Genomic DNA, 72089 nt, shown 5'->3' on the forward strand with positions numbered 1-72089 from the left:
AGTTTAAAGATATTCCAAGACTTTGTTTTTATAGACAGAAAAGCTGAGCTCTCAAAAGGTGATTCATCCAAGATCATGATATATAATAGTTTGTGACCAACTATAACAAGACCTTGGGTCTCCTCTTCTTTCCTCTACATCAAATCTTTTTTAAGTGAAATTTTTAGATCTCAGTCCCATTTCTGGAGTCTCTGTTTGCGCAGGATACTAAGAAAAAAAAAAAAGCAACAACAGAAAAAGAACAAATGTCCTTAAGCCTCTCCAGTTATAATGGCAGAATGGAAAATTTATCAGATAGTTCTTTTTGTAAAACCCTCCTTAAAATATTACTCATTCTTACTTTATTCTTATATCTAGAAGCTCTTTTATACTTTGTCTTTATCATTGACAGATTATTTTGTGACACATACTCTTCATCATAAATATGTACTCCAAAGACTTCCCAGGATCTACAATGTAGCATTGATTGAAACCATCAAAAACAGGATATATCCATCAATAGGGGACTGATTTTAAAAAATCACATTAGAGATATGCATATACTATGTTGCTAATGTGACTTCCCTGGTGGCTCAGACGGTAAAGCGTCTGTCTACAATGCAGGAGACCTGGGTTAGATTCCTGGGTTGGGAAGGTCCCCTGGAGAAGGAAATGGCAATCCACTCCAGTACTCTTGCCTGGAAAATCCCATGGACGGAGGAGCCTGATAGCCTACACCACATGGGGTCACAAAGAGTCGGACATGACTGAGCGACTTCACTTCACTTCTCTTCATGTTGCTATTAAAAAGAAAAGTAAAGAAAAAAAGAGGTTCAGTACATATTATAAAGTGAACTAAAAACAATATGCAGTTATGTAGGTCTGGCTCCATGTGGGTTTGTTTTTAAGTGTTCATATAAATACATATATCTGTTTTTGCATAAAATATTCTCAGAGGATGCCTAACAGCAGTAGTATTTTCTATTAATAATACCATTAGCATTATTACTTGATAATAATGTCATAAGTAGTAGGAAAGAGCAGGTGGGGGAAGGCCATTGTGTTTTTCAAAATCTGGTGATGCTGGCTTAAATCAATAGATTTGTTGACCTATTTGTAAACAGTCCTCCCAGTTAGTCCTCCCTGGCTGAAACTGTAACCAGGGGACTTGATAGAGACAGATGGTGAAACATTTGACTTTTACCAACTGCTTTGGCTTTCCCCTTTGGCCAAACACATTAAGAGCCATTAAAAAAGGAAACACTATAATTACAGCCTACATGACAAATAAAAACAGTGGCAGAATGATAGGATTAGATTCTTAATCGTTACCACCACCTTCTTAGAAGATGGGTGTGACAGCCACTCATTCAGGAATACACCTGAGGCCACGCCTTATTTGTCATATTACATCTTGTTTGTCAGATACCTTATGCTTGATGTTACAACAGACAGAAAAATATCCAAAAAAATTCCACCCAACAAAATATCCAGGTTAGCTGAGCATTTTCATAGCCCCAGACACTTTGTCCACTGGAGAGTGTGGCAAAACACTTCAGTATTCTTGCCTTGAGAACCCTATGAACAGTATGAAAAGGCAAAAAGATAGGACACTGAAAGATGAACTCCCCAGGTTGGTAGGTACCCAATATGCTATTGGAGATCAGTAGAGAAATAACTCCAGAAAGAATGAAGAGACGGAGCCAAAGCAAAAACAACACCCAGTTGTGGATGTGACTCATGATGGAAGTAAAGTCATATACTCTAAAGAGCAATATTGCATAGGAACCTGCAATGTTAGGTGCATGAATCTAGGCAAATTGGAAGTGGTCAAACAGGAGATGGCAAGGGTGAACATCGACATCTAGGAATCAGCAAACTAAAATGGACTGGAATGGGGGAATTTAACTCAGGTGACCATTATATCTACTACTAGGGCAAGAATCCCTTAAGGAAATGGAGTAGCCATCACAGTCAACAGAAGAGTCCGAAATGCAGTACTTGGATGCAATCTCAAAAACAACAGAATGATCTCTGTTCGTTTCCAAGGCAAACCATTCAATATCACAGTAATCCAAGCCTATGCCCCAACCAGTAATGCTGAAGAAGCTGAAGTTGAATGCTTTTATGAAGACCTACAAGACCTTTTAGAACTAACACCCAAAAAAGATATCCTTTTCATCAAAGGGGATTGGAATGCAAAAGTAGTCAGTCAAGAAATACCTGGAGTAACAGGCAAATTTGGCCTTGACCTACAGAATGAAGCAGATCAAAGACTAACAGAGTTTTGCTAAGAGAACACACTGGTCATAGCAAACACCCTCTTCCAACAACACACGACACGACTCTACACATGGACATCACCAGATGGTCAATACAAAATCAGATTGATTATAGTCTTTGCAGCCAAAGATGGAGAAGTTCTTTTTTTTTTAGGCTTTTAATTTTATTTTTTATCGTGCACATTTGGAGTTGCTGATCAGGAAATGATCAGAGAAAGAAGTTATTCTAAAATTAACCTTGTAATCTAAGTTGACAATGCCCATTGTCATGCTTATTGATGACAATGAGAAAGATTTTTGACCTTGATCACTGAGATGATTTTAGGGGAGCATAAACGGAGTTTTGCTTAGACATCCAGAACTTGTTTTAGAAATAGAACTTTTGCTTCACTGTGCTCTCTTCTCTGGCTTTATTTTATTTTATTTTATTTATTTTATTTTTTTAATTTAAAAATCTTTAATTCTTACATGCTTTCCCAAACATGAACCCCCCCTCCCACCTCCCTCCCCATAACATCCCTCTGGGTCATCCCCATGCACCAGCCCCAAGCATGCTGTATCCTGCATCAGACATAGACTGGCGATTCGATTCTTACATGATAGTATACATGTTAGAATGCCATTCTCCCAAATCATCCCACCCTCTCCCTCTCCCTCTGAGTCCAAAAGTCCGTTATACACATCTGTGTCTTTTTTGCTGTCTTGCATACAAGGTCGTCATGAGAAGTTCTATACAGTTAGCAAAAACTAGACTTGGAGCTGACTGTGGCTCAGATGATGAACTCCTTATTGCTAAATTCAGACTGAAATTGAAGAAAGTAGGGGAAACCACTAGACCATTCAGGTATGACCTAAATTAAATCCCTTATGATTATATAGTGGAAGTGACAAATAGGTTCAAGGGATTAGATCTGATAGAGTGCCTGAAGAACTATGGATGGAGGTTCATGACATTGTACAGGAGACAGGGATCAAGACCATCTCCAAGAAAAAGAAATGCAAAAAGACAAAATGGCTATCTGGGGAGGCCTTACAAACAGGTATGAAAAGGAGAGAAGTGAAAGGCAAGGAGAAAAGGAAAGATACACCCATCTGAATGCAGAGTTCCAAAGAATAGCAAGAAGAGATAAGAAAGCCTTCCTCGCAAAGAAATAGAGAAAAACAATAGAATGGGAAAGACTAGAGATCTCTTCAAGAAAATTAGAGATACCAAGGGAATATTTATGCAAAGATGGACACAATAAAGAACAGAAATGGTATGGACCTAACAGAAGCAGAAGATATTAAGAAGAGGTGGCAAGAATACACAGAAGAACTACAGAAAAAAGATTTTCATGATGCAGATAATCATGATGCTGTGATCACTCACCTAAAGCCAGATATCCTGCAATGTGAAGTCAAGTGGACTTAGGAAGCATCACTACAAACAAAGCTAGTGGAGGTGATGGGATTCCAGTTGAGCTCTTTCAGATCCTAAAAGATGATGCTGTGAAAGTGTTGCACTCAATATGTTAGCAAATTTGGAAAACTCAGCAGTGGCCACAGGACTGGAAAATGTCAGTTTTCATTCCAATCCCAAACAAAGGCAATGCCAAAAAATCATCAAATTACCACACAATTGCACTCATCTCACATGCTAGCAAAGTAATGCTCAAACTTCTCCATGTCAGGCCATGTTCCAGTGGATTTAGAAAAGGCAGAGGAACCATAGATCTAATTGCCAACATCTGCCCAATCATTGGGAAAAAAGAGAGTTCCAGAAAAACATCTACTTCTGCTTTACTAGCTATGCCAAGGTCTTTGACTGTGTGTAAAATTCTTAAAGACATGGCCATAATAGACCACCTGACACGCCTCCTGAGAAATCTATATGCAGGTCAGGAAGCAACAGTTAGAACTGGGCATGGAACAACAGACTGGTTCCAAATTGGGAAAGGAGTACATGAAGGCTGTATGTTGTCACCCTGCTTATTTAATTTATATGCAGAATACATCATGACAAATGCCAGACTGGATAAAGCACAGCAGGAATCAAGATTGCCAGGAGAAATATCAATAATCTCAGATATGCAGATGACACCACCCTTATGGCAGAAAGTGAAGAAGAACTAAAGAGGCTCTTGATGAAAGTGAAAGAGGAGAGTGGAAAAAGTTGGCTTAAAGCTCAACATTCAGAAAATGAAGATCATGGCATCCGGTCCCATCACTTCATGGCAAATAGATGGGGAAACAGTGAGAGACTTTATCTTTTTGAGCTCCAAATCAAAATCACTGCAGATGGTGACTGCAGCCATGAAATTAAAAGATGCTTGCTCCTTGGAAGAAAAGCTGTGGCCAACCTAGACAGGATATTAAAAAGCAGAGACATTAGTTTATGAGAAAAGGTTGGTCTAGTCAAAGCTACGGTTTTTCCAGTAGTCATGTATGGATGTCAGAGTTGGACTATAAAGAAAGCTGAACACTGAAGAACTGATGCTTTTGAAATGCAGTGTTGGGAAGACCCTTAAGAGTCCCACGGGCAGCAAGGAGATCCAACCAGTCCATCCTAAATGATATCAGTCCCAAATATTCATTGGAAGAATTGATGCTGAAGCTGAAACTCCAATACTTTGGCCACCTGATGCAAAGAGCTGACTCATTTGTAAAGACCCGGATGCTGGGAAAGATTGAAGGCAGGAGGATAAGGAGATGACAGAGGATGAGATGGTTGGATGGCATCACCGACTCAATGGACATGAGTTTGAGCGAACTCCGGGAGTTGGTCATGGACCAGGAAGCCTGACGTGCTGCAGTCCCTAGGGTCACAAAGAGCTGGACACACCTGAGTGACTGAACTGAACTGAACTGAGCTGAGGAACTTTGTCAAGTTTGCTTTTTCCTTCCTATTTGGCAGTTTGCACTTTGGTGACTGTTTATGTCACCAAACTAACACTTCCTGTTCTCTCCAGAGCTTTAACTTTTGACACATAAAGCTTAAGGGACAAACTTCACATGTGTCCATTTCACTCTGTTTATATTATATTATTATATATCTTAAATTAAGGAGAACTTTCACCCTTCTTTTATTAGGAAGATGAAAATACAGTCTTTTAAAACCTTTTTCAAGAGCAATTTCAGGTCTGTAGAACAAGAACATTAACAGTGTCTTTACTCTTTTATCTAACAATTTTATATCTGTAATTCCATCTCATTCAAATCATCTGAGAGATAGACAAGATTTAGATACAAGGATGTTCTTTAACTTATTATTGTCACAATGAAATCATTTTTATGTTGAACAGTAAGATTTACATCAGCTATACTAATTTTCAAACTACCGCACAATTGCACTCATCTCACACACTAGTAGAGTAATGCTCAAAATTCTCCAAGCCAGGCTTCAGCAATACGTGAACCATGAACTTCCTGATGTTCAAGCTGGTTTTAGAAAAGGCAGAGGAACCAGAGATCAAATTGCCAACATCTGCTGGATCATGGAAAAAGCAAAAGAGTTCCAGAAAAACATCTATTTCTGCTTTATTGACTATGCCAAAGTCTTTGACTGTGTGGATCACAATAAACTGTGGAAAATCCTGAAAGAGATGGGAATACAGACCACCTGACCTGCCTCTTGAGAAATCTGTATGCAGGTCAGGAAGTAATAGTTAGAACTGGACATGGATCAACAGATGGGTTCCAAATAGGAAAAGGAGTACATCAAGGCTGTATATTGTCACCTTGCTTATTTAACTTCTATGCAGAGTACATCATGAGAAACGCTGGGCTGGATGAAGCACAAGCTGTAATCAAGATAGCTGGGAGAAATGTCAATAACCTTAGATATGCAGATGACACCACCCTAATGGCAGAAAGTGAAGAACTAAAGAGCCTCTTGATGAAAATGAAAGAGGAGTGTGAAAACATTGGCTTAAAACTCAACATTCAGAAAACTAAGATCATGGCATCCGGTCCCATCACTTCATGGGAAATAGATGGGGAAACAATGGAAACAGTGTCAGACTTTATTTTTTTGGGCTCCAAAATCATTGTAGATGGTGATTGCAGCCATGAAATTAAAAGACGCTTACTCCTTGGAAGGAAAGTTATGGCCAACCTAGATAGCATGTTGGAAGAAGGCAATGGCACCCCACTCCAGCACTCTTGCCTGGAAAATCCCATGGATGGAGGAGCCTGGTGTGCTGCAGTCCATGGGGTTGCTAAGAGTTGGACACGACTGAGCGACTTCACTTTCACTTTTCACTTTCATGCATTGGAGAAGGAAATGGCAACCCACTCCAGAATTCTTGCCTGGAGAATCCCAGGGACGGGGGAGCCTGGCGGGCTGCCATCTGTGGGGTCGCACAGAGTCGGACACGACTGAAGCAACTTAGCAGCAGCAGCAGCAGATAGCATGTTGAAAAGTAGAGACATTACTTTGCCAACAAAGGTCCATCTAGTCAAGCCTATGGTTTTTCCAGTGGTCATGTATGGGATGTGAGAGTTGGACTGTGAAGAAAGCTGAGCGCTGAAAAATTGATGCTTTTGAACTGTGGTGTTGAAGAAGACTCTTGAGAGTCCCTTGGACTGCAAGGAGATCCAACCAGTCCATCCTTAAGGAGATCAGTCCTGGGTGTTCATTGGAAGGACTGATGCTGAAGCTGAAACTCCAATACTTCGGCCACCTAATGCGAAGAGCTAACTCATTTGAAAAGACCCTGATGCTGGGAAAGATTGAAAGCAGGAGGAGAAGGGGACAACAGAGGATGAGATGGTTGGATGGCATCACTGACTCAATGGACGTGAGTTTGGGTAATCTCCGGGAGCTGGGGATGGACAAGGAGGCCTGGCGTGCTGCGGTCCATGGGGTTGCAGAGTCCAACACGAATAAGCAACTGAACTGAACTAAACTGATACTAATTCATACGATAGAATGATATAGTATCATTAAGAATATTAACAAGATTCATAAAAACTATGCACGTACAATATCAATCTAATTTTATTATTTATAATGTTAACTGTTGCTTTTTCTGAGATTTGGGATGATTTCATGCTTTCCTATAATTGTAAGTTTCCTACAATGACTATTGCTTTCATATCAGAAAAAAATAAATGCAAATTTGTCACTGCTATTCATGAGAGTTTGCTTAGTGATTACTACCTGCCCTTTGATAATTGGTGACTGACTCCAGTCAGACCTCACCTAGGAGTTGGCCCACACTCACCATAACCTTAGCATCACCTCATTCTAAACTAAGATATGAATAAGCCTCCAATTATGACTCCTGGTGGTAGGCAAAACATCCAGCTTCAAACAGTCTTAGTTTCTGATAGGCGAGAGATACAATAACCTCTAACCCATCAATAGAGAGGAAGCTTATATCTCCCCCTGATGTTATAAGCCAAATATTGAAACTTCCAGAGTGGTTAGAAGAATGGCATGTTTGATGTTACAATGTCTCCAATAAATTGAGCTGTGGAAAACCAAGATATGGATATTCAGGGATTCACACACAGACAGTTTGAATTAAAAAATGATTTCTAACTTGTTACCTACAGTTAGATAATTTTTTTCATCTTCTAGTTTATTAAAAAGGTCAAAGCTACTTCTCCTTGTTTAGAGTAGATTCTCATTTAAGCATTTTGTAAAAGGACATCAGAAGGACTCAGAAACCCTTAAGGAAGTTTATGTTAAACAATTTCTTTAAATGGTAAATATGCCTATAATAACTTGGTTTCTAACAAAAGCCACTTTGAGATTCTCAAGGTTAAATGTTTGAAGATCAATATTTAATAGCAATCAGTATTTAATGGATCTAACCAGTCCATTCAAAAGGAGATCAGTATTGGGTGTTCGTTGGAAGGACTGATGCTAAAGCTGAAACTCCAGTACTTTGGCCACCTCATGCGAAGAGTTGACTCATTGGAAAAGACTCTGATGCTGGGAGGGATTGAGGGCAGGAGGAGAAGGGGATGACCGAGGATGAGATGGCTAGATGGCATCACCGACTCGATGGACATGAGTTTGGGTGAACTCTGGGAGTTGGTGATGGACAGGGAGGCCTGGTGTGCTGCGATTCATGGGGTCGCAAAGAGTCGGACATGACTGAGCGACTGAACTGAACTGAACTGAACTGAACTGAACAATGTGTGAAACAGTATTTCTCCAGTGGGTCGAGGCTAAGATTGGAGCATACTCTGGAGGCGTGCACGACAGGCAACAATGCAGACAAGTACTCCCGCTTCTCGCTCTGTGCATCCACTGGGGAGCATCCTGAGAGAGCTCAGTGTCCATAACCAGAGCTGACACACAGAGGCGTTTCTGGTTGGAGACAGAACCAGTTACACAGAGAGACAGAGAATGCAGAAATGTGCTGCAGCCACTTCCTGTCAGTTAAAGAGGGCCCAATGTGGGCCTCTCTTCCCAACTCCTCATTCAGGGACTGCACATTGTGAAAAGTGAAAATGAAAGTGTTAGTCGCTCAGTCATATCTAACTCTTTGCAACCCCATGAACAGTAGCCTGCCAGGCTCCTCTGATGGAATTCTCCAGGCAGGAATACTGGAGTGGGTTGCCATTCTCTTCTCCAGGGGGTCTTCCCAACTCAGATATCGAATCCAGGTCTCCCACATTGCAGACAGATTCTTAGTCATGAAATTGGCCATGGTGTGAGCATTTACACCATGGAAAATGGCAATTGCTATAAATGAGGGCCTTCCTCACCCCTATACTCTAATGTTGGGCTGGAAGGGAAGGGCACGACACCCAGCAGGTATCATTGAGTCTATGTCTTCCTCCCACAGATCTTTTTAAAATCTCGTATTTCCAGTCTCACAGTAGCACTCTCAGTGTTCTCATTAAAGAGGTGGGGCAGAAGAGGCCACATAAGGTGAATATCCTTGTATCCAGGTCCTGACATGTCTCCTGCTAGATCCTGTCTCCAGAAGGACCAAGGGAACTAATCACAGAGGATCAGTCACAGAGCAATCCAGGTGAGGGACGGTATACAAACTGGTTCCTGCCTTAACCTGTGGTTGAAGCTACAGAGTTCTTGTACCACCCTTGCTCTTCCATCATACTGACCTCTGTGATATTCAAATACAGTAAATGCAGAAATTTTTCATAAGTTTAAGTCTTCCATGATTGATTTTTCAGCAACTCTGAAGACTGTTCTGCAACAAGGAGGCTCTGATCTATAGCCCTGGCACCTATCACAGTAACAGAACTGAGGAGCTGCCTTCTGGCATCTACAGAATGTTCATTAACAATTGTGATACAAGGGCCATTTCCTCCTCATTTCATAAACTGAACACAAGTAAATGCAGGGTGATTAACAGGAGTCAGCATTCCTAGTGGGATAACACTGTCAAGTGAAATAACTCAAATACACACATTACCAAGGCAGGATATAAAAGAAAAATTACAAAGTGTTATGGGAGCACAGGGGGAAATAGTATTTCCTGCTGGGAGAAATCAGAAGGCTTCCCAGGGAAACGAATATTTGAACTGGGGCTTAAAGGCTAAACAGATATTCAGTAAAAGATATGGAGAAAAGGGAAGGTTTGGCAAAAGGTATTGTAGATCGTGAAAACAACATAGGCAGAAGTATTTTATTGTTTCTATTATTCATTTTCTATATATTATGGTTTGACATCTTGTAAACATCTTTCTGGCTGTGTGGAGACTGCCCCTCTTGGGGCTAACCTGTGAAGACAGCAAAAGACCCAACTGGGAGCAGGCCTTTGACATGCAGATTTCCCAGTCCAGAGCACTGCCTCCCTTTATTGGCCCTTACACCCCAGAAGACAGCATTCTTCTGCCTTAATCATCCCAGGGCCAGATGCCAGGCAGCTAGGGACCATGAAGACCTAGAGCCTGCCAAAATTATTCAAATTAGCCAGTCCTAAACTACTCCTCCTGCCCTGCCTGGCCTTTCTCACGGAAACCCCTCAAAGCCTCTAGTTCTGACTTTCTTCTGGCTCCTGTCTTCTGCCAGTTGACCAAAACCTGGTGTTCCTTAGATGGCTCTACCTGGCATGGCATGCCTTCTGTCTCTAGGCTCAGTCATTATAACACACTTTCTTTTCCTGAGCTTCTCCTGTGCCCCTCTGCGGCCATACCTGACCGACCATCTCATAAAAGAGCCCTGAACAATCGCAAGGGAGGAAAGTTCAAGGTATGTTCAGGAGGCTGGGACTTGGGCTCTGCATGTTTAGGAGGGGAGGCTGAAGGGCAACTGACTAGCTCATGGAAGACCTGGACTTCTGTAATGAGTAACAGACCACTGAGGCATCTGAACAAGGAAGCAGCAAGTGCAGAGCTGTGTGGTTGGTTTGACACTAGATGAGGCTGGAGATGGGAAAGCAAAAATAGCCAGAGTCACCCAGATGAGCGTGCAGCAAGACACTGAGAGAGAAGGAGAGGCCAGGAACCAGACGCCAGTGACATCGTTAGTAGAGAGAGTGAACTACGGAATCAGGGTTGGAGACAAATATGAAGAGTTTGCTTCTTGAATTACAAGAATAAAACCCCTATATAGGCTTTAGCATCAAAGGAAGGATTCATATATTTTGACCGTTTGTTGACAGCTTACTATTATAGAGTCAAAATGAAAATCTGGCTGTTTTGACCTACATTAGAAAGGAATAATAACCAAATAAATAAGATAAATATAGTATATTCAGTAATGATAAGTGCCAGAAGAAAAGTAAGGTGGGGACGAGGAATAGGAAATGCTGGCAGTCAGGGATGTGATTTTGAATAGGGGTTGCCTCATAAGAAAGTGATATTTGAGCCAAAGCTTCATAGGTGAGGGTGTGAGTGTAAAGGATACCTGGGGAAAGAACAATTTAGGTAGGTGGAACAATAAAGACCTTTGGCTGGACCGTATTTAGCTCATCCCTTCTCAAATATAAAGAATTTGTAGTTAGTACTCTGAACTGTCTGTTCATATGCATAATTTCTTTTGGGTTGCCATCTTTTTCTTACTGAATTATAAGAGGCTTTTTGCATGTTAAAGAAATTAGCCCTTGCCTAGCATATATATTAGCTTCTCAGGTGGGGCTAGTGGTCAAGAATCCACCTGCCAATGCAGGAGACACATAAGTCTCCGAGTCTTTGATCCCTGGGTCAAGAAGATCCCCTAGAGTAGGAAATGGCACCCCACTCCAGTATTCTTGCCTGGAAAATTCCATTGGCAAAGAAACCTGGTCGGCTACAGTGCATGGGGCCTCGAAGAGTGGAACGTGACTGAGCACATACAACATATATATTACAAATATTTTCTTCATTTATGTTATGAGTATATAGCCATATATATACATATATGAGTGTGTCATATTTAGACACAATTGCTGCACAGAAGTGTTCAATTTTATGTAATAAATTTATCAACCCTTTATTGTTTATAGGTTTTGTGTCTTATTTAGAAAGACTGTCTCCACCCCCAAAATTTCTTAAATTATTCTTTTTGTTCTTCATTTAATTGTATGAATTAAAAAACATTTAGAACTTTGATAAGGCCAAAATCTTTAATAAGTCAGGCGAGGCTTACTGTTTAAAAAACAAAGGACTTGAAATTGGAAAACTTCCAAGACCCAAAGATGAATTTCGAAATGTACTACAGCAAGCAGTTTGGGTTTAAATTAATTGGAAAAGATTCTACTAAGGTCAGCCTTCACAGATGTCTCCAGTCATTCTCTAGCATCTGACTTCCCAAAGTGTATTTGTGGCACTCTAGTTCCACAAGGTGACCGTAGGTATCCAGCAAAAGATCTTTCCATGTTAAAATAAGTGTGATAAACTAGGAATAATTTTTTTTTTAACTGTGAACAGGATCACTTTGGGTATAGAACCCTTGTTTCATAAAGAATCTTGGTAACCAATATCTGTATCTGCAGCAGTGGTTCCCAGACTTGGTTACGTTAGAAATACCTAGAGAAATATTTATATCACATGCAGTTGAATCTCATTCCTGATCGACTGAATCAGAATATGTAGGAACTTTTTAAGCTGCCGTTGTCTGGTGTTTCAGAATCAGTAGTCCAGGGCTCCCCTGGTGGCTCAGTGGAAAAGAATCTGCCCGCCAATGCAGGAGACACAGGTTCAGTCTCTGTGTTTGGGAAGATCCCATGTGCCACAACTACTGAAGCCCCTGTGCCTTTGAGCTCGTGCTCTGCAACGAGAGAGTAGACCCCACTCACCGGAACTAGAAAAAGTCCATGCAGCGACGAAGGCCCAGCACGGCCAAAAATAAAATTATTTAATTAAAATTTCTTTTTTTAATTTCTAGAATCAGATGTCCAGAGCAGCCCTGATCAAAAAAGTTTCCACTATAGAATTAGCCCTAAAGAACATCATTTGAATGACAATTTTCTCAGTGTTTCCAAGGATGGGACATAGCTAGCTGTGTTCTTGATCCTCTTGATGCATAGGAGGGAAGTTAATTCATTGTGCACAGTGGATTCCTGAGGGCATTACAGTTCAATTTTCTGCCAAAATCCGGGTTGGGGAGAGCTGGTCTACAATATAATATAATAGCTGCAACAGAGCTAAATATAGTGCTTCCAGAACAAACAAACAAACAAACCCTATTGCCTTACTCTTTACCGCCTTTGCATCTCACATCCCTTACAAGGAGAAGATTCGATGTTGAATTTGATAATAAGGATGGGATTAAAATTAAACTAAATTTGATTGGATAGGCACACTCATTCCTGGGCTTCTCAGATTAATAGAGTTCTCAGAAACTGGTCTAACAAATTGTTCTTTTTTGTTCTTATTCAATTGCTCGGTCATGTCCAACTCTTTGCAGCCCTATGGACTGCAGCACGCCAGACTTCCCTGTCCTTGCCCAAACTCATGTCCATTGCGTCAGTGATGCCATCAAACCATCTTATCCTCTGTTGCCCCCTTCTCCTCACGCCCTCAATTTTTCCCAGCATCAGGGTCTTTTCCAGTGAGTCAGCTCTTTGCATCAGGTGGCCAAAGTACTGGAGCTTCAGTTTTGGCATCAGTCCTTCCAATGAATATTCAGGGTTGATTTCCTTTAGGATTGACCAGTTTGATATCCTTGCTGCCAAAGGACTCTCAAGATGTCCTTGCTGTCCAAAGGACTTCTCCAGCACCACAGTTTGAAAGCATCAGTTGTTTACACTGAAGCGACTTAGCAGCAGCAGCAGCAGCAGCATTCTTCTTTATGGTCCAACTCTCACATCCATACATGACTAGTAGAAAAACCATAGCTTTGACTCTACGGACTTTTTTCAGCAAAATGTTGTCTCTGCTTTTTAATCTATACGTAATAATGTTGATATGGCCTGTTATAAAATCTCATTAATAAAGAAAAGTCATTTGTAACTAGATCTAATTTTTTTTTCTTTATCATAACATGTCCTTATCTTGTTTACAATTCTTTCCTCCCACCAGTGTCTCAAGAGAAAGTATAATAAACTGCTGACTCCGTGACCTTCAATGCAAAATTAGGTACATTTAGTTTTGACATTAAGAATTATTTCAATAATCTGAATAACCTGATGTGTAATCATAATGCCAAATATCATGCTTATTATCATATTTTTCTCTTTCTAAATCAATTGGTATAAAAAAGCTCAAAGAGTGCATTTCATTATATTCTAATTGAATTCATAGAGCTGTGATCTCCTTATAACCCTAGTCCCTATTACAAAATGGAAAAATCATCACTAAATTTTATTTACATGCTCCTTTTGGGTAAAGTCACCTATATTACCCTCATGGCAAGGATTTTCAATTAAAATTTCTTTCTGAACTATGAATTCTAGTCCTTTGGAATAACCAGGATAAGCATATCTTACATTCTAGTGAGCTAGTATTAAAATGTAACACTTTCATTCCTGGCTATCAAAACTAATATTCTGTCAAAGTCTAAATTATTAAAACTCAAGGTAGATTTTGGAAAGCACTATTCCTGTGAAATACTTTGCAAAGAAGGGGTTTTAGGGTCAAGTAAGGGATGGAGGAGCCTGGTGAGCTGCAGTCCATGGGGTCTCAAAGAGTCGGACATGACTGAGTGACTTCACTTTCACTTTTCTCTTCATGCTTTGGAGAAGGAAATGGCAACCCACTCCAGTGTTCTTGCCTGGAGAATCCTAGTGACGAGGGAGCCTGGTGGGCTGCCGTCTGTAGGGTCACACAGGGTCAGACACGACTGAAGCGACTTAGCAGCAGCAGCAGCAGCAAGTTTAGGAAATGCTGAAATGCAAAGTATATCTAGGTATCTTATCTCCTTGAGCATGCCTGCATTTTTTTTTTAAGTTTCTATTCAAAAATCTTCAAACTTGGTAGACCAGAAATTCTTTTAGAGTATCTTATTTAGTGACATGCTACAGAACATAGTTTGGAAATTGCTGAGCTGGACTAACATTTATGTAACATCTACTATATATGTTGGTGGTGGTGTAGTTGCTAAGTTATGTCTGACTCTTGCGATCCCATGGACTGTAGCCCGCCAGGCTCCTCTGTCCATGGGATTCTCCAGGCGAGAATACTAGAGTGGGTTGCCATTTCCTTCTCCAGAGGATCTTTCCAACCCAGGAATTCAACCCAGATCTCGTGCACTGCAGGCAGATTCTTTACCGACTGAGCTATGAGGGAAGCCCTCCTGTATATGTGAGTTCTCAGAGTAAGGGCATTTAACATTATAATAAGTCTCTTTCTAGCTAATATATTGTATGAGACCACCCAAGAGCCAGGCCTAGATAACTAGTCACAAGGAACTCCTTCTTCAGACAGCTAGTCATGGGGAACTCTTTAAAAGATCAAAGGTGTAAGCTGAGCCAGAGTGGTAACAGCAGGAACAGGTGCCCTGGGCACTTGAGCCAGCTGCTCCCATAACTCAGTTTAGTCCTCAACATCTGCTGACCTTCAGTCTCAGAGATAGTGCTTTCTCTTTCTTGGGATCATGGAGTGTTCTATGAACATCCAGTTTTATGGTTTGGTGGATAAGTTATTAACAAAGTCATAAGGCACTACTCATAACAAAGTCATAAGGTTGCATGCTTACATGGTGGTTTGTTTCAGCCTTCAATCTCTCCTATGTGTGCTAAGTCACTCCAGTAATGTCTGACTCTTTGTGACTCTATGAATTATAGCCCACCAGGCTCTTCTGTCCATGGGATTCTCCAGGCAAGAATACTGGAGTGGGCTGCCATTCCCTTCTCTAGGGCATCTTCCTGACCCGGGGATCGAACCTGCGTCTCTTACATCTTATTTCATAAATGGAGAGTGACTATATACATTCAGAAGAGGGCATGGCTTGGCTCTCAAACCTTGAGGATCTGCACTCTGATTCTTCTAGAGCATATCTCAGAGCTCACTGCAGCCTCTCTAGCTTCTGGTCTGCTGGGTCATAAGACTCACAGCAGAACAGCTTGCACAGCAGTCTAGACCAGCGACAGAGCTTCTTTTATTCTGGGAGCATTCGAAGCTGGCGAACTCTCGGGTCATAACCTGGTATTGTGTCAGAACAGGGCACTCAGATGTGGTGTATGTTGCCTTTAAAATCCAAAGAAATCCACCGAACCTTCCTAGTGATAAGAGTATAAGGTATAGCAATTTGTCTTCTATTTTTTAGGAGCTATCTCATTTCTCAAGTCACTCAGCTAGAAGTTTCACCGAGATGACATGCCTTAAATTTTCATTATGTGTTTTTCCCACCTCCAGCATGCGAGTGTTTTACCACAGCATCTAAAGAACCTGTTACTTCCTACTTACTGGTTTAAGCAGCATGAGTCATCCATGTAAGGGACTAACACATATGAGGATCCTATAGGGTGGTGAGACGACTTTGGTTTCTGTGGACTAATTTCTTGCCAAAACCCGTTGACATGGGCTCTGAATGAAGATGATGAAAGTATACTGCTATCCCTGATAGATGAGAGCAAACTGCCTCTGATTTCTTTTGCTATTCAGAATAGAGTGGGAAGAACATTATCCAGATCAATAGCTAATGCCAGCTATTGTTTCAGCAAGGAGCCCACACCTGTAACATCTGCAGTAGTAACTGCAATAATCCACTGTCATTATTCCAGATTCATCTATATTCTGCATGGACCACACAGATGAGTTAATGTTGATGTGAAATAAATCAATGGCCCTACAGCTTTCAAGATTTGGCAGTGGCACTGATCTCTGCAGTTACCTCAGGGAGGTAGTATTAATTGTTGTTTACTATTTGGGAGAAGCAAATGTAAGGACTTCTACTGGGCCTTTCCTGTCACAAAAGCTTTATCCAAAGGTGAGGATGCCAATGTGGGGCTGTTGCCAGTAGCTGATTAAATCAATTTCAATCATGCTTTCAAAGATTAGCACAGTTTGGCTTTGCAGACCCCCTGGGCCAACTGTGATATGGATGTAGGATAAAATTCCATTTTTTCGCCTAAACTCCAAAGTCTCTACTCCAAAGTCTCTACTCTTATTGATAAATAAAACTCAAGGACCTTTGGGTCCTTGTGGTATGTATCAGGTCAGAGCCAGTGAGAAGTAAGTCCTGAAGAATCTGGGTATAATCTGTGGGTTAACTCTGGTAAATAGCCACAGATTTTTGAGGGAAAGGCTATTACCAGATTCACAGTACATAACTGTGCCAGTGTTGTAGGATCCTTCTTCAGGTTGACTATATTCCCCTCCATTCACAGGGTCCTGTGAACTCACTCAGGTTGGAAATTGGGGATGAGAACACAGTTGTCAATGGCCGAGATTTCTGTTACCTAACGAAATGGCTGCCTATCTATTACAGTCCAAGGGACATCAGTAAGGCACCACCAAAGATGTCCATGGTAAAACAATCTGATTATTACCCTGGCTCTACCACCCACTACTGTAACCACACACACTTTGTCTCTGGAAATTAAGTCATCCCACTCATTACTAAATTGTATTATTTTTGTCATTTAACACTATTAATAGCAAAAAACTGAAGTCAATCCAAATACTCGTCCGTGGTAGAGTGGATTTTTAAAATAGTTGTGGTGTGTTCATATAACACAGCACCTTGCAACCCTGTTGCTTCTGTTCAGTCACTCAGTCACGTCCAACTCTTTGCGGCACTATAGACTGCAGCACGCCAGGCTTCCCTGTCCTTCACTATCTCCCAGAGCTTGCTCAAACTCATGTCCGCTGAGTTGGTGATACCACCCGCCATCTCATCCTCTGTTGTCCCCTTCTCCTCCTGTCCTCAATCTTTCCCATCATCAAAGTCTTTTACAGTGAGTCGGCTCCTTGCATCAGGTGACCAAAGTATTGGAGTTTCAGCTTTAGCATCAGTCCTTCCAATGAATATTCAGGGTTGATTTCTTTTAGGATTGACTGGTTTAATCTCTTTACTCTCAAAGGGACTCTCAAGAGTCTTCTCCAACACCACAATTTGAAAGCATCAATGCAACCATGGAACAGAGTGAGATGCAACTAGCATGAATCCCAAATAAAGAAATGTTGAGAAAGTTTAATCACAAAAGATACAGTAAAACCTATTTTCTTAAATTTATGAAATAAGCAAAACTAACGAGTGGGTTGCAGAACATTATCTGCAAGGACTTAAAAATTCATTATAGTCTATACTTTAAGCTAGGCAGGAGCTCCTGAGAGTTTATTTTAAAAATTATACCTATATATTATATATACTCTTTTATATGTATATGGTAGTTTACATTTTTTAATATAAAAATAGACCTATTTACTTTTAATTTCTTAGCTATTTCTCCTTGTTGAAGCAGTATTTCTTTAAATAACTGCTAAAATTTGGTGTGCTCTCAGTATGCACCTGAGATCATGCTTAACTCTTAATGTGGATTATCTATATTAATACCCAGAGCAAGTCCTTGAGGTAAGGATATTATTGCTTCACTTTATATATATGCAGATGAAAGCCCAGAGAAGTATTTTGTTCAAAGTGACAAGAGTAGTAAATAGTGGATTTGAATTTAATCTGACTATACAGCCCAAAGCAGAATTAGTAGATACCATCTTTAAGAATGACATAGTCTGAGATTGGCCATGAAACATGTTACACAATCTTTGAGAATAAGTAGACCACACCAAAGCAGAATACAGACATTTGCTGCTGACTTTCCTTTCATGAGAAATATTCATCAGTGTTGAGTTCATCATTATGTTTGAATAACACCACTGGAAGGTAGACCACTAAAAATTATTTCTGACTGTAATCATGTTGGCTTCTATTTTTCATACCTTTAGCTATTTGTGTGTTTTTCTCATTATTTTTGATTTTACATGTTTAAGTTGGTTTTTTGTTCTGTAAAACATGTGGTTCCAAAATCAAAATCATGAAACATAGTAATTCGGAGAAGTCTTCATTGTATCTCTCTCTCCTTCCTATTCTCTCCCTCCCCTAAGAAGGGAACTAATATGTTGTAGTTTTTAGTTTATCTTTCCATTGTTTTCTTTTACAAATTTATATTTCCTATTCTTTCCTTTTCCTTTTTTGCACAAAGGTAGCATACAATGCACAATATACATACTGAATCTGATTTAGGTATTTTTTAAATAGACAGATGCAATGTAAGAAAAAAGTAAGTTTCTGAGAAAAGTAAATTTGGTACTTACTCTCAAGGTGCTTCCAGGTTAAGAAAATTGAGAGATTCAGATTGTCCTTCTTTCCTACTACTAACTGTCTAGGTGATCCTCGGAAAATCACGCTTTCAATCCATATCTCAGTTTCCCCACGTATAAAACAGGAAGGGGACTAAAGATTTCTGAAGTCCTGCCCATCTTTCAGGCAAATATCACAACCGTGTCTGGGCTGTGGATGATGAAGCACATCTACCTGAAGTTAGATAAATAGTGTAGGGGTTCAGAATGTCCCTTACACGCCACTTAGACATATTCATTATTTTGAATAAAGGTATTTGAGAAACAGCTGGTGCAAAAAGGATCTTCTGACCCTTTTGTCCCCCTTAAAGCTGGAGATAAATCTTCCATGTGAAAGGTACCTTCCTCTGTATTAGGAGGGTAAAAGGCATTCTTGTCACCAGATTCAGAGTGTTTAGGGCCAACAAGGTTGTATTAAACAAACCTCATTATTTCATCATTTTAGTTGTTGTTTAGTCACTAAGTCACGTATGACTCTTTGCAACCCCATGAATTGCAGCCAGGCTTGTCCTTCATTCTCTCCGAGTTCGTGTAAACTCATGCCCATTGAGTCAGTGATGCCATCCAGCCATCCTCTGTCATCCCCTTCTCCTCCTGCCCTCAGTCTTTTTCTGCATCAGGGCCTTTTCCAGTGAGTCAGCTCTTCGCATCAGGTGGCCAAAGTACCGGAGTTTCAGCTTCAGCATTAGTCCTTCCAATGAATATTCAGGGTTGATTTCATTTAGGATTGACTGGTTTGGTCTCCTTGCTGTCCAAGGGACTCTTGAGAGTCACCACAATTTGAAAGCGTCAATTTTTTGGTGCTCCACCTTCTTTATGGTCCAACTCTCACATCTGTACCGTGATTAAAGGAAAATCCATATCTTTGACTATACACTCCTTTATCGGCAAAGTGATGTTTCTGCTTTTTAATACACTGTCTAGGTTTGTCATAGCTTTTTTTTCCCAAGGAGCAAGCATCTTTTGATTTCATGGCTGCAGTCAGCATCCACAGTGGTTTTGGAGCCCAAGGGAAAAAAAAAAGCTTCCAATTTTCTCCATCTATTTGCCATGAAGTGATGGGACCAGTTGCCATGATCTTCGTTTTTGGAGTGTTGAGTTTTCAACCAACTTTTCCACTCCGCTCTTTCACTTTCATCAGGAGGCTCTTTAGTTCCTCTTCACTTTCTGTCATTAGAGTGGCATCATCTGCATATCTGAGGTTGTTGTTATTTCTCCTGGCAATCTTGATTCCAGCTTGTGAGTCGTCCAGCCCAGCATTTCTCATGATGTACTCTGCATATAAGTTACATAAGCAGGGTGACAATATACAGCCTTGACATACTCCTTTCCCAGTTTGGAACCAGTCTGTTGTTCCATGTCCAGTTCTAATCATTGCTTCTTGTTCTGCATACAGGTTTCTCAGGAGACAGGTAAGGCAGTCTGGTATTCCCATCTCTTTAAGAGTATTTCATATTGTGATCCACAGAGTCCTATCCTAAAACTGCATTGTCTTGTCAATTCTTCACAAATTTATTGTTCCTTTGTGTGCTTTGGTCCCTTCTGAGTCCCCTATCTTTGTGGACTCTCATATCTATACAAAACTGCATATGTATTTTAAGTTGTTTTTCCTCTTGTTAATCTGTCTTTTATTATAAGGGAGTCTCGGTCAAGAACATACAAGGGTAGAGGGAAAATTATTTTTCCTCCTATACAATGGCTCTGAGGAAGATTAGCAAATTTTCCAAGGTTTTGATTAAGATGAGCTTATTTTCATCTTCTCTTACTTTCTATGCCAACTCTTTAGAGGTAAAGGCTGTAGGAAATAACTTTAGTTGAATAAAGCATGATATTAGCAAAGAAATGAAACTGACATTTTGTTCATGTTTAAATCCACTGTAATCATTACTGGTATTTTTTTAAATGACTGTTATGGTACAAAGTACTAAAATAAACTACTCTAAGCACTTTAGACAGGATGCACAGTAATAATCAGTGTTAAGCTAATATATTAATAAAAATGACACAAGATAAGGAGAAAGAATAGCATGTTTACCTCAAATAGACTCAAGGAGTTGATCACCAATGTTAGAAATTTTTAGGAATAATATAAATGGTCATTTGATAAACAAAGTAAGTACATTTATTGAGGTTGATTCTCTCAAATAGAAATACATCTTTTAATATTATTTCCAATAGTTCTTCTGCTAACAAAATAGGTCTATTAGATCTCAAATCATCTGAAATTGTCTGGATTACTGAGTTCCAGAGGGACCTTGTCTTCAAAGGTTCTTATAATTGGTTTGAGGAAGCACATCAGATTATAGTAATACTTCATGCTGTATGGTTACATGTCTCTTCAACTTCCTTTTCTCTCTCTCTCCTCTTTCTCATAAGTCTCAGTGTGAATAGGAAAAGTTTATTTTGAATTCTAAATTGCCACCTAGTATTTCAGAATCCGTGCCCACTCAAAAATCTTCAATCTATTATTTTTTCTATTTTCTGTCATCAAGAGATTGGAAGTAATAGGCTCTGCCTTCAAGATATCAGACATGCGCTTTTGGATTCAGTATTAGGAAAGCATGGGAATGTTTCAGATGAAAACCACTCTTCAAATAATAAAATATCTAGAGAAAACACTTCCTTTTCTTTTGTTAGGTGAACATTCATTATGGATGCAAATAATCCTTCTTCCACCAAAAGTGATTTCTTGCATTTGGCTCACTCTGTGTTCAGCTCATACTATTTTAATTTCATAGTTTTTTCCTGGTGATCTTCCATCTGATCAGATGGAAGCCTAAGACACTTGATCTGTGTTGGGAACCCTACTGGGGAAGGGATTGCGAGATTTGCCTGCCTCAGAGCTGACGGTGATCCAAGAAATAGCATCCACGGGTGAAATCAAAATGAAAAGTCAGAGAAATTATGTGATCAAAATGTCAAATCCAATATTTATTCATATGGCTGAGTCCGTTTGCTGTAAACCTGAAACTGTCACAACATTGTTAGTTGGCTATACTCCAATAAAAAATAAAAAGGTTAAAAAAAAAAAAAACTAACTAGGGAGAAAAAAAAAACAAAATGTCAATTCAGTTCTGGGTTCAGTTCAGTTCAGTTTAGTTCAGTCGCTCAGTCGTGTCCAACTCCCCACAACCCCATGAATCGCAGCACGCCAGGCCTCCCTGTCCATCACCAACTCCCGGAGTCACATAGGATGGTATAATTTGTGGTTGACCAGTACTTCCTTCAAAAACAACCAGAAACTCTGGGTAAGACAAGGTCACTTGTTTAAAGATAGACAACTGCTGAACCAAAGAGGGTAAGAATCTAAATTTCTCAAGAGGAGAGAACCTCAGCCCTCTGGCATCTACAATCACTTTTTCCTTGGGACATGTGCAGATTGTAAGAGACTGTCAATCTGAGATTTTTCCAGAGTGCCAGGAGGAAGAAAAACCAGCAGAGATTTGAATGGTCTTGTGGTGCTATAGCAGAGAAGGCAATGGCACCCCACTCCAGTACTCTTGCCTGGGAAGCCCCATGGACGGAGGAGCCTGGTGGGCTATAGTCCATGGGGTCGCCAAGAGTCGGACACGACTGAGTGACTTCACTTTCACTTTTCACTTTCATGCATTGGAGACAGAAATGGCAACCCACTCCAGTGTTCTTGCCTGGAGAATCCCAGGGACGGGGAAGCCTGGTGGGCTGCCGTCTGTGGGGTCACACGGTCAGACGTGACTGATGCGACTTAGCAGCAGTAGCAGCAGCAGTGGTGATATAGAGACATAATTAAAGGCTTAAGGGACCTCAGACTTCCCCTGGTGGCTCAGGCAGTAAAGCGTCTGCCTGCAATGCAGGAGACCTGGGTTCAATCCCTGAGTTGGGAAGATCCCCTGGAGAAGGAAATGGCAATCCACTCCAGTACTCTTGCTTGGAAAATCCCAAGGATGGAGGAGCCTGATAGGCTATAGTCCATGGGGTTGCAAAGAGTCGGACATGACTGAGTAACTTCACTTCACTTCACTTCACTTCAAGGGACCTCAAATGCAAAACCCTCAAGACATTTGACATTTGCCAATTTCTGAAGTGGCAGGGCAGGTAATTGGAAAGCTAAGCAGAAAATGTCTAAAACACTAACATCTTTTCATAGACTGATGGTCCTGGGGGCTTCCCAGGTGGCACTAGTGATAGAGAACCTGGCTGCCAATGCAGGAGACATGGGTTCAATCCCTGGGTCTGGAAGATTCCCCTGGAGGAGGACATGGCAACCCACTCCAGTATTCTTGCCTGGAGAATCCCATGGACAGAGGAGCCTGGCAGGCTATGGTCCAAAGGGTTGCAAAGAGTCAGATAAGACTGAAGCAACTTAGCAAGCATGCATGGTACTGGTGAAACAAAGAGAAGACTTTAGGACTTGCAAGCCATATCAGAAACGTCTGAAAATCAGAAAGGAATTTCCCACTGTTTCATAATGCAAAAGAGAGAGAGAGAGAGAGAAAAAGAGATCCTGCCAAGAAGAGGGGGAACAGTGAACACACAAGACATTTAGTTGAGAAAATCCTGAAGGGCAATATCTTAATAAAAGACAAGGTTCCAAGGCAGACTGAACCTTGCCAGAACTGTCGGTTAGCCTCAACTCAGTTCATCCCCTGATTGGTTTAAGAAATTTCACCAACCTAGCAGAGGAAAGGATAAACCCACCATGAAGAAAGAAAAGCCACTTGGAGCAATATAATTTTTAGACACATGCTGCTGCTGCTGCTAAGTCGCTTCAGTCATGTCCGACTCTGTGCGACCCCATAGACGGCAGCCCACCAGGCTCCCCCGTCTCTGGGATTCTCCAGGCAAGAACACTGGAGTGGGTTGCCATTTCCTTCTACAGTGCATGAAAGTGAAAAGTGAAAGGGAAGTCGCTCAGTTGTGTCCGACTCTTAGCAACCCCATGGACTGCAGCCCACCAGGCTCCTCCATCCATGGGATTTGCCAGGCAAGAGTACTGGAGTGGGGTGCCATTGCCATTAACAAAAACTCTATACATGCTGTGACTCAGGACTACATCACTAAAACCACAAGAAAAACCATTCAGTAGGAATAGAACCACAGATGACATAGATATTGTAGTTAGCAGAAAAGGACTTTAGCTATGATTAATATGTTCAAGAAAATAGACCTTTAAAATATCTGTGCAATATGTTTAAGAAAACAGCCAATATCAATTTTAAAATGGGAAATTTTCAGAGAATTATAATCTCTGAATGGAATCAAATGGAAATTTTAGAATTAAAAAATAGTGATATTATGGATTTAATAGAGATTAGAAACAGAAGACAGGACTAATGAACAGCAAAAATGACCAATAGGGAATTCCCCAGGGGTCCAGTGGTTAGGACTCCATGGCTCCACTGCAGGGGGCACAGGTTCCATCCCTGGCCAGGAATTAAGAATCTGCAAACTGCACCAAGAGGCAAAAAAAAAAAAAGAAAAAAGAAAATGTCCAAACTGAAGCACAATGAAAGTAGGAATGAAAAATATAGAAAAAAGCACAAAAGATATGTAGGACAGAATGAAAATACGTAATACATATAAACTCTAGAAGGAAAGCACAGAATGAAGCAAAAGGAATATTTGCAGATAAAATGGCCAAGAATTTTCCTAATAAAGAATGATAGCAATACACAAATTCATGAAACTCTGCCACAGATTCAAGAAGCAGCCATAAGCAAAATAAATACAAAGGAAACATCACTTGGGAACATCATGTTAATGCTGCTAAAAATCAGAAGGCAAGGCAAAGAGAGAATCTACGTATACCACAAAAATCCAGACACAAAACAGGCCATATGAACAGAAAAAAGGAAGCTGGATTACCTGGATGATCCACAGGGTGGTACACTTGGCAAAGTATTTCAGAGGTGGAGATGAACGCTCTTAAGAATAAAGAGACAAAGGAACTTTTGAGTTTTACTTTTAGTTCACTACTGCTAAGAAGCCTAAGAACAACAATGAAATCTCAGGCAATTTGTATACAGTAGAGTCATCATCAAGCTTTTTCTCTAGGTGACTCTGATGATAAAGAATCCATCTGCAATGTGTGTTTTTTATATAGTTTATTGTTTGATAAATGCTTTAAATGTCAGGAAGGGTCTGCTTCTTGATTGTTGTTGTTGTTTACTTGCTAAGTTGAATCTGACTGTTTGCGACCCCATGGACTGTAGCCCGCCAGGCTCCTCTGTCCATGAAATTTCCCAGGCAATAATACTGAGTGGGTTACTATCTCCTTCTCCTGGGGATCTTCTCCACCCAGGAGTTGAAGCTGTGTCTTCTGTACTGCAGGTGGATTCTTTAAAGACTGTGCCACCTTGGTGGGGCCCCAGCAAAAGGCCTCATTGCATATTGAATAGTTCCCCTTTTCTGCCTCCCCTATCCCTAGCCTGGCCCCATTAAGAGCCACTTCACTATACTGATGCTAATGAATCACTCAGGGATCCTATTAAAATGCAGATTCCAACTCTGTAGCTCTGGGGTGGGACCTGGGATTCTGTTTTTCTAACACCCTCCCAAGGGAGGCAGGAAATTGTTTCACAGACCACTTGGAGAAACAAGGTTTCAGGTGACCCCCAAATCACCTAAAATTGGCCACTTGGGCTGTTAAATGTGTGCTGCCTTAGGATAAAAGATCTGAAGTTCTCTCATGAAGTGGGGGCAGTGGGGAGTGATTGTAATTTTCAAATGTTTACCAGTGTATATTCTGAACACTAACTGTAGCAGTTGCAGAAGATGCAGGTTCTCAAGAAGAAATAGTTCCATGGCTAAGTAAGTTTCGAGAGCATCAGATACTTTCCCCCCTCTGAAGAGATTCATGACGCACATTACCGTTTAATGATTCTGAACCATCTGGGGTAGGATAACTTATTTCATCTGATAATTTATTTAATTAACTGTTAACACTCTGTGATCTAGTGTTCCACGGAACAAACTTTGGGAAATGCAGCCATACAGTGCAGTGGCTGTCAAACTTTGGTGTGTATCAGAATTAGCCAGAGAGTTAATAGAGAACACAGATACTGTTACTGAACGGAACTTGAGTCTCCTCACTCACCATGCAGCAAAGCTAACTAACTGACTCTGGGTGTAGTGAAGGAGTGTACAGCATTTATTGCTAGCACCAAACAAGGAGAACAGGCAGCTCATGCTCAGAAGACCCAAACTCCCTGATGGCTTTCAGGGAAGGGTCTTTTAAGGCAACATTGGTGGTGAGGGTTGCAGGGTACATGAATTCCTTCTGATTGGTTCATAGTGAAGAAACAGGATGGTGTTTTAAGAGTCTTAATCATCAACCTCTGGTTCTGACCAGTCTGGGGCCTGTGTGCTTGCAGTCAACATGTAGTCACCATCCTCCACCTGGGCAGGGCTGTTCATTTCTGCACAACTCAAAGATATGCATTAGACTGTTATATACATTCCCTGAGGAATATATATTTCTGTTACCATCTGGAGAGGGAGGGTTGCCTATTAGCCTGCTTCCCTTTTGCAGAAGCCTATGTTATCCCTGGGAGGACAAGCATTGGTTACAAACTGCCTTCATCTAAGGAAGAAGAACATTCAGACCAGATGGGGTACCCCAAAGATTCCTACATGTATTCTACATACCACAGGGATTCCTCCAAGTCTTTTCACTGTAATCTCTCAGTCATCAATGGCTATTTATTAGCCTTGCTTCAAATCAGAGCTCAGGAGAAGAACTTTCTGTCTAGAACCAATTCACTGATTCACTGAACACATTTTCATCAATCAGTATTGGGGCAGTACTCAGGGAACAATATGGCACTTCCACAAGGTAGGTAGGGAACAAATGAGTAAATAATTTCAGATAGTAATTAATGCTGTGAAGCAAATAAAGTGTTACAGGTTGGGAAGCAGGGTTATTGGGTCATATCATCACTTGAACTGAGAAGGACCTTGTGGCTGAAAACAAAGCAGGCAGCTCCATAAAGTGCAATTTATTGTGGGTGCCTTACATTCAGATAGACAGGTTGAGGCAAACAGAGGATCCAGAAGCATTTGCAGCTTTACCCCACACCGCCAGAGGGGCACAGAGTAATTTAGAGGGGCCAAGGCTAAAAACAGTACCTGACTACCAAGTGAAGGAGGGACCAAGATGGCAGAGTAGAAGCACATGCTCTCATCTTCTCCTGGGAGAACTCCAAAATTGCAACTAACTGCTGAAAAACCATTGACAGGAGAATGTTTGATCCCACCAAAAAAGATACCCCATGTCCAAGGGCAAAGGAGAAGCCCCAGAAAGATGGTAGGAGGGGCGAAATTGCACTTAGAATCAAACCCCATACTCACCAGAGATGCTCAGAAGGCTCAAACAAAACCTTGCGCGCACCAGAACCCAGGGACCCCACAAGAGACTGAGCCAGACCTGCCTCCTGGAGAGGCACAGGTCAGCAGTGGCCTGCCCCAGGGACCTGAGCTCTGGGTGCAGCAGACCTGGGAGGTACAGCATGTGAGCCCCACCATAGAGCCACCAAGCAGACAACCCACAAACTGGAGAACAATTATATCAAAGAAGTTCTTGTACTGCTGTGAAAGTTCTGGGGCCCAGAACAGATTTCCAAACCTGGGGATCCGGCAAAGGGACTAATTGCACTCATCTTATATGCTAGCAAAATAATGCTCAAAATTCTCCAAGCTAGGCTTCAACAGTACATGAACTGAGAACTTCCAGATGTTCAAGCTGGATTTAGAAAAGGTAGAGGAACCAGAGATCAAATTGCCAACATCCACTGGATCATGGAAAAAGCAAGAGAGTTCCAGAAAAACATCTACTTCTGCTACACTGACCACTCTAAAGGCTTTGACTATGTGGATCACAGCAAACTGTCAACTAAAAAAGATGTACAACTTGAGAGCTGCGAGTTGAGTTTTATTTGGGGCAAAATGGGGACTGCAGCTCAGGAGGCAGCATCTCAGATAGGTCTGAGAGACTTCTCTAAAGCGGCCATGGAGGAAAGTCAATACATAAGGTTTTGGTGAAGGGGGAGTTCAATACCATGAAGCACGCATTTTACAAAAGGTTTTTTTGTTAGTTATGAGGATCTGATGTCACCATGAAGGGATTTAGTGCTTCTGTAGATGTAAGGAGATGCAAGGATTGAGATAATAAAATCTGTTCCTAAAACCATCCAACTATCTAAAGATCTGTCCCACCAGATTCCCTGGAGCACAGAGTGCCTCACTCCATCCTGAACTCCCTCAGGGGTTGTTGAAGGTCAACAGCTATAGCGGCAAGGGATTCAGTCTCCATGGCAGATGGCAAATGCCTCTGTTGTCAGCCATTGGCAATGCTCCTGGTTAAGTGCCAATTTGTAGTCAAGAAAACTGTGGAAAATTCTTAAAGTGATGGGAATACCAGACCATCTTATCTGCCTCCTGAGAAATCTGTATACAGGTCAAGAAGCAACAGTTAGAACTGGACATAGAACAACAGACTGGTTCCAAATTGGGAAGGGAGTACGTCAAGGCTTATATTGTCACCCTGCTTATTTAACTTACATTCAGAGTACACATGCTAAATGCCAGACTGGATGAAAAACAAGCTGGAATCAAGATTGCCAGGAGAAATATCAATAACCACAGATATACAGATGACACCACCTTTATGGCAGAAAGCAAAGAAGAGCTAAAGAGCCTCTTAATGAAAGTGAAAGAGGAGAATGAAAAAGCTGGCTTAAAACTCACCATTCAAAAAACTAAGATCATGCCATACAGTCCCATCACTTCATGGCAAATAGATGGGGAAACAATGGAAACAGGGACAGATTTTATTTTCCTGTGTTCCAAAATCACTGTGGATGGTGACTGCAGCCATGAAATTAAAAGATGCTTGCTCCTTGGAAGGAAAGCTATGACCAACCTAGACAGCATATTAAAAAGCAGACATATTACTTTACCAACAAAGGTCTGTCTAGTCAAAGCTATGGTTTTTCCAGTAGTCATGTATGGATGTGAGAGTTGGTCCATAAAGAAAGCTGAGTGCCAAAGAATTGATGCTTTTGAACTGTGGTGTTGGAGAAGACTCTTGAGAGTCCCTTGGACAGCAAGGAGATCCAACCAGTCCATCCTAAAGGAAATCAACCCTGAATATTCATTGGAAGGACTGATACTGAGGCTCCAATACTTTGGCTACCTGATGTGAAGAGCTGACTCACTGGAAAAGACCCTGATGCTGGGAAAGATTGAAGACAGGGGGAGAAGGGGATGACAGAGGATGAGATGGTTGGATGGCATCACCAACTCGATGGACATGAGTTTGAGCGAGCTCCAGGATTTGGTGATGGACAGGGAGGCCTGGTGTGCTCCAGTCCATGCAGTCACTAACAGTCAGACACAAACAAGCTACTGAACTGACTGACCAAGTGAGGAGCAATTGAAACCAAGTCCACACCGATTGGAACTAGGGGTTTTTCCTCCACTCCCTGAGGGCATCTCATGACCATCAACCATCTGTGTCAGCAAAAGGCAGTCTTTAAATTTTCCTGAAAAAAAGCTAAATGGGGACTCATCTGATTTGGTGCATTCCTTGTGAGTCAGGCTAAAGCTCAGTCACTCATAAAAGGGAAGGGGTAGGACTGTGGGCCTAGGCTGGAGCTAGCAAAATGGTGGCAGAGTGGTTCAGCCACATATCATGGGATGGAGAATGACTGAGTCAGGTATTCTGTTTAGATGTGGCCCTGAAAGACAGCAAAAGCCCTAGGGCCAATCAGGGTAATGTAGACACCTTTCGGCCAATAGTGATTGCGATTGACCTTAAAGGTTGAGAAAACTTCCTTAGCTACTCCAAATATATCTGGTCAGGAGGCAGCCTGTATCATTAGTGACTGGTTCCTACAGGACTCCTGGTGAATGTTGGTGAACGGTTGGTTCGATGCATGCATGGATGGATGGATGAGTGGATTGTTGGATGTATAGTTAGTTCCAGCAATTCTGACAAAATTTCTCTGGTGAGACCTTAAAGCAGGATTTGTTTAAGCCATTGGGCCAAAAGGACTTCCCTGGTGGCTCAGAGGTTAAAGCGTCTGCCTGCAATGTGGGAGACCTGGGTTTGATCCCTGGGTCAGGAAGATCCCCTGGAGAAGGAAATGGCAACACACTCCAGTACTCTTGCCTGGAGAATCCCATGGACAGAGGAGCCTGGTGGGCTGCAGTCCACGGGGTCACAAAGACTGAGCGACTTCACTTTCACTTTCACTTGGGCCAAACTGGGCATTCACTTTGATGAACAGCTCCTTCTACATGATAAGGCTAATGGTGAGATTCACTACATCGGACTCTGTAGGTACGTGGTGGTCTAAGCCTCATGAGGCTGCCTTGGGGAAGTGACAACCTACTGGAAATCTGAAGGCTGAGTAGAAATTAACCAGGGTAAGAAAGAGAAGGGCATTTCAGGCAGAAGGCATAACCCAGCATACCTGTGGTGCAGGGGGAACAGCAGGTCCAGGTGAGCCTCTGGAAGGAAGCTGGTCTGGACAGAGGCAAATCGGAGTTATGGGCAAGGTGGGGTGGGAGAGGCAGGCCAGTCCAGAGTCTGCAGGCAAGCTCAGGGCTTTGTTCTGAATCCTAGTAACTGGCTGTGTGTCCTCTCATTTGTCCTTACTCCCTGTCAGCTCCCTTGTGTTTATGCTAGGGTGTCCCTCACCTAATAAGAACCACAGTTTCCTCCACCAGCCCTCTGTGTTTAGGATTATAGTAGCTTCCCTGGTGGCTCAGACGGTGAAGCGTCTGCCTGCAATGAGGGAGACCCGGGTTCGATTTCTGGGTCAGGAAGATCCCCTGGAGAAGGAAATGGCAATCCACTCCAGCACTCTTGCCTGGAAAATCCCAAGGACGGAGGAGCCTGATAGGCTACAGTCCATGGGGTCGCAAAGAGTCGGACACGACTGAGCGATAATTCACATAATTCACATAAAGAATTTCAGCTATGGTGTCAAGTTACAGGCAGCCTTAAATAAGGATAAAAATGAAGTGGTGGTTCTTGAGAATGAGGGAAATGGATGCTCCACCTTGAACAAAAAGGAAGGATTGAGACATATAATCAGATATTTCCCTATGATATATTTGACCAAGGTAAACGCAGTGCCCCTCTCATCAATCAGCAAACTACCAATCTGAAGTATCCAAACGTGTGCACTGAGCTCTTAACAGATTTAGAATCTGAAACTTTGGAATTCCTTGGCAAGTTGGGGTGGCTCTGTTATAAGGCAGGGAATGTACAGATTGTGTCGAATGTACGGATTGGTGATATTATATCCTCCACGGTGGCTTGCATTAAGTAGGTGCAATAACTGATAATAAATACTAAGTTGACTTTTAGGACATTGACAGCCATTGTATAATCAGTGAATGCAGATATTAAAGAACATGTTCTGGGACTCTTGTCAAGGAGTGGCACAAAGTTGTGAAGAGCACTAGCTGAGGTTCATGAAGACAGTATTCTGGTTCTCACTCTGGCTCCGGCATAAAGGAGATTTTGGCCCCTAGACAACTCTTTCAAACCACTATAAGCCTCACCTTCATTGTTAAATATGACAAAATCACCTTCTTAAGTATGTGACTTAAATTTGCCTTAAGAAGAAAGATGAAAGTTAAATATCATCAAAACTATCTGAAAGATGGCTGAGGAAAAAAATGCCTGAGGAGGGCACATTGCTGGAGCTTGACACACTGCACCATCTCTTACCAAGTCCAACGGTGCCAATTTCTCTCCCAGTGTTGGACAGAATTGCTGTTGACTCTACTGATGAAGTGGTTGGCCTGCATTCAGAAGCCATGTTGTAAACAAGGAATGTACCCTCTCTTTAAACACTGGAACGACATTTTAGCAAGGTGAGATGCTTCCTGGGAAGTGCCTGGTTCTGACTGAGGTAACACTGCCACATGTATCTCTCTAATTTCCCTAACTGCTGTTCCTGCATCTGCTAAGAGAATCAAGTGATACCACCTCATCCCTGCCTCCCTCAAGAGCATTCTATGAGGATAATCTGTATATGCATTACAGAAACCTTTAAAAGTCCAAGTCAGTGGGGAAAATCTCCAAGATCAATGTCATGTCAACACTAAGTTTTACACAGCCAATATTTACAAGGCAGTATCACATATGACAGAATCCTATGGCTACAAGTGGTCTTAGAATCCTCACTTTTCAAAAAGGTGACCCACTACATGTTGCACTCAGACATTTTTCCATTAATGACTTAATATCTGCTTCTTCAGGACTGCCACTCACTGTCTTAGTAATGTCTTTTGCAGCCACAAAAAATTAGTATTCTTGCTTATGACAACACTTCAGATATTCAAGGGCAGCAACTGTGTCTCCTCTCCTCATAGCACATGGGTACCAAAGCTCTCATTCACCATCCCAGACACCTGCCTGCACATACACAAAATTTATTTACCAGCATCCCTGTCACAGGGTGGGGCTTTCCAGGTGCAGCTAGTGGTAAAGAACCCGCCTGTCATTGCCGGAGACATAATGAGATGTGGATTCGATCCCTGGGTTGGGAAGATCTCCTGGAGAAGGGCATTGCAACCCACACTAGTAATCTTGCCTGGAGAATTCCATGGACAAAGGAGCCTAGTCGGCTAGGGTCATAAAGAGTCAGACATGACTAAAGCAACATAGCATAGCATAGCCATTATAGGGTGGGCAGGGTCTTGCCTGTGCATGAGCTTCCTTGAATGGAAGAAATTCATTTCTGGTATGGAATAATGGCTGCAAACCCGGAGTAAACATATCATTGGGCTACAGGCTGAAGATCCTTTTCTTAAATAAAAAATTCAGATGTGTGCATTTTTTACTTATAGAGAACACGGACAAAAAAAGAAAAGAGAAAAGAAAAAAATTCACCATAAGAAAAACAATTTCTGAAGTCCCCCACCCTTTTAAATATTTGAAATGTTTCCAGGGATTGTGTTTGGTTCCTGCATGCATGCCATCTCTGGAATTCAGTTTTCAAGGGCCCAGACTGAACAGAATTGAGATACGGGGATTTATTTATGTTTTCTAATGGCCATAGATAATCAAGAATGTCACAGTTATTTCTCAGGAGCATTATAACCTGGTGAACCCATTAACTTCAACACAAGTAAGCCTAAGAACAGACCAAGTCATCTCCCTAACAGCTCTAACAGCTCCTGAACAAATGGAATCCCCTGCATTTTCCTAATTCCATGGTTCTTAAAAGACCATGGCTGAGTAATTCTACTTGTGACACAACTCTGTTAACTATCCTAATCACTTTCTGAGCCTTATAATGACTAGGATGCATAGCACATACCATCTGAGATACACACTGTGAAATCTGTTCATGGTTTCTGCTAAGAGTTGACAAGTTTAAAAATACCTTGTAGGAAAATTACTCATGGTTGTGGAGGAAGATGGGAGAAAAGTGCCAAATGAGCTTTTAATGAGGACTTCTCAGTGTGAACATACGTAAAAAGAACCTTTGGATAGAGGCATTGTGATAAACAAAAACGATCCAGCTAAGCTCTTAACAAAACTTACAGGTACAAAATCATGGTGTTTACATGTACAATGAACAGCTTATTCATGAAGAACCAGCTTGGTTCCCCAGAAACATTTCAGCTAGACAAAACATACCAACACATTAGTCATAAATATAGTTTTATTATTATAATATTTCATAATCTAAAAACCTTTATTTAAAATCTGGGAACAGAATATTCCAACTTCCATACAACAAAATGACCCTGCAGAATACTGGAAAACAGTGTCTAAGTAGTCTGAACTTTTCAGTTAAGAATCTGTAACCTAGTTTGGGAAAAGAGAATGAAAGCAAGTTGAAACAAAATACTTCCTCCTTATAAAACAAATAATAAAATTAGATCCATTCTTCAGTTTAAACTCTAACATGTTTTCCTAGAAAACTTTGGTGATTTCTTAAAAAGACCAACTCTGAGGTTGACTACCCATGAGGACAAAGAATGCATTTAAAAATAACACCCAAGTGGGACATGGCACAATGCTTAGGCCATGGCAGGTAAATGGGATATCCCTTAGAATGAGGTGGCTCGCATGTTTCAAAACCAAATTTATGTCTCTAAGGAAGCACAATATACATAATGCATTTCCTTATATAAGGATCAGAATTTAGTTACAACTTAAAAAAATTTTAATATAATAAACCTTCAAATCATTTGTCTTGTATAATGTACACAGAGTAGATAGGACATTACGGTGCTTTCTGAAGATCACTGGGTACCACTGTCAAAGAGAGCTGTTATGCCCTCAAGGCATGGTAAATGAAAACTGAAAACGTAAGTTACATTAAATAAAATGGGAAAAAAATCTGGCTTATACTACCTTTAAAAGCAAACTACTGTCATTACACACACACATTATGGGACAAAGAGCATGCAATACAACAAACCAGTCAAATTTTTAGTATGTAAAAGGTGAGTGCAATCATGGTATAAACATCAATAATAAATAACCTTGGAAGAAGTTAATTCTCCAAATAAATAGTTATTTTTAACATTACAGTTTTTACCATGTCATCCTAACAGTAATATTCACAGCAATGTTTTTTATCACTTGATAGCTGCCTATACACCAAGTGAAGGGCCTATCCCCATGAGTTGAAAGTCAAGTGAAGATTCAAAAATCAACAGTTTTACTATGATAGGCTCAAAGTATTTGTATAAATTACACTTTTCAATTTACTGGCATTTTACGTAATTGTTTTGTTACCTATTTTTAATGCACTGCTAATCTGATGCTTAATGCAGTAACAATCATAATCCTACTAATGTTAATTAGGTTAAGCTTTAATTTCTAAAATCAGAGAATTCAATTTACATGAACATACATAGTTTAAAAATCACCCACCACAAACATACAGCTTTTTCATGAGTATTTAAAAATAAATTATTAATATACTTGACATATACATTTTGTATTTGTTATATATATATATATATATATATGTATGTAGTTGTGGACATAACTGTTCTTGTTTCCAAAGGAATGTCAGCACTTATAAACTCTGCAGGAGACCTGATGATATTGCTAAATTTTAAAAACTAACACAGAAATTTATTCTTGAAGGAAACTATAAAGCAGGAGGTTCATGACAGATGGTTCTTTATGGAAACAAAGGCCATTTTAGGGAGGCAGAGAGATGATTTCAGATTCTGGATCCCACATGCATTGTTTATTTCAGAAATCACTTTAGAAAGCCATATACAACAAATACATCAGATACTCGGCTGAAAGGTAAGAAAGTGTATTTTAGTCATAAAAGGGCACAGAAGCAGCAAGAGATGGAAAAGTCAGGCCAGCAAGGAGAAAGTCATGCCTATAGCTGACAGAGAGGCCGCTAACAAACCACCCCTCCCTCCACCACCCCGGGGGAGCAGGTCTTAGGAAAGAGCTGAGTAACATCTGTGGTCTCCTGGATGGCTCGCAATGCACTAAATGTGTAGTCCACGGGTTTCCAACCTTTCTGACCCTGAACTGCCGATAGGTGCTGAGCATAAGGGCTTTACTGTCCTCCCCAACCTCAGCAGTAGAAGCAGCTATTAAGATAGAGGCTGACAGCACAGTCTTAGAGTGCAGAATACTCAGCCAAGGAAGAAAGCAGAGAGGCACCAAAATAAGGAAAATCCAGGGAAACAAAAAACCTGAATCGAACAAACTGGAAAACAGTCTGTCGAGATGACAACTGAAGTCTAACGGAATGAGTTCTTGAAGCAACCCAAACACTGGAATCTCGATTAACCAGAATTTCCAGGGAAACAAGAAGCTTTATTTTGGAGGCTCCCAAATTAATTGACAGTGAGGTTAAAAACAAAAATATTTTTATTTCATAGAACTTTACTGGGCCAATTATTTTAAGAGCTGGAGCTAGCTTCATTTTACTAAAACTTTGGAATAAGACTGATTTCATTATTTTAAAAACAATTCTGTAATCTGTCTCCTGCTTCCAAAAGGGACTTGTAAAAAAGCCTGGTTCACCAAGATTCCCATTTGTTAAATTCTGGTTAATCCAGGTCAATGCCCACATTGACATGAAATATGTTTTATGAGGCAGTGTGTCCAAAAGGACACTACTGATGCCCCCTAGGACATATTTCCCAAAGCCCAGTGATGTGGTCCAGAACCACCCACCCTTTTAGATGATGTTCACAATGGCTGTCGGCTTTTTCTTGGCCATTTTGGGTCTGATGTTGCCTTTCCGGCCAAACCCCAGAGGCTCCCCTTTCTTTGCTGGTCTGCAGAGTTCCCTCGGCGACTCGGACTGCTCATGCAGGGCCTTAGCAGGCTGCATGCTGGCTCTGTCATCCTTGGCTTTTTTCATCCTTCCCTTTGGATGGAAATGGGTCTTGAGATCAGGGTGGTTACACACAGAATGCAGGTGCCCTCGGCTTCTACAGATGGTTGTGGGAGGAGGTAGATAAGCAGAAAGATTTAAGTCCTTAAAAGAATAAAAACTACTCATGGCACAATCACTTCTACGTGCTAAGGTGGCAATAACGCTACCAGTAAAACAAGTAATATATTGTACACTGATTCTTTTCCTTCCACATTGACACGATGGCCTTCATGAAAATGATCTCATGATACTAAATTCCCAGGGAGATATTACTAGTCTTATTTGCCAGTGATAGAACCTGAGGCACAGAAAACCTAAATGACTATTGAGGGTAACACACAGTGGGTCTATGGAGAAGATGAGACCAGACCCTATACCTTTTGACTATTTAAGTGACTTCTAGGTGAGTCACACAAATCTGTAGTACAGCTATCATAAAGTATATGATTCACAGTATAAATTTATGTATAAAATATATATATATATCAGTGTGCAAACTACATTAATAGCACTATGACTACACGATAGCACAATACGAGAAAGTTCTATCACACAACACTTTAAAAAGGCTCCTGTAGTACTATCATACTGCCGTATACTCATAGGCCATTAGCATAAAAGTCACATCCACATTTTTAGAAAGGCAAATAAGCAGGTAAATTTTCACCTGACGCTATCAAATACATTTGCATTATAGATACCATAAGAAGCGCAACAGGAAGGCATTGATCAAATGGTCTAAGTGTAAAAAGACATACATACAGGCATTTGGGCTTCCTATTTGAGGAGATATCTGTAAGCTGAAGGAAAACAAATAAGACAAAATATTACTTTCACTTAAAGGTTGGGTTTGGTTTCATAAAAATCCTCCTTATGTTTTTAAGAAACTGTATTCCCATTAAGGAAGCCAGTGACTGTTATCAGGAGCACAGCCCATGGCACCATCCATCACTGCAGTGAACAAGAACAGTTCGTGCTCAGCTCTGCTTACTCAGGAAGCCTCTGTGGCTCCCTGTTCTCAGAATTCCAAGAAGCCAGTATCAGCAGATCTCAAAAATTTCAAAAAGTTAAACAGCCCCTCAAGAGAACAACATTTGAAGAAACATGTTTTTAAAAACTGGAATGATGTGCCATTATTTCTTGATTGATTCAGGCTGTATTTGCAGCTAATTTACACAGCTATGACTGGTCACAGTGTATCAACTAAAGGGAAAACTGGCACAAAATATTTATTGCCTAAAATACATCATTTCTAAAATGAGAGCACACGGAAACCCAACTCCACAACTGTCCTGGGCCATCTATCATTGAGATAATTTTCCACTCTCAATGAGATATCTGCATGCACTTTTGTGGCTGGGCTCAGAATACCATTTGCAGAATAAATTAATAATTATCATTTTGTGTTCCAGATGTCACCAAACACTTTATAGGCAAGTGTATTTTCAGTGTATTCCCAAGCTTCAGTTCCCAACCTCCCGCATGCAGCCTTCAACTAAAAGAAGTGCTGTCACATTAACAGGCAGATTGACAGAAGAGGGTGACAAAGAGAATGTGGAGAAAGGGCCATCTTGGCCCAGTATGGCCAACATCTACCCCCGCTATACTCAAGTCACCCAAAAAACCAAGCCTGACACAGCAGGATCTTCCTCCAAGTTTTCTGTATGCAGCTTAAGCCGTAGATAGCGGCAAATCAGAAAGGTTTCTTAAACAGACTTCTTGGTGCCCAAGAGGGTGAGATGGAATTCCTGCCTTCTGCCTTGGGACACAATTGAATGTTACATTATTGCCAACCCTGTCCACGCTGGCTGGGTTTGGCATGGGATTAGTAAATGTAAACAGAAAAAGGCACCTTCCTTGCATGAGGGTCCTGAGGTCTTGTAATATACAAAGAAGGGGGAACAGATGGCTCCAGCAAACACCTGACTGGCAGTTTCTGGGAACCCTGGAGACATCAGCATTTCTACTCTCTTTCCTCCAGTCTGCCCATGCCCCCTGCTCCAATCAGCTGGGCTCCTTGAATGGATTTCAGTGTATCTATAAACTGTAAAAATGTACAGGGTTTTTCTTCCTTTAAATACTTTCCTACTTAAAAAAGTCATTATTGAGATATAACAAAATGTTTTCAACTTTATGTGTGTATGTAAACATATAATGTGATGATTTGCTGCATATGGGTACATAATTCCCTTTGGAATTTTATTCAAAAGTGTGTGTGTGTGTGTGTGCACGCGTGTGCATGCACGCCCGCATGTACACACATACACATGTTCCCTTACTGGGGAAAAGGCCAACAGCGATCTGACGGATTATGAGGTTTGTGGGTGGAGGTGGTGCCTGTGATAACAGGCACCAAAGAACTTCCTCTGCTCTCCTCCCTGTGAACATAAGAGGCCAGTGTTCCTTCTGGATCCACAGCTGTAGGCAGATGGAAATGCTCTTCCCACTCAGTCAATCCACCTACCTCCATTTTTTCCTGGTCCAACTACTCTGTCTTTTTATTTAGGGAGAGAAGGGTGTGACGATGGGTATCAAGAGAGGCCCTGGTCAATATTTCTGGTTGAAAAAAATATAAATAACCTTGTACTGAGAGCCAATCTAAGTACTTCTAAAGCACAAACATGGTGTCTCAGGTTATAACAGGTTTTGGGAAACTGGAAACCTAGCCCTCCTCCAATTTTGCTCTCTGTATATACCCAACTTTTTAGGCCAAAACCATGAATCTGTTGTTGACTCCTCAGTTTCCCTCACCAGCTAAATCTAATCCTTCATCCAGGCCAACTGGTCCTGTCAATTCTCCTCCAAAAACATACCCTATGCTTTTTATTTCTACTTTGGCTCTATCTGAGCTGCTGTCCCCTCTCACCGGCCACAACATAACCCATCTCTTATTCTTGCATCCCTCCATCAGTTCCCCCAGAGAAGCAGAGTGATTTGGCTAAAACATAAATCTGCTGCTAAGTCACTTCAGTCGTGTCCGCCTCTGTGCGACCCCATAGATGGCAGCCCACCAGGCTCCCCCGTCCCTGGGATTCTCCAGGCAAGAACACTGGAATGGGTTGCCTTTTCCTTCTCCAATGCATTAAAGTGAAAAGTGAAAGTGAAATTGCTCAGTCGTGTCCAACTCTTAGCGACCCCATGGACTGCAGCCTACCAGGCTCCTCTGTCCACGGGATTTTCCAGGCAAGAGTACTGGAGTGGGGTGCCATTGACCTTCCAGTGGTTTTCCCTATGTGTGATGGAACAGATCCACACTCCTTACATGACCAAGAAGCTCCTGCTTGATCTGGACCCCTCCCGCCTTTCCAACTTACCTCCTGCCACTCAAATGTGCCAAGCTTATTCCCTCCTGAGGCAGCTGCACTTCCTATTTCTCTGCCTAGAATGTTCCACTTCCAAATTTTCCAGAACTGCCTCTTTGCCATTCAGGTCCCCATGCAAATGCTGCCTTCTCAGCGGGGCTTTTCTCGAAAGCTTTTTCCTAAAGCTAAAGTGACCATCTCAAACATGTCATCTTACTTTTTTCTTCATAATAGTTATTCACTATACGGAATTATCTTCCTTATGTGTTTGCTTATTGAATGTCCCTCCTCCCTGAGACCAGGGACCTCATCGATCTCATTCACAGCAGTTTCATCAGCACCCAGTAAGCGCTGTGTCCCCAATAAATAAGGTAAATGAATTACTGCTAGCACTAATTTAGCAACCTGCAGGAAATAAATACAATGCTTAAAATAAGATTATCCAAGCTATTTCATGACCTTCTATTTGAGCAGGTCTGTGAGTAATTCTGGCAGATGGTATATTAGGTCACTTTGTGTCTAATTCGACAGCATGTTTCAGAGCATACAGACAAATTATCTGAGTAAGCACATTGCATTTTTAGAAATCAGCGAGGTGAAAAAGAACATAAATGCTCAAGGGGATTAATGCTGAAACATTATTTCAGAAAAGGTGCTAATTGCGAGGGGGAAGGAAATTTTTCTAGCGCACAAAAGAATCTTAAAGCTAGAAAGAATCGAGGTACACATCAATCTAAAGATGTCATTACTCTCTGGAGGGGTAACGAGAAAAAGAGGGAAGAGGAGAGAGGGAGGGAGGGAGGGAGGGAGGCAGGGAAGAAGGGAGATGTTTGCCGTGTTGTTTCTGCAGAGCAGCGTTGGTGGAAATGGGGAGAGCCAGCCAGGCTGGGGATGGCATTTTCCATGGTTCTAAAGGAGGGAGTTTAAGTGCCAGGAGTTGAAAGTTCTGCTCCATCCTGGGGTGCACCCAGGCAAGATGCTCTCCCAGGCAGAGCTGAGGCTCCAGAGGCCTGCACCTTCTCTAAGCTGGACCAAACAGGTTACTACAGATATGACCCATAGCTTATCCTGCTAAAAGCTTCCAAGTTCTTCCATGGCCAGATAGAGTAGTTAAATTACATCAAAGACATGGTAAATGTATTTTATTATGTAAAATAGACTAAGTTAAAAGGAAAAATTATTTTAGGATTCGTAGACTGTCTCATAACATGGCACATTATGGCCCAAAGTAGAGCTGAGAGGACTATACGTGAAAACAGGGAAAACCACATCTGCCCATTCTTTCAGAAATCAAGCATCTCATCCTTGACACCTCTCAGGGTGATGTGTCCTCCCTCCAAAAGTCAGCTTACCTCACTCCAGCCTGATCATGCCCTACTTACACACAGCTCTCATTTCTAAATTCCCACTCAATCTCAACTGTATTTTATTTGATTTGAATTAAGTTCTTTCCTATGTGGATTAAATCTGAAAAAGGCAGACGGTGTCATGTTTGGGACGTAAAGAACAAAAACATAAAAATTTACTATTACATGTCCTACCATATTTGCACGTACATGTATACATATATTTATGTGTACATGTGTGCATATATACATTATGTGTACCTACACACACATATAACTTTATATCTATACATTTGACTACAAGAGCTGGGATGCTGTTTGACTTTTGATTATATGATACAGCAGGTAAGAACTAATGACTGGCTATGTCTTTTAAAAGGTGTTCAGTTTCCAAGCTGGAAAAGTAAAGTGAGCAGAGGAAGTGAACACAGAGATACAAATAAAGGCAAGAACTCATGGGCTTCCTTTCTCTCTCCTTGCCTTCTATTATTTTCTCTTTCTGTAAGAACTTCTTAGTTTTGTACAATAAAAATTTATACATTTCGTAGCTCTGCATTACTTATAAGCCTAGGTACTGGAAATATTATGGCTACATTTTAATTTTAGAACTCCTAACCACCAAAGTCAGGTGATGGTCAGAGACTCTGAGAAGTTTAGGGCCCTTATAGAGCGTCTAGTCCAACTGCTTCATTTTATGGGAGAATGATGAGCCCAGGAAGACCAACTGTCTCCCCCAGTCAGAAGCAGGGTGGGAATGATCTGGAAGCCAGGCAAGCTCACCTCCCATCTGGTCTCCATGATCTCATGCCACACCCTCCTCCTGAGAGAGGGCAAAGTGGAAGGAGGAGGCAGGGAAGAGCTCAGAGTGTCCCTCTGTCTATGACTGGACTCTCGTAGTTTCCCAAGGAGGTGACTAGGGAACCAAGGAGGGGGATAAAGCTTCCTTCTCAGGAGACCACAGACACCTGCCCAGAAAATAACAAATACATCAGGTAGCTAAAACTGCTTTGATGACAGTTACCGAAAGCTCACAGGCATAACACACTGACTTCCTTCCAGTCAACTTTGTTCTTGACTGCTTGCACAGTTGTTTGCACAACTGCACAGCTGTAAGGCTGAGTGAATGTTACTACAGTAAGCGCTGTGTAAGTCTTCATTTCTTCCCTTCCTCCTTGTCTCTGTACTTTCCAGCTATCTGTGTCTCTCCCTCTGGTCTTCCTTTCATTTCACTCCTTGTTTATTTAATCATGTTTCCTGTTAAATCTTGGCTTCCAGACTGCTCAGCCTAAATTTCTCAATCAACCAACAGCAACCTTACTAATCTTTTGGTTAGCATAAATGTTTCCTATTTTTCTTTTCCTCATTTCGGGGTTAGTAAAAGAATCATTTTTAAATCTTGTGAGAAGATGGTAAGCGTAAATAAAATTCAATTGATAATGAAAATGTTATAAATAAACCACTTTAGGTTTTCAAAAATCCATTCTTTGGCTTTGTTGTTTATACCATCAAGGAAACTGTATAGACGGTGAATGTGACCACCCACATCCCTCATCTGAAGTGTGCTTATTTGAAAACCACCCACCTCCCACCAACCCTCCAAAGAGACCAGGCAACCTTGATCAAGCCACTTATGACAGGTGGGCCTTCATCTATACTCAGGGTTCTCATTTGGGCTCTGGGGGTTTCTTAAGTCCCTGCTACCATATGTAAAATTGTATGCAAAATCCTATTATAGAATACCATTTGGGAATTTTGCTTAATCTTTTTGAAAATCTACTTAAAGAATGTTTCACCTACAGAGACTTCCAACAAGTGTTTTCCTTCCTATTAAGGGGGGAAAAAGTGATTAAATCTTTCGCTAACTATGAAGCATGAAGGTTTTCAGACGATTCCTTGACGAGCTCAAAAACAGGATAATATTAATAGCTTCCTATCCACCTGACACATAATTGGGACAAATGATTTCTTTGGATACTTCAAACTGTTAAGCTGCAACATAAAAGTATTTCTACCACCTCAGCTTGATGTGGAGCTGGAGGTGAAGACCTGGAGACTGCGCATCCAGGGTCTCACTTACTCCCAGGTGTCCTAGACTCACCTGTATCACTTCCGCAACACAGGTGTGGCTGGGGCAATGCTTTCAAATGATGCCTAGAAAATTCCTGCAAGACATCCCCCAGCACGCTTTTCTTCGGCCCTTGACCCCACTTGACGCATCACAACCCTCACACCGGCCTGCAGGACTCACCGCGTGCTCACGGGAGTCCCCGCAGAGGCCGGCCCCCTGCTGGCTGTGATAGTACTCCAGCTGCTTTTCCGCTAGCTCGACCCGGTGCAGCAGATTCTCTATGAAGTCCTGGAGCCGAGCTTTTCCTTGAACCTCCTTCTCAGCTGCTGTTTCCAGGAAATGGTTGAACGTAACCACCTCTCTGCAAGGCAAAAATGTCAGAACACAAAATGGGGGACTGAGATAGGAATTCATTCATTCAATGAATATTTACCGAGAGCCTACTCTGTGTCAGGCACTGCCCTACGTGGTATGGCCACAGCCATGATGAAAGACATGAAATTCCATGTTAGTGATTGCATTGAGAGGTTACATTTTAGTGGAAGACAGTCACTATAAAATAAACATATGTGTCAGTAGGTGACGAGTGCTAAGGAGGAAATGGAAACTGGGTGCAAGGGACAGAGAGTGACCGAGGAAGGAAGGGAATAAGTGATACTGTAGACAGCAAAGACATCCACCTTTTGGATGGGGCAGCATTTGAATGGACACCAGGAAGCAAGCACAGCCATGAAGACAGCTGGGAAGAGTAAGCCAGGTCCTCGCTGGGAAGATGCAGAATGGTCTCAGGTACAGAGCAGAGCAGGGAAGCGGGGGACAGCTGAGGCCAGGACCAGGTAGGGTCTCCCAGGTCAGCATGAGGACTCCAGATTTTATTATGAGATGGGAAACCACTGGCCGCTTCTGAGAAAAGTTCTGTCCTATATTTTAAAAGTCTGGCTATGAGGGAAGAAAAGACTACAGGTAGGGAAGTATGGAAGCAAGATGCCACACTGAGCACCAGAGCATATAGAATAGTGTATGTCCAATAGTATATTTTGAGCTAAGAATGAAACAGTCCAAGAACTGCCATCTTGAGGTAGATCCAAGGTATGTTGTGGAAGCTATTATAGCTGACATAGGAGAAGCAATGTACAGGCTGCCTCTCCCTAAAAAGTTGAGCAAAATACCTTCATCTACATAATTCATTGTGATTCACAAATCCAGAAAAATTTTAATAACTATATTACTATTTTATATCTTATTTCTAATGCAAGTATGGAAATAATACTTCCCTGAGTTACAACTAAATAAGTTGTTTATTAAAAATTCAAATACATTAAATATATAATGAAAATATCACCTAAAATCCCATTATCCCAAGACCATCACTATTTACATTTGGTAATTGTCCTCACAAACATCTCTACAAATACACACACACACTAATCAGCACTACCAGTAGGTATATAGTATCACAATTTCTCATTTGATTTGCTTCACCCAATAAGAAATCATGAAGATCTTTTTGGCCATCCTCTTTGTATGTTTTGTCACACCCACTGGAGCAAATGAATTCAATAATTTCACTATCTGTTGGATACAATATTTATGTGTCTTTGAACTCTCAACCTTCAAGGAGTGGGCCCTCATTTTTCTGACCATGTTCTACTCATGCAGAACCAAGATTCTAAAGAATCTGATCATTGTCCCCTAAACCTTTTCCATTTTAGATTAACAAATCCTATTTTTTAAAAATCTAACCTCAGGCATTTGTTCTAGTCAATTAAATTCTATTCCTTCTCTGAATCTTCTCAGCCTCTACTTGATTTTTATTTTCCGCTAAGCTCCACAATTTCTTGAGAGTAAAACTTCATGGATGTTCAGCTCAGGAAGTCATAGTTTCACAGGTCTTTGCCAAATAATTGGTGGTGACTTCCAACTCCTTTATGCTGCACAACTAGTCAGGAGGCCACTTTTACAATTAGTAATGATTTTTCTCTCACAAATACATTACATCATATTTTGCTGTACTGAAAAGTTTCTGACACTTCCTACAGAGTCAAGCATCTCTGCAAAACTTTCAGAATTATATATTTATACAAACAGAAGAGAGACTGGTTCTAACAATGATTCACTCCAAAAACTGCTCATCAAACTTGTTCTAGTTTCCTATCCAGATCAAATGTAAACTCAGAGCCCATAAGAATTCCATTATCTTTCAGTAGCTAAGAAGTATTCACATATAAGAAGTAAGAGTCCTTTTGGAAAGTTCTCTTTTGTAGTTAAGTTCCAATTTTATTTCCAGATGTTTCCCTATGAGCCCTGAATAGAAGATGTACACTTTCCAAGCTGTTCGAGCCACAGAGAGATGCCAATTGTCAAGTTCTGCTGTCATTTGCCTTTGCTCTGCCTCCTAGGTGAGTCACAAAACCCTAACCAGCAGCAAAACAGGGAGGGTCCATTCAGGTGTCACATGCAGCCCTGTGATGGTCCTTAGTTATATAGGAGAGAAACTTTGGATGGAACATCCTCATACGGCTCAAAAGCACCACCAAAAACAAAGCCCAGGAAATGGCTACTCCTTCCTCTTTCCAAAATCGAGGCTTCAATTTATGTGGAATCAAGCCTGTAATAAAGAGCCCTCTAGATAGAGAGTGATATTCAGGATAACTGACTCTTGAAGCATCTCCACACTGGTACTTAAAGGAGAAACCACCAGAAACCCACAACCCTCTTGCCCACCAAAACAAAAAACGTAGAAAAAAGAGCCAGTGTATTTTTTCAGCGTATTTTGGTTTAAATATTTACTGTATTTATCTCATTACAGAAGTATTTCACATTTATTATGAGAAATATAAAAAGTGATCTGTGGAAGACCCAACTGACCAGAAGCTCAGTCACCTATTTGCTTTAACTCCATCATTCAATACACGACACATACTACTCAATAAATATTTATCATAATCAATGTTTAAAAAGGACAAAGAAGAAACAAAATGTAACCCATAGTCCCATAACCCAGAAGTCACTAATGTCAACATTCTGGTGTACTTTTTCCAGTTTTTTTTTTTTTTTTCTGTGCATATTTACTATTCTTGGGCTCTCAGGCTATACAGTTTAGAATGTAAGACATCAGTGTTTGACAGCTTAATCCCACAGGATCAACATCTCAAAAGCAAGAAGACAAATCTGAATGCAATGAAGCTTATGATTGTGGCTGTATTTTTACATCATGTGATGTTTTATAACTGGTTCCATCTAAAACTTTTTTATTTCATATAAAACTTTTTAAAACATTAATGCCACTAGTTGATTGTGTAGTGTTATGTCATGTTGTAAAAAAGAAGCATCTTTTTCTAACCTCCCTCATCCAATTATCTTGTGCCCTAAAGCTAACAAGTTAATACCCTTTTTTCCAAACAACCTGGCGTCAATACTAACCTAATTTCAGTTTATGGATGTTTCACATCAACTAAGAAAAAAAAAACAAAAAACGATGATTTAATTCTAAAAGAGAAGTTACACGAGAAAAGGGCTGGAGAAGTTCATCATACTGAGACTGTGTTTGGGTATCTGTATTAGATAAAAACAGGAATAAAACTTGGTGATTAACTGTGGAATAATATGTGTGCACAATTGCACATCCCCTTTTTCACATCCTGTTCAGTCTGGATTAACAATATCCAGAAACACCTCTTATTTCCCCAAGGAATCTTGTGAACTTCCTGAATGAAAAAGAAAGAGCTTTAACTACTTTGCATTTGTACTTTTAAAAATAATTATACTCCTAACAGTAAAATATCCACTCCGAGGGCGAGACAGACCAATGGATTTCAACGGAGGGGAGGAGGAAATGTTTGTTCACTGGTGTGGTTTCAGATTCCACACTGCAATTAACCTTTGAGAAACTACCAATTGTCAAGCTTTGGCACAGTATCAAAGCAGAATAGCCACCATTCTCTCAAAAGACTATTAAGGTACCTCTCCACTTTCCTACTACCTATCTGTGTGAGACTAGATTTCCTTCATCTACTTCAGCCAAAACAACAAATTTGCAACAGATTAAAGGCAGAACTAACGAAGTTCAGCTGCCTCCTGTTAAGCCAGACATTAAAAGTATTTTCAAAATTACAAAAACAAAACCTTTTCACTAAATTGTTTTTGGGAAAATTGATGTTTTTTGAAATATTTTCATTGTGTTAAACAAGTAATGGATTTAATATTGTTATTTTTATATGAATTAATAACTGTCCTTTTTACTTTTCTAAATTTTAATTTTTAATATAGTAACCCTTGATAGAATAAACCTACACAGAGCAAAGTTTCTTGGGATCCTCAGATTTTTTAAGAGTGTATGGGGAAGTGAAGCCAAAGAGTTTGAGAACTGCTGCCATACCATGTACAGTTCAGTTCAGTTCAGTCGCTCAGCCGTATCTGACTCTTTGCGACCCCATGGACTGCAGCACGCCAGGCCTCCCTGTCCATCACCATCTCCCGGAGTTTACTCAAACTCCCGTCCATTGAGTCGGTGATACCATTCAACCATCTCATCCTCTGCCATCCCCTTCTCCTCTTGCCTTCAATCTTTCCCAGCATCAGGGTCTTTTCAAAAGAGTCAGCTCTTTGCATCACGTGGCCAAAGTATTGGAGTTTCAGCTTCAACTCAGTCCTTCCAATGAATATTCAGGATTGATTTCCTTTAGGATTAACTGGTTGGATCTCCTTGCAGTCCAAGGGACTCTCAAGAGTCTTCTCCAACACCACAGTTCAAAAGCATAAATTCTTTGGAGCTCAGCTTTCTTTACAGTCCAACTCTCACATCCATACATGACTACTAGAAAAACCATTGCTTTGACTAGATGGATCTTTCTTGGCAAAGTAATGTGTCTGCTTTTTAATATGCTGTCCAGGTTGGTCATAACTTTTCTTCCAAGGAGTAAGCGTCTTTTTATTTCATGACTGCAGTCACCGTCTGCAGTGATTTTGGAGCCCACCAAAATAAAGTCTGCCACTGTTTCCACTGTTTCTCCATCTATTTGCCATGAAATGATGGGACCAGATGCCATGATTTTTGTTTTCTGAATGTTGAGCTTTAAGCCAACTTTTTCACTCTCCTCTTTCACTATCATCAAGAGGCTCTTTAGTTCTTCACTTTCTGCCATAAGGGCGGTGTCATCTGCATAGCTGAGGTTATTGATATTTCTCCCAGCAATCTTGATTCCAGCTTGTGCTTCATCCAGCACAGTGTTTCTCATGATGTACGCTGCATATACATTAAATAAGCAGGGTAACAATATACAGCTTTGATGTACTCCTTTTCCTATTTGGAACCAGTCTGTTGTTCCATGTCCAGTTCTAACTGTGGCTTCCTGACCTGCATACAGATTTCTCAAGAGGCAGGTCAGGTGGTCTGGTATTCACATCTCTTCCAGAATTTTCCACAGTTTATTGTGATCCACACAGTCAAAGGCTTTGGCATAGTCAGTAAAGCAGAAATAGATGTTTCTCTGGAACTTTCTTGCTTTTTCGATGATCCAGTGGATGTTGGCAATATGATCTCTGGTTCCTCTGCCTTTTCTAAAACCAGCTTGAACATCTGGAAGTTCACAGTTCACGTATTGCTGCAGCCTGGCTTGGAGAATTTTGAACATTATTTTACTAGCATATGAGATGGGTGCAATTGTGCAGTAGTTTGAGCATTCTTTGGCATTGCGTTTCTTTGGGATTGGAATGAAAACTGACCTTTTCCAGTCCTGTGGCCACTGCTGAGTTTTCCAAACTTGCTGGCATATTGAGTGTAACACTTTCACAGCATCATCTTTCAGGATCTGAAATAGCTCAACTGGAATTTCATCACCTCCACTAGCTTTGTTGGTAGTGATGCTTCGTAAGGCCCACTTGACTTCACATTAAAGGATGTCTGGCTCTAGGTGAGTGATCACATGATCGTGATTATCTGGGTCATGAAGATCTTTTTTGTACAGTTCTTCTGTGTACTCTTGCCACCTCTTCTTAATATCCTCTGCTTCTGTTGGGTCCATACCGTTTCTGTCCTTTATTGACCCATCTTTGCATGAAATGTTCCCTTGGTGTCTCTAATTTTCTTGAAGAGATCTATAGTCTTTCCCATTCTATCATTTTCTTCTATTTCTTTGCACTGATCACTGAGGAAGGCTTTCTTATCTCTCCTTGCTGTTCTTTGGAACTCTGCATTCAGATGGGTATATCTTTCTTTCTCTCCTTTGCTTTTGGTTTCTCTTCTTTTCACAGCTATTTGTAAGGCCTCCTCAGACAACCATTTTGCCTTTTTGCATTTCTTTTTCTTGGGGATGGTCTTGATCCCTGTCTCCTGCACAGTGTCACAAACCTGCGTCCATAGTTCATCAGGCACTCTGTCTATCAGATCTAGTCCCTTAAATCTATTTCTCAGTTCCACTGTATAATTGTTAGGGATTTGATTTAGGTCATACCTGAATGGTCTACTGGTTTTCCCTACTTTCTTCAATTTAAGCCTGAATTTGGTAATACCATGTACAGCGCGTGCCAAGTCACTTCACTGGTGTCTGACTCTTTGCGATCCTGTGGACTGTAGCCCACCAGGCTCTTATGTCCACTGGAATTCTCCAGGCACGAGTACTGGAGTGGGTTGCCATTTCCTTCTCCAGCAGACCTTCCCAATCCAGGGACTGAACCTGCATCTCTTACGTCTCCTGCATTGGCAGGTGGGTTCTTTACTATTAGCGCCAGCTGGGAAGCCCTACCATATACACAGTGATCCTGAATCTCAGAACTCAGATGAGGGTGGACAACACAGGCTAGAACCCTGGTACAATGCAGCCATTATCCCTAAATTTATTTACTCCACTCTTCAGTAACTCAGCAAACATTTACTGAATGCTACCAGGTATCGGGCTTAGTGCAACGGCATTTATGAACCAGTGGCTGTCCTCATGAAGCTTACTGTCTAACCCAGGGATCAGCCAACTTTTTCTGTAAAGAAAGTAAATATTTTAACCTCTGCAATTCATACGGTCTGTGTTGCAAGTATTCAAGTCTGCCTAGCGCAAAAGAGCCACAGAGGCTGTGTAACAATACAACTTCATTTATGGACACTGAATTTTTAATTTCATATAATTTTCAAATGTCATGAATTATTATTTGCCTTTTGAATTTTTTTCAAGCATTCAAAAAAAAAAAAAAAACAAACTATTCTTAGCACAGGGGCTTCACAAAAGCAGGTGGTAGGCTGGATCCAGCTGTGGTAAGGCAGACTCCCCATATAGTGGGGAAGCAGACATTAAAAGAAACAAACATGTAGTTAGGAAGCTGAATGTGACTAAGAAAAAGAGTAACAACATGATGCTATCAGGAAGCAGAGTAAAAGACCTGTGGTTTTAAGTTCTCAACACTGACTCAGAATACAGTGCAAAGCTGGAAGGCCAGATAAGAAGATAAGGGCAAACCTGAAATTCAACCCAGGTGTGGGTGCAGACCAGCTCTGGGAAAATTAACTGATTCTAGGCTGCTTCCTGGAGAAGGCAATGGCACCCCACTCCAGTACTCCTGCCTAGAAAATCCCATGGACGGAGAAGCCTGGTGGGCTCTAGTCCATGGGGTCGCTAAGAGTCAGACACAACTGAGCAACTTCACTTTCACTTTTCACTTTCATGCACTGGAGAAGGAAATGGCAACCCACTCCAGTGTTCTTGCCTGGAGAATCCCAGGGACAGGGGAGCCTGGTGGGCTGCTGTCTGTGGGGTCACACAGGGTCGGACACGACTGAAGTGACTTAGCAGCAGCAGCAGGCTGCTTCCAGCCCTATTTTTATTTTTGACTTATTATTTATTTTTTTAAGGTTTAATATGATTGAAATCAAGGTTTTAAGCTTCAGTGGAGAATGATTTTATTCTAAGCAATATCTGATACTAAAGGAAAAAGATACCAGTATATAGTATAAGAAAGAGGCCTGAAGCTCATTATCATGCTGAATGATTTGCAGACCTAGAAATCTATCGGTATCCTGAGATGCACAGGTGTTCAGAAACAAAGTCTAGAAGGAGGCATGAAGGAAAAAAGCCCCTTCAGTACAAAATTTTATTTAGAAAGAAATATTTGTTCACTCATGCACTCATTCATTTGCAGGATAGCAGGTAATACTTCATTTTATTGTAGGTTGAATCCCTTCAGTTACTTCTTCAGAAGTAGGTTAAAGATGGGTTAATTTCAGAAAAATCAAAGATACACTGTCATGTGAACAAGACACCCTAGAAGCCGGTGTAGAGACAGAGGGAAATGCATGTTCACGCTCCATGGTGTTCACTGCCGTTTTACACGGGCAGTGAACTGTACATTGTTAATGAGGGGCGGCACACTGATCATATCACCCATTGTAATCTACTGTCAACAAACCATTTCCAGCTTTCACGGCCATCCTGTAAGCCTTCGGTTCACCTCGGGCCTCATCAAGGCACATCACCTCCTCTCCGCTCCAGCATTAGTTCATGCCCCTCAGCCTCCAAGCCAGATGCTTCCTTCTGCACCCGCTGTTCCCTCCACCAGGGTCCTTCCCAAGGCCCCTCTTAGCGATCCTTCTAGCCTCAGGCTCCCAGCAGGCCCACGCCTAGATGATCTGCCGTGTTCTCCCGCAGAGCCTGGTAGGCACACTCCAGGGACTAAGCTGTGCCATCGATGCCATCAACCACAAAACCAGGGACTGTGGGGTCCTGGCCTGCTCCTTCTCTGCGACTCCCACAGCACCTCACGTGAGGCCAGAACACATCAGCCGCTCCACAAACGTCTGCTGAGTGCGTGAAATGTGTTATTAGTAACTCTATCTTTAGTCAAAAATCTTTAACCGACTATAAGATTCTGAGGTTTCTTTGTGTCTTGTGCCAGGCAAGTATTGGGGCATAAAACGAGTAAGTGACCTACAACAAAGGTACCTGCTACAGAAATACAGGTGGGATCTAAAATCGATGCCTCTTTTCTGTTCTTAAACAACACTTTAACAGCTTCCATCCCAAGGGCAAAGCTCTACCCACTTATTTAAATTTCATTTTGCATTACTGATTTATGAACCTCTTCAGAGGTATACGAAATGGTAAAAATACCCCTGGTTAAAAATAGCCTAGCTATTGATCACAGAGCACCTCAGACAGACTGTAGTGTCACCCATGAGGCAAATCCTAAAACTAGAGCCAACTGCCTCCAAGTGCTGGAAGCCTGGCTGCTCACTCAGAGCTCGGGGTCAGCTCCTGTGTCCCTGGAGGGGCCCACAAGGTGGAATCCACACCTGCTACACGTCAGGAGCCCCATCACATTTCCACTCGGGTCAGCCCTTTGCCTCATCTTTCTTTTATGACCTCCTGGAACACACCAAAGAGAATACAATGCTAATTAAGGACTTAAAAAAAAATAACTTTAAGAAGAAATCAAATTATTCTTATTTGCTCTAAATAGATCAAAACCACATCCTAAGCCCCTCAGTCCAGACAGAGAGGGAGGTAGGGGAAGGAAGGACAGACGTGAGAGAGAGACACATCAGGGGCTCCACAAATTTCTGCTGAATGCATGAAATGTGTTATTAATAATTCCATCTTTAGTCAAAAATCTTTAACCGACTAAAAGATTCTGAGGTTTCTTTGTCTCTTTTTCCAGACAAGTATTGGGGCATAGAACAAGTAAGTGACCTACAACAAAGGTACCTACTACAGAAATAGAGGTGGGATCTCTTTTACAAAATTTGAAAATTTGGGCAGGGGTCTCCAAATTTTATCAGCGATCTAAGAGGGCATGTCTGACATCCTGTTGTTTCCCACCTTCGTCTGTAAGTCTGCACGGAGCACAGCCTGCACAGAGAGGACTCCATTCACATAAATGTGTTAAAACGTGGAGCAGACACCTCCCTGTTGCACTGCAGTCTACATCTAACGTGATGTTTCTAAGCCTGCTTCCTAGCTATGGGTCAGTCTGGAGACCAAATTGCCTGCTCACTGCTGTAGTTGATCAAAGATGGGAAAGAGGGTTCAGTTGTGCAAAGCAAGTTACCAAGTCAAACTTGTCTTTCAAAGGGCAGCGTTCTACAGCCGGCACTGGGTAGAAACCTAAGTGGACAGTCCTAGCTCAAGCCACCCCTGGATGTCCCTTTTAACACACCCCTCATGATGTTTAATGTCTGACTGACCTGCTCATCTCCTCCTGTCATAGAAGCAGGAACTGGACTCCTTTGGTTATCACTGTATGACCAGAACCCAGAACAGTACCTGGCACTCAGTAGGCACTCAATAAAGAGTTGTCTTCTGGCTGACACCAGCCTGGGAACAGGACAAATGATGAAGGAAGAAGGGAAAGGTCATATCTACGGCAGCTTGCAAGGGAGCAGTATGGAAACGACATGGAACTACAGAGTCCCCCTCACTGCCGTCCAAGGCTGGCAGAGGCACGTACTCCACCCTGACTGGGCATGGACACCTAGAGGGCCAAGTTCACAGCCCTCGTTGGAAGCTAGAAGTCCTGAGCTGGTGTTCCAGAAGCTTCATATCATAACTATCCTGATGATGCTGCCATTCCCCATTTCCCAACACTTCTGACACTAAGTGATGTCACCATGCCAGGCCTCTCGACACAGGAGAGAAGTAAGCCCATTCCAAAATAGGCCAGATTTGGTATTACCTAAGTCTTGATGCTCTGGGCAAATAACCCACTTTCAGTCTGGCTGAGGCACAGTAAATTAATGGAAAAGGCACTCAGCAAAGAGACAAGAAATTTGGGTTCCCATTTCAGGTTTGCTACTAAATCTTTGCCCATCATTCTACTGTCTCAGGCTTTATTTCTGACGTGTAAAATGAACTTGGTTTCTTTCCAGAACGAAAAGTACACAGTCCCCTCGGGGTCCACCTCTAACAGTCACCTCTCTGATGCCCTTCAGTGCCACCGTCCTCCGACTACCAATGCAAACCCCACCCTTCCTCCTCACTCTTCAGTGTGGCCTCAACACAAGGGAAAAACCCTTTCTCTAATGTTCATCAACTTGAAACCATGGCTTGTATTTAAGCACTGAGTTTGAACATGGATATGATTTGTTCTTCCTATGTAGTGTGGAAGCTTCTTAGGGAAAAGGACTGTTATGCGCCCCTCCCCCCCTCAACACACACCCCTAGCACAGCGCAGGGCACAGCAAAGGTGCTCGGTCAGGGCTCTCCAACCCTGCTAGCGCCTGACTGTGCAAGTAAGTTTAGGGTTACTGCTATTACACTGATGTTCTCTGAACCCCAGGTAACCAAATCAGCCAGGAGTCAGCTACAATCCAATCCATGTCTATCTTTCTAACTAAGGGATACCCTACTGCAAGGTTGGCCAGGGTCGATTTACCGGAGCATGGACAGTGCTACCTACAAGCTCTAAATATTCTGGGACAAGTAAATACAGTACCTGTTTGCGTAAGACTTTTAAAATTGCACAGGCTGAAAACAATGGGCAGTTTCTTTCTTGGATGTGCACTCCAGAAACAGAGATACCTCTCTGTGCAGGTACAATGAGACTCGCACGAAAGTACAAAACTGCCAATTCAATCAATCTCTGTTACACAGCATAGAGATGACTTCTATATCCAAGTTGGTTCCGCCTATAGATGGCCTCAAGGCAGAATCAGCCCTTAAGTCTTTTATTTCAGTATGAAAAACAGAATTTTCTTTCTTTCTTTTTTTTTTACTTCGGCCATGCTGTGCAGCTTGTGAGATCTTAGTTCCCAAAAAGAGACCAGAGATGGAATTGGGCCCTGTGTAGTAGAAGTCCGGTGTTTTAACCACTGGACGACCAGGTAAGTCCCCAAAAGGATTTTAAAGTTGAGGGGGAAATCCATAATCAAGAGAACCTCATGTGAATCTCAAAATACTAGAAGTCTGCTAATTTTTTTAAACCAAATCTACTACCTGTGTCTTAAAGGGTCCCTGGAGTTAAGTCAATTTCAAATGGGACTGTAACAACCTCCTTTTTCTCACAAATGAGCCTTGAGAGCTGAGGAGACCTGGGTTCGATCCCTGGGTTGGGAAGATCCCCGGAAGGAGGACATGGCAACCTACTCCAGTATTCTGAGCTGGGAGATCCTATGGACAGAGGAGCCTGGCAGGCTACAGTCCATGAGGTTGCAAGAGCTGGAGACTTAGTGAATAAACAATATCAGCAACAAACAGGAGAGCGCAGCTCCCGATATGTTTGTTGGGCAAGCAGGGCCTTCCGTATCTGAAAGGTCACCTCTTTCCTTTGGTGGAAGGCACAGCACTGTGAGCGAGTGGTGAGGGGGGAAGGAGCGTGGCTGAGCCAGGCTGATCTGGTCAATCACCCTGGCATGACAAATGGACAGCTGGCTTGCCCTGCTCCCCACCCTGGGGTGGGGCTGGGGCTAGCTGTCGCCACTGAGGCTGCTGGCTACAGTTGCTTTCTCAGACCAAGAGCTCCACTGTCCTTCCTGGAAAGAACACTCTTTCAGTCCTATTTTATGTACAGAAAGAGTGATTATTTGAGGCATGAATACAGAAATTAATGGGACAGGCCAAACAAGTGCTTAACAAAATGAAGACTTTGTTCATCTCATGTTTAAAAGTTTAAGGCAGTTTCACTAAATTTTCACTTAAAGTGGTTTTTGTTCTGTTTTTGTCCCTGCTCTTTTTCCCCTGGTAGTCCAAAAATGTCATACTAAAACTCAACTCATAATTTATCCTTAGGTATACACCCCAAAATGTGAACAAAGATATATGTACAAGGACATTAACTGAGACATTACTTTTTAATACCAGGAAAATGGAACAAAACCCATGTACTCCTCAGTAGCAAACGGATCAGAACAGTATGTGTCATGATTCCACTGGGGAAAACACAGTAACTCTGTAAGTGCATATAAAGTACCTTTGACTGTATGCACATAGGAAAGGTCCAGAAGGATATCCACTGACCTAAACAGTGGCTGTCTCCAGAGAATGGGGGGGGGGGGGCAGATACTTGAAGAGGAGGGAGGACTTTAACACATACAATTTCACCCTGTTAAATCTTATTTTTACAAATATATTTAGTTTTCTAATTGGTCCTCTGGTAACAGCATTGGATTAACCTTATATACCATATTATCACTGCTGATTTATGCGTGGCCTGCTTTTATTTAAGCTATTTGACCAGTTATTTTTTAATAATAAAGCACCCTCGAACACAAAATGAAAGTTAGATCCTTGACAATAATCTGCTGCTGCTAAGTCACTTCAGTCGTGTCCGACTCTGTGCGACCCCACAGATGGCAGCCCACCGGGCTCCCCCGTCCCTGGGATTCTCCAGGCAAGAACACTGGAGTGGGTTGCCATTATCTTCTCCAATGCATGAAAGTGAAAAGCGAAAGTGAAGTCGCTCAATCGTGTTCGACCCTCAGCGACCCCATGGACTGCAGCCTTCCAGGCTCCTCCGTCCATGGGATTTTTCAGGCAGGAGTACTGGAGTGGGTGCCATTGCCTTCTCCGACAATAACCTAGATCTAACCATATGCTCCTCCCTACCATTGTGTTGTTTTCCCACGCTCCAGGCAACCACCACCCCAAAGCCCATCTCCATTATTACTTGTGTACTTAATAAATAAAATACTACAAATAAATAAACAAATGCACACAATTAATTTGGTTGCCTTTTAAACTGACTGCTCTTCCGCCAAACAGAAATATCACAAATTTAACTCCACGCTCCTCTCTGCACATAAAGCAATGCCATCTGCCATTTCTTCCGTGGTGCAGTGTTAGTCACCCTTGGTGCTATAGCAAGTCAAGGCACTAACTTCCCACCAGGAAATACCAAGAGCCAAGAGTGAAACATTTTTCAAAGCAGATCATTTCCATAGGAGTAAAGTAAATCAGTGGCTGATTCAAATCTGTCCTCACTACATAATTTTAAAAAAGTATCTAGCTGAGCAGTGCAGGCTTTTTCTCTAGGCAGGCAGTAAGCATTTAGTAATAGCAAGTGGTGATCTCTTTAATACATAGGGTTTCTCAGCCTCTTACCAAGTGGAGGAAGCTTTAATTACCACATTTTAAGAGACAACACCAGATAGAAGAGTGCCAGAGGACAAAGAAAGCATGAAATTAAGTCAATCTGTATAGCATACCTCAAATTATTTGAAAATCTTCCTTTTAGGCTGTTTCAGTCAATCAATTTTTACTTCCTTTGGTTCTATGAATTCTGAGCCTCCATTTAAAATTAAATCCAACATTCTGCATTTGGGATATAACACTGCATTGTTACATATACTTTTCTAGTTTGAGATGAATCCATATACTTATTGATAAGGAAATGCTTTACCAAGTGTGATAATTTTTAAACGAACAGCTTCTCCAATCACCTGTAATTTGTAAAAACCAGTGTCAACTCTGCAAGCAGGCATGACTTAGTCTAGTATTTTTCAAAAAGAAAATTCTCAAACTTAAATCATAAAAGTATGGCAATCTCAGATGCTCCCTCTGGGTTTCCTAATGTCTGCTTCTTTTAAGTAAAAATTATTATTAATAGATTCTTAGTTACAAATATTTAATTAACACGGACAAGTAATACAAAATGGCTAAGAAGCAAAAATTATTTATATTTAGACCATATTTTTATATTTGAATAAGACAACATCTCATGTTCTTGATTTTATTACACGGAGTTGTCAATAAGACAGAAAGGGTGCCCAGCACTCCCTTTCTGCCTTCGCATTCAACTTACTACCCCTATCCCCCCACTCCCTACTCCCCTCACACACACACACCAGGAATGGATCCCAGCATGGACAGAGGACACTTGTAGTAGACATTTGTAGTGTCTACAGTTTCTAAGGTGAGAAGGAATGCAATATTTCGACTTTCAGGTTGCTGAGCTGGAGACCATAGCAGAGACGGTAAACGGTACTAAAAGTCTTGGGTCTCCTACATTCAACTATATCAATGGGAGACTGCAGCAAGGTATCTGCAAGCAATTAAAACCAAGCCATGCTTCACACTGGAGTGTAACTTGGGAGTGGGTGGGAAGTGTCTAAAGCAAGGGGTTTAGCATCCATTTTCAACGCCACTTACTCTTCTTTCCTGAGAAGCTCCTCTTCGGATTCCGTCAGGCGTTGCCTCAGGGCTGCGATCATCTCCACGGCCACATCCACCTGTCTGTTCAGCGCCCGCTCTCGTCTCTGAACTTCCTGCTTCTTCTGCGTCAGTTGCACAAATGCCGCCCGAACTTCCAACAGTTCCGCAGTTTTCTGGGCCAGCTCTTTGGTGAGTTTATCAATCCTCTTCTCTATGGTCCTGTCCACAGCCTCGACCATCCGACTGAACTTTTCTCTGACATGTGCCTCGAAAGCGGCTTTGGTGTCTGGGGCAGGAAGGCCTGGGCTGGCCCTTGGTGCCTCCGGCGAGTCTGCACGCAGGTCTACTGTAGTATAGGTCTGCACGTAGGACACAGGCCTCTCTGCCACCATCTCGAATGGCTTCCTGTCCTTGGAGTGTTCGTGCGAAATACTATACAAGTTCACATAGCTCGGTTTCTGCTTTACTATGTTGCCACAGCTCTGCAGTCTTCCCTGTTTCGGGGGTTCGGAGGAAGTGACCAGGTCTGTGTCTTTGAGGGATGGAAAGAGGCTGCATTTTGTCAAGAGGGTTCTCTCCTGGTAGCTGTGACTAAATTCCAGATGGGCCCTCAAGGAGGACAGGCTTCTAAATCTGGTATGGTCCCCACACCTCGGGCAACGGAAGGGCAGGCACACAGCGACATTCTCAAAGGACTCCTGCCAGGGGTATCTGCTTTCCTCAAAGGCCTTCTGTTGCATTACTCTGAAAGTCCTAGGCAGGGGAGAATAAAACAGGTAGTTTGCATGTCTGTTTAAAAAAATACTACTGAAATGAGCTGATCTCCATGGGGACAGAGGCTTTGAAATTCCAAATTACTTTTACATATAATAACTAATAAAAATTAAAACCTACAATCCATGGGCCAAATCCAACAACATTTCCATACTGTCTACTGCTGCTTTGCCCTAAAGGATGGAGGTGAGTAGTTGAGACAGGGGCCCTATAGCAGGCTAATTCAAAATACTTACTACTTGGTCTTTACAGAAAAAGTTTGCCAACCCCTACTTAAGATAAAAAAAAGATGGGTATCATTCCCTTTTCACAGATGAGGAAATTGGAGAAAGGAGGTAAAAGCAATTACTCCAAGGCCAAATGGACAGTGTCAGATTCCCACACGGAATTCAACTTTCCTGCCCTCCTGAATTTAGTACAGTCACTGCAAAAACACACACTATTTTACTGAGGACCCTGATAAACATGAAAAAAAAAAGAGAGAGAGAGAGAGAGAAACTCACATGAATTGTCAAAACAGGTCCTAAGACAGCAGACTCAGCAACCTTCCTCAGATCTAGGGAAGGTATCACTCAGACTACCACAGGGGCATTAAGCACACAATCAGCTGAAAATTTTCCAATCTGAGATTTCTGCCCTTAATTTTATTTTAAAATTATTGCTGTGATGATTTAAATCAAAGTGTTATCATAATAATGATGCTCCCCTAATACTCCAGATTTCCTGAAATCTGGAAACCCAATGTATCAAATACTAATTGGGGCCACAGATAAGGTTTTACTAAAACAGAGTGTTCTGGATGGATTTGTCTCGACTCTGATCCTGTTTTAACATGACGACCGCTAGGGTGGCCAAAGTTTGAACCATGTAGGTAACAGAATAACTCTTTTAGTAAAGGGAAGTTCTTATTTCCTCATAGAAATTTATTTTCTTAACCCTCGCAACAGATGACTGCTAGCAGCCCAATTCTACAAGCAGCTTATATCTAGTCCCTCCAGGAATGGTTCCTTCAATGTAATACGCACGGGACCCTAAAGGGAGGGTGCCAAGGGTCTCGGCTAAAAAGTACTATTATTGGGCCCTCTACCTCTTTGAAAGCAGAGGTACCAGTGGTCCCCACACAGTAGACAAAGCTTCCATGTTAATAAGCCTCTGCCCCCAGAGAGGGGACCCTCTTCCTGCGCTACAGCAAGCTGTTTAAACACGCGTATTCTGGGGACAGGAGGCCAACTCTGGCCGAAAACGCAGGCCAGACGTGAAAGAAGGGGTACCAGAATTCCAGGGAGCAATGAAGAAGGAATGGCATCCCCGGATGGGGAAACCGGTGCTCATGCACCCCGGGAGTGCGCAAGGTTTCAAGGGCCCGGAGGGGGCCCCAGTTCACAGGGTTGGCAGACAAGTCCTAATTTCCTCTGCCTTAATAGGTGCAGGCTGGAAATGAGTGTGCCTCGGGGGTCCCGGCTCTCCCCACCCCAGCTCCTCTGCGTGCCAGCCCGCCGGTGCCAGAGTGGATACGTGCGCACACGACTGCCCGCAGGCGGGGGCCGAGATGCCCAGCTCCCCGCCGTGGTGCGGGACGGGACCTGCTGCCCAGCCCGGACGGCCCCTTCTGCTGCGCCCCCTGGGCCGGGCCGCGGGCGCAGATGCCCACTTACCCGACTTGTTGCTGCAGCTGCTGCTGCCGCCACGACGGTGCTACTGCTGCGGGAACGAAGCGGTTTTCAGCAGAGCCGTAAATCAGGCTGAGCCGGCCTGCTCTCACCCCCCGCGCACCCCCGCGCCGGGACCAAAGCGGCTTCCAGGGCGGAGCGTGGCGCGTGCCAGCGGGGGCGGCGTGCGCGGTGGCCGGGACCCCGCGCGCGGAGAGAGCTTTCGCCTCAGGGGTCCCGGACCGCCGTGGTCCCGCGGGGGATACCCCAGCTTTTCCCGGCTGCCGAGAGCACCGTCTGCCCTCTCCCAGCCGCGGAGCGGGATGGGGCTCAGGATTCCACTGACATCACCGTCAGAGGTGCCGGGATCTCTCCCCCATCCGGGGGAGGAAGGGGGAAAGCGTGCCAGCCTCTGAAGCGCTGCGCTTTCTGCAGGCCCTGGCAGGGTTTGTTTGGACTTTACAGTTATTGGGGAGCGGGAGAGTGTGCGTCAGGATGAAGCACGGCCGGGCATCTTCTTTGAAAATCTGCCAGCAGGAAGATGCGGGTGTATATGTTAGGACCTCTTCATTCTAACTGTCATCCCAGAATAACTAGCCTAGACAGTCCATACTTCCTAGCGGAGAATGCTGGTGCTGAGTTAACTGGCAGAACTAAGTCTAGAAAAGTATATGGGTTGTGAATAAAGAATGAGACCCTACCATTCGCACTCCCATCTCTGAGATACACCCTCCCCCTGTCCCTCCAGCAGAAGGGAGGGTTTCCCATCCTAAAGAGAGGTTTCTTCCTTTCTAAAGGACACAGATGACTCAGCTTTTCTTTTTTTTTTAACCTCTTTTGGAATATTCCTAGTCTAATGAAATGAAACCAGAATAAAAGTTACCATTGGGTTTTCTTGTCAAAAACAGATTTTGTTCATCTGCAGTTACTCTGATGAATCTTCTTAAGTCCACAGGGTGTCTCTATTCTCAGAAGGTACTGTTACTCATTTCAACCTTGATTTTAACTGTAAATATCTCAGTAATTATCTCAGATTTGGGAGAGAGGTGCAAATGAATTATCACATCAATGTAATTAAGAGTCCAAGCTCTGGAGTTAGGCTTGATTCAAATCCTAGTTCTAGAATTCAAGTGTGTTTTATAGTAAATATGGTGATTACATTTACCAGAAATCGACCTTAGAAGAACTGAACAGGGCCCCTCTGTTTGTATAAAGCTCCTGTGAAGGGAATGCAGGTCAGATTCCTGTCCCTTCTCCATGTCTGCAACGTGCGTGTGTGTGCAGAGTCCCCTGGGTTGCAGAAGTAAGTGACCTGAAGAGCAGAGAGAGTCCTTTGGAATCAGACAAATCATTTCACACACTGTCAACAAATTACTAAAATCCAAGGTGATTATGAGTGAACTTGTTTCAGGCTGACTGAGGATTGACTTAAGTAGCATCTGCTGCTAGGTCTTCATCTCCCTAACGCAATTAATTGCATTCATGTTTTGTTTTTCCACCAGTGTAATGGTGTACCTACTGTGTGCCAGTACTTGCATCACTTGCCTCAGTTAATCACTTGCATCATTTAAGCTTGAGAATCAGAGCTGTAATCTGGCTTTAAAGCCTTCCCCCAGAATAATCTACTAGAACACTCTATTTCTGTTAAATTTTGTTGGCATGGCAACCACCAAGCAACACCATGGAAAGTGCCTTAAATCCCACAGCAGTCTGTTAGCCAGAGTGAGAGCACAGAGCACAGGGTATACGGAGGCTAAAAATAGGCAATTTACAGGGAGGTTTCCCCTTCCCCACTAGGAGGAGTGCAATTTACTCGCTCCCTTTGGTGGAGTCAAGTCTTCCCTGGTGGCTCAGAAGTAAAGAGTCCACCTGCAGTGCAGGAGACTTGAGTTTGATCCCTGTGTCCGGAAGATCCCCTGAAGGAGGAAATGGCAACGCAGTATTCTTGTCTGGAGAATACCATGGACAGAGGAACTTGGGCTACAGTCCATGGGGTCACAAAGAGTCAGACACAACTGAGCGACTAACACTTTGGTGGGATCAGACATGAGCCAATTGAGAGAGTGCTCTAATTTTCCAGTTTACAGGTTTCTTCACCCCCAACACCCGGCCTGGAAATGTGCAGACTCAAGGTCTAACACCAGTTTCACTCCCTCATTAGCTGTGTGAGATTCAGTCCAGGAGGGGCAACATCTCTGGGCCTTAGTGCCATTACTTATAAAAGGCAGGGGCTGGAATGGACCAAGGGCTTTCCAGTACAACAATCTTAGTTGCTAGTTCAGTTAATGTGTTTGTCATTTCCTTGCTAGCGTGGATGGGGTGTCTAGCAGAGAGGGCATGGCAGGCAGGTGTGGTGGTGATAAAGTTTGTCATTTGTCAACAGACGATTTGGCAAAAATGAGGTTATCTCTGGTAATAACAGCTGACATATGGCGTGTTTACCACCTGCTAAGGAAGGTTCTAAGTGATTTTCACATAATATGCCATTTAACCTTCCTAACAGGGCCAAGAGAGAGAAATTACTGGTATCCCTATTTCATAGGTGAGAGTGTGTGTATGAGTGTGTGAGTGTGCAAGCACATGTGCTTAGTTGCTGAGTCATGTCCGACTCTTGGCAACCTCACGGACCTCCTCTGTCCATGGAATTCTCCAGGCAAGAATACTGGAGTGGGTTGCCATTCTGTTCTCTAGGGGATCTTCCCAACCCAGGGATCAAACATGGGTCTCCTGCATTGCAAGTGGATTCTTTACCATTTGAGCCATCAGGGAAGCCCCATAAATGAGTAAGCTGAGTCATAAAAATATTAGAATTAATAGATCATATTTACACAGGTAGTAAATTATTTGGGCTTCCCAGGTGCCACTAGAAGTAAATTATTTAGTTGGAATTTAAACACAGACTACCTAAATTCAGAACCTATGCTTGACCATTATCCCATTGTACCCCCAGTGCTCAGATCATTGCCTGACCCCCCAAGGGTCCTCAAAAACTAACTGTTGAATGTGCAATACATGACTGCTATACTAGAAGATTCTCAGTGAGTATTATTCACAAAACTTCAAAGCCCGTTCCTTTCTTAGTAGTTTATAATATGAAAATAAACCTTTGAGACATTTCCCCTAAGAAAATGGTTGGGGGCAGGTAGAAAACATTGCTATGGAATAAAATATACAGAAAAAGATACAGTTAAAATATAAGTATTGTTAGGTAATGAGTTTGGATAATGTGAAAAATGAATTATGCAACCAATGTTTTGTCAAAATAGGGCCTGTTTTCTAGGACCTAGAATATATAGGCCATTTTCTTCTGTTTTAGTTGAAAGTTATATTTGTTTCTAGAAGCAAGAGGGGGAAAGTGGGCACTTATAAGTGTAGGCATGGAGAACTGAACTTGAGAATAACATATAGGCTATAGAAATAAATCTTCTGATTGGGAAGAAGGATTCCCCCCACCTGCCCCATCTCGCCTATCAGGGCAGTACAGGAGCTATTTTCTAGGGTTAAGAGAGGTATTTTATCACGTGGCTCAGAGCTAAGATCATAAGGTGAGTTAAAAAGATAACTTCTTTGGAACATTATTATTGTAAGGTGAAATTAGCGATGTACATCAGTCTCGACCTGCTAGCCTAATTCCTCTCTAAAAATGAGTTGTTAGTGTATTTTGAACTTTTTACTGGAGACAAATATACATATAATAGTTTTTCATATCGTAAGTGTAAATCCGAATGAATTTCACAACTAGATACATTCCTGTGACCAACATCTAGATCAGGAAACAGGATGATTTCCTGCTTCTCAGGATACTCCTTGGTATTCCTATCAGACCCTTGTACCCTCCTCCATTCATGTCACCACCATCCTGACTTGTATCGCAGAGGGGCTCAGGCTTGCCTCTGTGTGCTTCAGGTAAATAAAATCCTATTGTATGGACCCTTTTTAGTTTTAGTAGATACTGCCTAATAGTAGTCAGAAATGTACCAATATACAAACCTTCTAACAATGTATGAGAGTTCCAAATGCTGCATACACATCCCCTTCAACTCTTGGCATTTTCTGACTTCAGCCATTCTGGTGAGTGTGTAGTAGTAATCTCAAGCTGTGGTTTAATTTAGAAGTTCCTGATGGCTCATACCTTTCCATACTGTTCACGGGGTCCTCAAGGCAAGGGTACTGAAGAACGCCAAGGAATGCCCCAACTACAGTGCAATTGCACTCATCCCACACACTGGCAAAGTAATGTTCAAAATTCTCCAAGCCAGACTTCAACAGTACGTGAACCATGAACTTCCAGATGTTCAAACTGGATTTAGAAAAGGCAGAGAGGAAACAGAGATAAAATTGCCAACATCTGTTGGATCATTGAAAAAGCAAGAGAGTTCCAGAAAAACATCTATTTCTGCTTTATTGACTATGCCAAAGCCTTTGACTGTATAGATCACAACAAACTGTGGAAAATTCTTCAAGATATGGGAATACCAGACCACCTGACCTGCCTCTTGAGAGATCTGTATGCAGGTCAAAAAGCAACAGTTAGAACTGGGTGTGGAACAGCAGACTGGTTCCAAATCGTGAAAGGAGTACGTCAAGGCTGTATATTGTCACCGTGCTTATTTAACCTATATGCAGAGTACATCATGAGAAAGGCAGGGCTGGATGAAGCACAAGCTGGAATCAAGATTGCTGGGAGAAATATCAATAACCTCAGATATGCAGATGATACCACACTTATTGGCAGAAAGTGAAGAGGAACAAAAGAGCCTCTTGATGAAAGTGAAACAGGAGAGTGAAGAAGTTGACTTAACACTCAACATTCAGAAAACGAAGATCATGGTATCTGGTCCCATCACTTCATGGCAAATAGATGAGGAAACCATGGAAACAGTGACAGATTTTATTTTGGGGAGCTCCAAAATCACTGCAAAAGGTGACTCCAGCCATGACATAAAAAGACGCTTGCTTCTTTGAAGAAAAGTTATGACCAACCTAGACAGCATATTGGAGAAGGCAATGGCAACCCACTCCAGTACTCTTTCCTGGAAAATCCCATGGAAGGAGGAGCCTGGTAGGCTGCAGACCATGGGGTCGCTAAGAGTCGGACACAACTGAGCAACTTCACTTTCTCTTTTCACCTTCATGCACTGCAGAAGGAAATGGCAACCCACTCCAGTGTTCTTGCCTGGAGAATCCCAGGGACGGGGGAGCCTGATGGGCTGCCATCTATGGGGTCGCACAGAGTCAGACACAACTGAAGCGACTTAGCAGCAGCAGCAGCAGCAGCAGCAGACAGCATATTAAAAAGCAGACACATTACTTTGCCAACAAAGGTCCAACTAGTCAAAGCAATGGTTTCTCCAGTAGTCATGTGTGGATGTGAGAGTTGGACTGTAAAGAAAGCTGAGCGCCGAAGAATTGATGGTTTTGAGCTGTGATGTTGGAGAAGACTCTTGAGAGTCCCTTGGACTGCAAGGAGATCCAACCAGTCAATCCTGAAGGAAATCCGTCCTGAATATTCACTGGAAAGAATGAATATTCCTGAAGCTGAAACTGAAGCTGAAGTTGAAACTCCAATACTTTGGCCACCTGATGCAAAGAACTGACTTACTTGTAAAGACCCTGATGCTGGGAAAGATTGAAGGCAGGAGAAGAAGGGGATGACAGAGGATGAGATGGTAGGATGGCATCACTGACTCAATGGACATGAGTTTGAGTAAACTCAAGGAGTTGGTGATGGGCAGGGAAGCCTGGTATGCTGCCATCCATGGGGTCACAAAGAGTCGGACATGACTGAGCGACAGAACTGAACTGATGGCTCATGGGATTGAAGTAGCTTTTCACACGATTTTAGGGATCGAGAAGAGTCAGACACGACTGAGTGACTTCACTTGCACTTTTCACTTTCTTGCATTGGAGAAGGAAATGGCAACCCACTCCAGTGTTCTTGCCTGGAGAATCCCAGGGATGGGGGAGCCTGGTGGGCTGCCGTCTATGGGGTCGCACAGAGTCGGACACGACTGAAGCAACTTAGCAGCAGCGGCAGCAGGATACTTGGATATCCTCTCATGACATGCCCAATTTTTTTTTTTTCAGTTTTCTCTTGGGTTGTCTGTCTTATTGATTAATAAAAGTATACAATTGCACTCATCTCACATGCTAGTAAAGTAATGCTCAAAATTCTCCAAGCCAGACTTTAGCAATACGTGAAGCGTGAACCCCCTGATGTTCAAGCTGGTTTTAGAAAAGGCAGAGGAACCAGAGATCAAATTGCCAACATCCGCTGGATCATAGATAAAGCAAGAGAGTTCCAGAAATACATCTATTTCTGCTTTATTGACTATGCCAAAGCCTTTGACTGTGTGGATCACAACAAACTGTGGAAAATTCTGAAAGAGATGGGAATACCAGACCACCTAACCTGCCTCTTGAGAAATTTGTATGCAGGTCAGGAAGCAACAGTTAGAACTGGACATGGAACAACAGACTGGTTCCAAATAGGAAAAGGAGTACGTCAAGGCCGTATATTGTCACCCTGCTTATTTAACTTCTGTGCAGAGTACATCATGAGAAACACTGGACTGGAAGAAACACAAGCTGGAATCAAGATTGCCGGGAGAAATAGCAATAACCTCAGATATGCAGATGACACCACCCTTATGGCAGAAAGTGAAGAGGAGCTAAAAAGCCTCTTGATGAAAGTGAAAGAGGAGAGTGAAAGAGTTGGCTTAAAGTTCAACATTCAGAAAATGAAGATCATGGCATCTGGTCCCATCTCTTCATGGGAAATAGATGGAGAAACAGTAGAAACAGTGTCAGACTTTTTTGGGGGGGGCTCGAAAATCACTGGAGATGGTGACTGCAGCCATGAAATTAAAAGACGCTTACTCCTTGGAAGAAAAGTTATGACCAACCTAGATAGCATATTCAAAAGCAGAGACATTACTTTGCCGACTAAGGTCCGTCTAGTCAAGGCTATGGTTTTTCCAGTGGTCATGTATGGATGTGAGAATTGGACTGTGAAGAAGGCTGAGCACCGAAGAATTGATGCATTTGAACTGTGGTGTTGGAGAAGACTCTTGAGAGTCCCTTCGACTGCAAGGAGATCCAACCAGTCCATTCTGAAGGGGATCAGCCCTGGGATTTCTTTGGAAAGAATGATGCTAAAGCTGAAGCTCCAGTACTTTGGCCACCTCATGCGAAGAGTTGACTCATTGGAAAAGACTCTGATGCTGGGAGAGTTTGGGGGCAGGAGGAGAAGGGGATGACCCAGGGTGAGATAGCTAGATGGCATCACAATCTCGATGGACGTGACTCTGAGTGAATTCTGGGAGATGGTGATGGGCAAGGAGGCCTGGTGTGCTGCGATTCATGGGGTCGCAAAGAGTCAGACACGACTGAGCGACTGAACTAACTAATACACATCCTAGATATTACTCCTTTGTTAGATACGTGTGTGTGTGTGTTTGTATATATATATATGTATATATAGGGATGCTATTCTCTGTGTTAAGGTACTTTATGTCTTGTTTAAGAAATCTCTACCTACTCCAAGATCAAAATGAGGTCTTCCTGTGTTCTCCTCTAAAAGCTTTATTGTTGTATTTTCACTTTTAGATTGGCAACCCATCTGGAATTAATTTTTGAGCAATGGTATAGGAAGAGGTACATATATATATATATATATATGTATTTTTAACATATCCTATTAATCCAGCAATGTTTATTGAGAATACTCTTCTTTCACCCATTGCATTGTTGCCTTTGTCATGAACCAGATGACCATTCATGTATAGCCCTCTAATCTAGTTCACTGGTTAGTTTATATAACTAAGTCAATCCCATGAGGTCCTCATTAACTATGATATGATTGGTTTTGTTCTCAGGTAGAATGAATCTTCAGCTTTGCCCTTCTTCTTCAGTTGCCTTAGGTATTCTTGGCCCTTTCATTTCCATATGAATTTTAGAATCAGCTTTGTCAGCTTTCCCAAAAATCCTGCTAGAATTTTGATTGGGGGAGTGTTAATTTATAGATTTATTTGGGAAAAATTGACATCTTTACAATATTGAGATTTCTGAATGTTAAAAGCTTTCTGAAATGTTTATTTCTAAATTTATTTAAATATGTAGCTTCACTCACGGATTTTTTTGGTTTCCAGTGTTAGAGAATTATAAATATTGGGTTGGCCAAAGAGTTCACTCAAGCTTTTCATACCCTTACAAAAACCCAAACTAACTTTTTGGCTAACCCAATATTTTATATTTTTATTTTATAAGAATTATTTTTATGTAGTCAATATATTCTATTATAAATAATATATTTTAAAATATAATTTTCTATTTGTAAATGATATATAGAAATACAAATGATTTTTCAAGAATGACCTTTTATCCAGCAACGTTGCAGATTCAATGTTAGGTCACAGAATTTATACATTCTTTTTGACTTTCTACCATATAATCATGCTGTCTACAAATAATGACAACTTTTCTTTCTTTTCAAATTCATATATATATATTTATATGTATACGCTTAATATACCACAGTGGCTGGGACCTCCAGTACAGTATCAGTTATAAATAGTAAGAATGGCATCCTTATCTCATTCCCAAGGTTAGAAGGAAAGTTTTCAGTTTTTCACCAGTGGGTATGATGTTTGCGATTGTTGCTGTTGTTTTGGGAATATTCTTTAATTGTTTAGACCCGTGGACTGTAACCTACCAGGCTCCTCCGTCCATGGGATTTTCCAGGCAAGAATACTGGAGTGGGTTGCCATTTCCTTCTCCAAATTGTTTAAGAAAGTTGCCTTTTACTCCAAGTTTGTGAAGGCTTTGTTTTTAAATATAAAATACATGACGAAGAGAAAATTTTTGTCAAATTGTTTTGCTGCATCTATCAAGATGGTCATATAATCTGTTTTCTTTTATTTACATCAATATGATTGGGTTAATTTTTAATTGTTAAGCCAATCTTGCATTCCTAGAATAAGCTCAACTTATATGTCACTAGATTCAACTGTCTAATATTTTGTTAAAGATTTTTCATCTGTGTTTATGAAAGATCGGTTCTGTTAATTCCTTCTTGTCATGTCCTTGTCAGATTTTGGAATTCTGGTTATATTGCTCCTAAAGAGTTGCATTAGATCAGTTGTCTTTTTGTTTTCTAGACGAAATTGTGCAAGATTCAGGGTATTTTTTTCCCTTAGATTTTTGTAAGAATCTACCAGTCAAACCATATGAGCCTAAAGTTTTCCTTAGGAGAGATTTTTAAATAATAGAGAAAATACGTCTAAGCTAACTACTGGCTTAGTTAGCTTAAATACTGAACTAACTACTGGCTTAAATACTGAACTAGTCAAATTTTCTACTTCTATTTTGGTAAATTATGTATATAGTTTTAGAAACTTATGCATGTCACCCAAATTGTCAAATTAATGCTGCAGTCCATGGCATCACAACGAGTCAGACACCTGAGCAACTGAAAAACAGCATAAGCCAGTTAAGCCAAGTTGGTCAACTGGGTATTGTTTTTACAGTTTTTTTTTGGTTAGACTGTCTTATGAGCTATTAAATAAAGTATGCTGAAGGTTTTCTTTAAGAGAATGCATCTGTTCACTGAGCCTTTTCATTCTGTTCATTTCTCCTTTAATATTTGAAGCTCTGTTATGGAGTACAGAAAAACTCAAGATTGTAAATAGCTTCCTGCTGAATTGATCCTTTTACAATTATGAGGTTTCTTAATTGTTCTTTTTAATTTATATCTGCAAATTTGGTAATTCTTTTTGTGTTAAATCTATTTTATCTGATTTTACTATAGATACATTACCTTTGTTTTGTCTATTGTTTGCATGCCATATGTTTTCTTTGTTTTTTACTGTTAACATTCCTGTATATACTTAAAGTGTGATGCTTTAAACCCGATATTGTTGTTGTTGTTTAATCCAATCTGACAACCATAAACCTTTACTTGGTGTATTTAGTTCATTCACAGTTAAAATAATAACTGACGTAGTTTGATTTCTATATCTATGTTCTATTAAGGCTGTTTTGTTACTACCTTTTCTATTTTTCTTTCCTTCTTTAGGACTAAACTTTTAAAATTATTACTTCATTTATCCCTTCTATTATCTTGTAATTATTGGGTTGCCCAAAATGTTATGGAAAATTCCAAATAAATTTTTTGGCCAACCCAATATATATCAGTTCAGTTCAGTCGCTCAGTCGTGTCCGACTCTTTGCGACCCCATGAATCACAGCATGCCAGGCCTCCCTGTCCATCACCAACTCCCGGAGTTCACTCAGACTCACATCCATCGAGTCCGTGATGCCATCCAGCCATCTCATCCTCTGTCGTCCCCTTCTTCTCCTGCCCCCAATCCCTCCCAGCATCAAAGTCTTTTCCAATGAGTCAACTCTTCGCATGAGGGGGCCAAAGTTCTGGAGTTTCAGCTTTAGCATCATTCCTTCCAAAGAATATTTATCATTAACCATTCACATCGTAGTCCTCCTGGATATGCAGCCCTGGTGGGGGTTTATTCTCTCAGTCGTGTCTGAGTCTTGTGACCCCATAGACTGTAGCCTGCCAGGCTCCTCTGTCCATGGAATTTCCCAGGCATGAGTACTGGAGTGGGTAGCCATTTCCTTCTCCAGTGGATCTTCCCAACCCAGGAACTGAACCCTGGTCTTCTACATTGCAGGCGGATTCTTTACTGATTGGGCTACGAGGGAAGCACTAGCATGCCCTGGTATGGCCATATTTGCCAGGATCCTAGCAGATGTTGCCATCATTAGGGGACACTTTCACTTTTTCATCCAGTCTACTTCACTCACTTAATTCACCTGCCTGGCCACTATAGGAATTAAAGTTTGAGATTCTTAAGTCAGAAATTATAAGATATACATCATAGTTCTTGCTCTCAAGATGCTTATATTCTAGAGGAGAAATAATGGAGTATGATCATCACTGCTCTGTAAGTGCCAATCTACAAGCTGTGGGTCAAATCTGTCCTACTGTTTGTTTTGGTGAATAAAGTTTTTACTGGAACACACAGTCATGCCCGTCTGTTTACATATTGTCTATGCGTTCACACTAATGTGGCAGACTTGGATAGCGGTGGCTGAGATTGTACATGTGTTCCTGGATTAGCTAAGTTGGGTGGCTGAAATAATAGAAATTGATTCTGTCACATCGTGTAGGTCAGAATCCAAAGTGAAGGTGTTGACAGGACCACACTCCCTGCAGGGTTCCAGAGCTGTCCATTTTCTTTCTTTCTTTCTTTTTTTTTCGCCATATCCAGCTTCCAGTGGCTGACAGCATTGCTTAATTCGTGGCGGCATCACTCCGCTCCACCCTCTGTCTCTATGGTCACATTGCATCCTCCTCTCCTACCTATCTTCTCCTATATGTTTCTTTTATAAGGACACATCATTAAATTTAGTCTCCACCTAAATTTCCCCAAAGTCTCCTTTGGGGTCGCAAAGAGTCGGACACGACTGAGCGACTGAACTGAACTGATGGATGGTTCAGGATGGTTTCATCTGACAACCCATTACATCTGCAACGATCTTTTTTTTTTTTTTCAAATAAAGTAACATTCATAGTTTCCTGGCTTTAAGACATGGATCTTTTTAG

The 72089-nt window shown here is 41.8% G+C and overlaps 1 protein-coding gene across 1 annotated transcript; it reads right to left on the reverse strand.

Moving 5' to 3' along the window:
• Positions 1 to 36061: 36061 nt before the first annotated feature.
• Positions 36062 to 58783, reverse strand: ZNF365 (zinc finger protein 365). Its single transcript, XM_068983208.1, has 4 exons — positions 58041 to 58783; positions 43159 to 43339; positions 37025 to 37062; positions 36062 to 36317 (listed from the first exon to the last, which is right to left on the reverse strand). The coding sequence occupies exons 1-4, from the start codon at positions 58781 to 58783 to the stop codon at positions 36062 to 36064; spliced, it is 1218 nt and encodes a 405-aa protein (XP_068839309.1).
• Positions 58784 to 72089: the final 13306 nt, after the last annotated feature.

This window comes from Capricornis sumatraensis, chromosome 10 (genome assembly GCF_032405125.1).
Source record: "Capricornis sumatraensis isolate serow.1 chromosome 10, serow.2, whole genome shotgun sequence".
NCBI lineage: Eukaryota > Metazoa > Chordata > Mammalia > Artiodactyla > Bovidae > Capricornis > Capricornis sumatraensis.

Excerpts from the sequence above, each read along its gene's own strand:
- ZNF365 (XM_068983208.1), bottom strand. The coding sequence starts at position 58,783 with ATGCAACAGAAGGCCTTTGAGGAAAGCAGATACCCCTGGCAGGAGTCC. Across the intron at positions 43,340-58,040 it reads GAGCTTCTCAGGAAAGAAGA|AGAGGTGGTTACGTTCAACC; the intron begins GTAAGTGGCGTT and ends TTTGCCTTGCAG. Across the intron at positions 37,063-43,158 it reads GGGACTCCCGTGAGCACGCG|CTTACAGATATCTCCTCAAA; the intron begins GTGAGTCCTGCA and ends GTTTTCCTTCAG.